The 72,089-nt window shown below is 43.0% G+C and overlaps 2 protein-coding genes across 3 annotated transcripts; one reads left to right on the top strand and one right to left on the bottom strand.

Moving 5' to 3' along the window:
• The first annotated feature begins 16,734 nt into the window (after positions 1-16,734).
• Positions 16,735-18,119, top strand: LOC139043324 (uncharacterized). Of its 2 annotated transcripts, none has more exons than XM_070503552.1 (2): positions 16,735-17,489; positions 17,841-18,119. In XM_070503552.1, the coding sequence occupies exon 1, from the start codon at positions 16,792-16,794 to the stop codon at positions 17,458-17,460; it is 669 nt and encodes a 222-aa protein (XP_070359653.1). In that variant the 5' UTR covers positions 16,735-16,791; the 3' UTR covers positions 17,461-17,489; positions 17,841-18,119. The 2 variants fall into 2 exon arrangements, with proteins under 2 accessions (XP_070359653.1, XP_070359654.1); XM_070503553.1 differs by having other exon boundaries at positions 16,747-17,489; positions 17,953-18,119.
• Positions 17,270-57,286, bottom strand: LOC139043326 (transcriptional regulatory protein AlgP-like). Its single transcript, XM_070503556.1, has 2 exons — positions 56,574-57,286; positions 17,270-17,404 (listed from the first exon to the last, which is right to left on the bottom strand). The coding sequence occupies exon 1, from the start codon at positions 57,071-57,073 to the stop codon at positions 56,579-56,581; it is 495 nt and encodes a 164-aa protein (XP_070359657.1). The 5' UTR covers positions 57,074-57,286; the 3' UTR covers positions 17,270-17,404; positions 56,574-56,578.
• Between the last annotated feature and the right edge of the window lie 14,803 nt (positions 57,287-72,089).

Raw genomic sequence — 72,089 nt, 5'->3', positions numbered from 1 at the left:
TTACCACATTACAATATTCAAAATGTCCATTTTCAACAAAAAGTTACAAGCATACAAAGAAACAAGAAAGTATGGCCCATTCACAGGAAAAGAAATTAACAGAACTGTCCCTAAGGAAGCCCAGACATTGGAATTAGTAGGCAAGGGCTTTAAATCAACTGTCTGAAATACACTCAAAGAGCTAAAGGAAACCATGAACAAAGAACTAAAGGAAACAAGGATATCTTACCAAGGTAAGAAAATCCGGAAAAATAAATTACATAAAGAAACCAAATAAAATTTGAGAGCTGAAAAGTGCAATAACAGAAGTGAAAACTTCATGGGGCTGGCCCAGTGGCAAAGTGGTTAAGTTCTCACACTCCGCTTCAGTAGCCCAAGGTTCACGGGTTCAGATCTCAGGCACAGACCTACACACCACTCATCAAGCCATGCTGTGGCAGCATCCCACATACAAAATAGAGGAAGACTGGCACAGATGTTAGCTCCAATCTTCCTCACCAAAAAAAATTCACCATAGAGGTTCAACAGAAGACTTGAACAAGGAAAAGAAATAATCAGTAAACTTGAAGATAGCCCCATTGAAGTTACCCAGTATGAGGAACAGAAAGAAGAATAAAGAAAAATGAACAGACCATCAGAGACACCATCAAGTATACCAACACATGCATAATAAGAGCCACAGAAAGAATAGAGAAAAAGGAGCACAAAAAATGTTTTAAGAAACAACAGCCAGAAACTCCCTAAATTTCATGAAATACATGCATTTACACATCCAAGAAGCTCAATGAACTCCAAGTAGGATAAACAGAGATCCACACTGAGACAAAATATAAATAAACTGTCAAAAGCCAAAGAAAATTGCAAAATCAACAAGAGAAGTGACAACTACAAGGGATTCTCATTAAGATTAACAGTTGAACACCAAGGAGACTAGAGAACAGTGAAAACAGATAAAGTGCTGGGAAAAAAGTCCTAACAACCAAGAATTCTATATCCAGCAAACGTATCATTGAAAAGTGAAGAAGAAATGTGCCAAAAAACAAAACCTGTGGGAATTTGTTGCTAGTATACATGCCCTACAAGAAATGCTAAAGGCTGTCCATCAGGCTGAAATCAAAGGACACCACAGTGTAACACAGACCTATACTGTAAAATAAAGAACAATGGTAAAACTAACTACATAGGTAAATACCAAAACTAATATATATATATTTTTTTTGGCTTGTAACTATTCAAACTCTTTCCTTGAGTTGCTAATCAAAAACACCCCGAAAAGAGAAAAACCCAGGATCAGATGCCTCACTGGTAAATTCTACCTTACATTTAATGAAGAATTATCACCAATCCCTCTCAAACTCTTCAAAAAACTAGAAGTGGAGGGAATACTTCCTAACTCATTCTCTGAGGCTGGTAGTACCCTGACACCAGTCAGACATAAACAGCACAACAAAATAAAATTACAGACCAATGTTCCTTATGAATACTGATGCAAAAATCCTAACCAAAATACTAGCAAACAGAACTCAATAACACATTAAAAGAATAATACACCATGGCCAAGTGGGATTTATCCAAGGAATACAAAGCGTGACACAAAAATAAATCGATGTAATAGACCACATAAACAAAGGGCAGAAAAATCACATAACCATCTAAATTGAAAGAGGAAAAGCAGTTGACAAAATTCAACACATTTTCACGATAAAAACACTCAAAGAACTAGGAAGACAAAGGAATTTCCTCAACTTGATAAAGAGAATTTTGAAAAACCCAAAGGTAACATCATACTTAATAGTGAAAGACTAAAAGCCTTCCACATAAGATCAGGAACAAGACAAGTATGTATTTTTGCCACTTCTATTCAACAGCAATTGGAAAGGAAAAATAAATAAAAGGTATCCAAATAGGAAAGGAGGAAGTAATTCATAGAGGACATGATCTTATATACAGAAAATCCTAAAGAATCTACAGAAAAGCTACTAGAGCTAATAAATGAATTCAGCAACGTTTCAGGATATAAGATCAACACACAAAAGTCAAAGTTATAGTCCTATACACTAGCAATGAACAATCCAAAAAGGAAACTAAGAAAACACTTCCATTTACAATAACATTAAAAAGAATGAAATATGGGACATCAGCAACATGGCGGTGTGAGCTCACCCAGGACTCTCTCCCCTCCAAAGTACAACCAAAAAGAGCAACTGCTTCCCAACCAAAAAAACAATCCTAATAACAGAAATCATCAGAGACTGACAGCAGCCAAACGATGGAAGGCGGAGAGACTGCAGCCAGCCTCGGAGGAGCTGCAACAAGGTAGGATAGAACATCGCTACCTCCCCTAGAGACTGGGATCACTGCCGCAGGTGAGGGAAGAAGTGGGGGAGGGGCTGCACCTCAGGGGATTGTCCAGGACTCCCACTGCCCATGCAGTGAAACCCTCTAACAGGGGAAAGATTTCGCGTATGAGAGCCCCAGCAAGCCTGGGCCCCGGGAGACCAGAAAGTGAGAGCTGATCCAATCCAGGTCAGCGTAAATGAAAGTGCCCCTCCTCCCCCAACCCACGCTGGGCGCGGCCATCTTGGCTGAAGGCGCAGGGCTCAGAAAAGAAGCCTCTCGACCCCCATCTAGTGGCGACAGGCTGTAACTGCAGCCTAATAATAGCAGTGTGAAAAAACCGCTCCTCTACCATCAAGCAATTTATAAAAGCTCCAGTCCAAAAGGAAAACAATAAAAATACAGAAGTAGGTCCTGAGGGCTTGGAAGTGGGTAAACTAAGTGAAGAGGAGTTCAAAATAGCTATCCTCAAAATATTCAATGAGGTAAAGGGAAATATAGACAGACAAGTCAATGAGTTCTGGAGTTACTTCACAAAACAGATCGAAATTATAAAGAAGAACCAACTAGAAATACTAGAGATGAAAAATACAACAGGTCAGATAAAACAGAATACGGATTCCCTGATGCCCATGTAGACACCACAGAGGAGCATCAAAGAACACAACCGAGAGAGTGAAAAGACAACCCACAGAAAGGGAAAAAATACTCACAAATCATCTATCTAATAACGGATTAATATCCAGAACTTATAAATGACTCCTACAACTAAACAAAAAAAAAACCAAACACCCTAATTTAAAATTGGGCAAAAGACTTCAACAGACATTTCTTTAAAGAAGATACATAAACAGCCAATAAGCACGTGAAAAGATGCTATACATCAGTAATCATTAGTGAAATACAAATCAAAACCACAATGAGATAACACTTTACATCCATTAGGTTGGCTATTATCAGAAAAATAAAATAAAAAGCATTGTTGGCAAGAATGTGAAGAAAGTGGAATGCTTATACATTGCAGGGAATGTAAAATAGTACAGCTGCTGTAAAAAACAGATTTTGGTTCCTCAAGACATTACAGATAGAATTCCACTTCTAGGTGTACACCCAAAAGAAGTGAAAGCAGGGACGCGAACAGACATTTGTACACCACTGTTTACAACAGCACTACACACTATACTCAAAAGATAGAAACGAACCAAATGTCCATCAACAGATGGATGGATAAACATGGTATATACATACAATTAATGGAATATTATTCGGCCTTACAAAGGAATTAAGTTCTGATACAGGCTACAAAATGGATGAACTTTGAGGACATTATGCTAAGTTAAATAAGCCAAACACAAAAGGACAAATATTGCACGATTCCACTTATATAGAGGTATCTAGAAAAGTCAAATTCAGAGACAGAGAATAGAATGGTAGTTACCAGAGGTTTGGGGGGAGAGGGGATTGGGGAGCCATTGTTTAATGGGTACAGTGTTTCAGTTTGGGATAATGAAAAAGTTCTGGAGATGGATGGAGGTGACGGCTGCACACCAATGTGAATTATTTAACGCCACTGAATTGTACATTTAAAAATAGTTAAAATGGTACATTTTATGTTTTGTAAATTTTATTACAATTAAATAAACAAAGCCAAAGCCAAAGCCTTAAGGTTTTCTTGCAGGTCCTACAAGATGGGAGCCCCTGTTTCCTCTATGGCCTTCTCTCCTACTAAGACAGCACCTTATGAAATTGCAACATCCCACCTTACAACATCTACTCTGATCAATAATAATATTGAACTCTTAAAATGTACATGACATTATCTTATTTAATATTCACTTCCAATTACTTCTTTACCTTTTTTTTTTTTTTAAGATTTTATTTTTTCCTTTTTCTCCCCAAAGCCCCCCGGTACATAGTTGTGTATTCTTCGTTGTGGGTTCCTCTAGTTGTGGCATGTGGGACGCTGCCTCAGCGTGGTCTGACGAGCAGTGCCATGTCCGCGCCCAGGATTCGAACCGACGAAACACTGGGCCGCCTGCAGCGGAGCGCGCGAACGTAACCGCTCGGCCACGGGGCCAGCCCCACTTCTTTACTTTTAATACCCATTTTCAGTAGAAGTAATCATCAAGATTCAGAGATTGAATGAGTTTCCAAGGCAAGCATGGAACTGAATTAAGATTTTAACCCATGTCTTTATTACCATTAAGCTATACTTCCCCTTATGCTATGAGAGAAAAGCTGGGTTCCCCATAATACACAGACATTCGCAAATATGTAAAAGAATCTCCAAAACTTTTATTTTAATAAACAGTACATAGTAAATTTTATTCAAAATTAGTACAAATTATTTCTCACTACTCGTCTCCAGTCCCTAATCACATTTTACAGCGTTTATAATCTCATACTAAAAGTATCTTGGTTGAAATTGTTTTTTTATACTGAGTATTGCTTGGTCTTTTTAAACAGGTTCTAAATAAACTTGCTTAAATAAAAAAATAAAATAGACCACAATGAGATATCACTTCACACCCACTAGAATGGCCATATTTTTTTTTATAACACCAGAAAAGCGTTGGCAAGGAGCTGCAGAAACTGAAACTTTCAAGGACAGCTGATGGGAATGTTAAGATGTGCCACTGTAGAAAACAGTTCGGCATTTCCTCAATAAGTTAAACACAGAATTACCATAAATTATGATTACGACTCAGCAATTCCACTCTTGGGTTTATATCCAAGAGATATGAACACATATGTCCAAACAAGAAAATGTACATAAATGTTCATAGTAGCACTATTCACAATAGCCAAAAGGGAGAAACAAACCAAATGCCCATCAACTGGTGAATGGATACACAAATGTAGGATATCCATACAATGGAGTATCAATTAGTCATAAAAACGAATGAAGTACTTGGGGTTGGCCCTGTGGCTGAGTGGTTAAGTTCACACGCTCTGCTGCAGCGGCCCCAGGTTTCGCCGGTTCATAATCCTTGGTGCAGGGACACAGCACCGCTCATCAAACCACGCTGAGGCGATGTCCCACATGCCACAACTGGAAGGACCCACAACTAAAATATACAACTATATACTGGGGGGGATTGGAGGGAAAAAGCAGGGCAAAGAAAGAAGATTGGCAACAGTTGTTAGCTCAGGTGCCAATCTTCAAAAAAATTTTTTTCAATAAAAATTTTTAAAAAAAGGAATGAAGTACTGATACATGCTACAATATGGATAAGTCTTCAAAACAGTATACTAAGTGAAAGAAGCCAGACACAAAAGACCACATATTATATGATTCCATTTATACGAAATTTCCACAACAGGCAAATCCACTGAGTTAGAAAGTACATTAGTGCTTGCAAGGGGATGGGGAAAGGAGCATTAGGAGATACAGGGTTTCTTTTTAGGGTAAAGGGAATGTCCCGAGATTAGTGATGATGGTTGCACAACATTGTGAATATACTTAATGCCAATGAATTGTACACTTTAAAGTGGTTAAAATACTAAAATTTATACCATGTGTATTTTACCATAATTTTAAAAAAACAGAAAAGGAATATACAAATAACAAGGTTAGTAACCCCAATCTTTGTCCATTAATGTTCTCCCTTCCAGCCTAAGAGTCATCTTTAAAATCTGTTATGAAAGTTCACAGGTGTGCATGTATACGCTATCTCCATATTCGTTGCCAGGAAAATATATTTATATCATTTATGAAATATCTTTTCTTATTTATTTTTAATCTAAAAGCACTTAAGGGCAAAACCTAGGGATTCCTGGTTTTATAAGGCTCAGTACTATAGAACCTCCTTGGGCAAACAAACATTATTCAGAATTTGTCTGAAAATGTCAAGCTTTCCAAAACACTTAAGAAACAACAAAGGACTGAACAAATTCTAGTCTATTGTTTTAAATACAAGATACAAATGTTCTGATGGAGGTAAGGAATACCTTCTTTTTTTTTGAGGAAGATTAGCCCTGAGCTAACATCCGCTACGAATCCTCCTCTTTTTGCTGAGGAAGACCGGCCCTGAGCTAACATCCCTGCCCATCTTCCTCTATTTTATACGTCGGACGCCTACCACAGCATGGCTTGCCAAGCGGTGCCATGTCCACACCTGGGATCCGAACCGGCAAACCCTGGGCCGCTGAAGCAGAACGTGCGAACTCAACCACTGCCCCACCGGGCCAGCCCCAGAAATAACATATTTTAGTAACAGAGCGGCAATATTTGAATAAGATCTGCATTTTACCTTATTATGTTTAAATAGTGGTCTCTATATAATACTCAAAACAATAAAACTTACATTGCAATAAAGGTCACATGTTCATGTGGGCCAAATTACTGGGAACTTAAGAAATGTTTCATTTTATTTGGTGCACTGATTTTTGCTTTACTCAATACATTAACTTCATCGATACACCACTCCAAACCCCCACCCAAAGGCAGACTCTTCAAATGGAGACAGGAGGCAAAGAATGTGACAAAAGCAAGAAAGCAAAGCAAAAAGTTTTATTCTTGTTGTGAGGAATTATAAGAAAAGGGTATTTAGGAGAGAACAGGGGTTCTCTTTCTCTGCAGGGAAAAAAACCCCACACAATTTTAATGAGTTTAGACTTTAGAGGCAGAAAACGGCACCTGTTTCCACAATTCATCCATCAAGTAAGACAGGTAACCCTAGCTCCCATCAAAAATAATTGGACAAACATTTAGAATTCAGATGTCAGAGACAAATCACGGAAAACAGTAATAAGCAGTTGGTAGTATGAAGGAATACAAGTTATCTAAATATTTTAATACTACATTTGAAATTGGGAAGGAAGGAGGAAGAAGGTGTACCCAAAAGTCATCTTTACCTGCCTTGAAACTCCATCTTTTACCCAAATTCATTCTACCCCTCATCTGAGTACTAAACTACTCTATCATTATACCACATATTACCTGTAGCACTCAGTTGGTGCTCAGCATATGCTCCTATTTTTTTCTGGGGGGGGATAGGAGTTACAAGTATATGCCTATGTCCTCCTAAAAATACTCCTTGCCTAAAGGACTGTACTATCTTCTCAGTATTTCCAGTAATTGGCATAATCGAGTATAGACTCAAACATCTGTCACCTCCATGCTCAAAATATTCAAAGGCTTCCCATGTCTATAAATAAGGATAAAGTACAAATTCCTAAGCATAGCATTCAAAGCTCTCTGCAAGAAATTCACACGACTTTCCAATCTTATCTTACCACAACTCTTAGCTCAAAGAAGGTTCTCTTTCCCTTCTTCTCCCACTGAATTTTCTTTTACTTCTCTTATAATAAGCAATACATTCTGCTTGTAGTTCCTTGTTTAAAACTCCGAGTACTCTCTACTAGAGTGTAAGCTCCTCAAAGAAGGAAACTGGTCTGGGTTCAGCTCTTTTTCCCCACGTGGGAAATAACCAATTGCCTTGTACAGAGGAATAATAAATGTTTATTAAAATGAAGATAATGCCTGGCGAGGGAGTCCTTAACAGAGTGGTGATTTGTTGAGCTATTTTTTTAAAACCCTGAAGTCTTTCAGTGCCCTCAAATATTTTCCCTTCTGTCTCTAAAGTGAGGTATTCAGTAAGCTGTGTTGGATGCACTATAGTCAGCCTTTGAACGAAATGTATTATTTCACATACTTAATGAGTAACAGGTTCAGTCACTTTAATGTGAGACATTCACTCTTAGTTCTCTATTTTTAGTAGATACTCAGAATACACAACGAGAGTTCATAAACAGGGTGTTTTGGTTTTGAATTTGGGGGGTATCTGAGGAAGGAGGAAAGGGGAATGACAAGAGAAATGAGAGGTGGAGAAATTCTCTCCGACTCTATAGAAATTAACCAAGCCTACCTTCAAATCTCTACATTAATGGCAGAGAATGAGCTGATTAACAATCAGTATTAAAAGCAAAATCACTTTAAAATACAGTAAAAGCAAAGATATCATATGCCTCCTGATAAAATGTGCTGAGAGAAAGACACATCACCTCATAGTATTCCTAGCAAAATACAGAATCACAAAGAAACATCAGACAAACCCCAATTAATGGACCTGTGTTCTTCAAAAGACTGAAGGGAGAAAACAGCAAGGTGAACTGCTCCAGATTAAAGAAGATTAAAGAGACATGACAATGAAATGCAATGCATGTCCCAGAATTGAATCCCGGGCCAGAAAAAAAAGAAATCTTTGTCTCTCAGTATAAAAGACATTATGGAGCAAGTGGTAAAATATGAATAAGGTCTATAGATTAGAAATAGTATCGTTATCAGTGTTCACTTCTAATTTGCTAACTATACTGAGGTTACATAAGAAAATACTTCTATTTGGGGGGAATACATGTCAAAGTATTCAGTGTAAAGAAGGATCATGTCTGAAATTTACTCCCAAATGACTCAGAAAAATAATAATAGGGAATGATAAAGCAAATGTGGTAAAATATTACCATGTGCTAAATCTGGGTGAAGGGCATATGAGAATCTTTGTATTATTTTCTAATTTGTAAAATTTTCTAAGTCTGAAATTATATTGTTTACCTTTTTATTTTGAACTATAGTAAAAAAGGAGATAATTATCTCCTTGAAGGTAGATCAGATTCATTTCCCGGGGTTATAGTTATAAAAAATTCAAAAACTTATTCAATAAAACATTACATAAGGTCAATGAGACAGTGACTAGAAAATTGTTTTAAGCAAACGGATAGATATTAAAAAAATATTATTTATAAAAACAAAATGTCTGGGGCTGGCCCCATGGCCGAGTGGTTAAGTTCACGCACTCCGCTTTGGCGGCCGAGGGTTTCGCTGGTTCAGATCCTGAGTGCCGACATGGCACGGCTCATTAGTCCATGTTGAGGCAGCATCCCACATGCCGCAACTAGAAGGACACACAACTAAAGCATACAACTACGTACTGGGGGGATCTGGGGAGAAAAAGCAGGAAAAAAAACAAACAATGTCTTTTGTGGGGAGGACTGAGTTACTAGCCAAAATGTATATTAATACAGGTTTTTTAAAGCATAATGAAAGCTCCATGGGGGTGGGGTCTTAATTTGTCTTGTTCACCTAAGCAATTCTTAGAACAGTTATTGGCACATGGTAATAGTAATCAGTAATAACTAATATTTGAGTAATTATTATGTCCCAGACACTAATCTAAGTGTTTTGTGTCCACTAATTCATTTAATCCTCACACAGTCCAAGAAATATCTGGTAAATGAATTAGTACTTTCGAAGGATGACAATTACAGTCAGTTCTGCAATCACACAACATGAGTTCCTAAAAATCACCAGGTTATGCAATATTATGCAACGAACACCATAAGACTCACAGGAAAAATGGACTTAGAAGCAGTAAGACTCAAAAAGTTTCATCAGTGACACATTTTTTAAAAAGATAGAAACCTAAAAAACACAGTAGCACAAGTGTACACATGTTAAGTGATTAAGAAATACACAAATACAGTAATATGGCACTTACCTTGAAAAAGACATGACATGTGCCTGTGGAAATGGGCCTCAGAAGGGTTGCAGCTTATGAATTATTATAAAGTGATGGAAGGACGGTTATCTGAAATTGGATGGACAACTGTAACAACAGATGTGATGGATGTGGCTCATAACACAAGGGGTAAACTGAGGGAGCTGATGTATGTTTGAGGTGTGTGCACATATATCCATGTATTTTAATATAGCTCAGTTCAGCTGGATGCAGTTTTCTGCATTCACCTAGGGCAGAATCTTTCTATAAAAGGCCAGATAGTAAACATTTTAGGCTTTGTGGGCCATTAGGTCTCTATTGCAACTATTCAACTTTGAGACTGTGGTACAAAAGTAGCCACAGACAATGTAAACAAATGGTCTTGGGTGTATTCCAATTTCACAAAAATAGGCCACTGGTTAGTGGCCATAGTTTGCTGACCCTTGACCTTGCAGACCAAATCCTGTTTATTTGCAAATGCAAATTTTGTCTTAGGCTCAAATTGTTCCGATAGATTAATTTTGTTCAACCAAATCAACATTTTCAAAACAAGCATTACAGCAGAACTAAGTTTGGAATGCTAGCAAATAAACCAAAAAAAAAAACAATGTAATTCAAAAGGCAAAATAAATCTAGTATTACTGGAAAATAAATTATTTTTGATTTTTCATTTTATAAATCAAATGTCACCCAAAAGTCAACTGACCACATCAAATGACCAAAGCAAAGACAACTAAGGACAGATTTTGAACAATCATAGTCATTCAAAATCTGTGTTAAATTCTACACAATCCTTAAGAAAAGTGAGAAATACTTTTGACAGTTCTTCTGAACTGAAATTATCAGGATCATTCACAAGGGCACGTGGCTTTTACAAGATGAAGCCACAAAAGTTAGCATACCAAAACTGCACTATAAGATGAAAAAGTTCTGAGGATCTAAGGTACAGCGTGGAGACTATAGTTAATGATACTGTATTACGTACTTGAAAGTTGCTAGAGAGTAGATCTTAAATGCTCTCACCACAACAACATAATTAACAAAAACGTTAATTATGTGAGGTGAAGGATGTATCAACTAACATTATTGTGCTAATCATTTCAAAATATATACATCCATCAAATCATCACACTACACACCTTAAACTTACACAATGACATACGTCAATTACATATCAATAGAGCTGGGAAAAACATACTAATTGCACAATCATTATACACTATTCGTCCAGGAGTTGAGCTTTTAAGTTGACCTTCTTCCAAACAGAAAACACTAATTTATACATTCCTTGCTCAAACTGCTATACCTCACATCCGGAATCCTGCCCCAGTCTTCTTTGTCAAAACTGTGCCCCTTCTCCAAGATTCAAATGCTATCTTTCCATAAAGCCTTTCCCGGACCTCATCACAAATCTCTTCCTACTCTGAACTCCCACAGAAACTTAGTTTTGACCTAATGCAGCATTCATCATTTTATATCCTGGTTTAAAACTATTTGTGTACATATCTTATCTGCTCTGCTATGTGGAAAATAAGACTAATCTTTAACCATACTAATCCCTCTGCCTGGACTGCCCTTTTTCACAGCCAATCCTCAACTCATCCTAACTCATCTTCGACACCCAATACAGATACCATCTCCTCTGAAAAACTTTCCTAGACATCCCCCAAATTAGGCTTTCCTTCATTTCTGATGCCTAACACAGCCAATATACCTCCATTTTAGCACTGCTTTGTAACTGCTTATTTACTTACTATCTCCCTAACTAGATTAAGAATGCCTTAAGGGGGGCTGGCCTCATGGCCTAGTGGTGAAGTTCAGCACACTCCGCTTTGGCAGCCCAGGTTCAGTTCCCAGGCACAAACCTACACCACTCATCAGGAGCCATGCTGTGGTGGTGACCCACAGACAAAATAGAGGGAGACTGGCAAGATGGTAGCTCAGGGAGAATCTACCTCCAAAAAAAGAAAAAAGAACGCCTTAAGGAGGCAGGAATTTTATCTTATTACCCTTTGGATACCCTAGCACCGTGCCTGGTCCCTAGCTGATACTCAAGTATTTGATCGACTAATAAAGCATTCCCCCAAAATAAAAAGTATAGGAGATACACACACACACACACACACATACATGAACACCACAGCCATACCAATAATTCTTAAACAAATATTGCATGGAACAGTTAACAAAAAAGCCAGACTACAGATACCAAGAATTGCTACTTCAAACCAAAACTGAGAGTCTCAGAGTCAGGAGGTGAAAATAGTGGCTACAGTAAAAAAGTCGCAGAAACTTTTCCCAGGACAGAAAGTATTAATGGCTAGAATTAATATAGGTCTTTTCAAAAGCATCATCTCCAATCATTAAAGGGCAGAAATATAATACACTGAATATAGTAATCTTTCAAAACAGAAGATATCCTAAGGCACATTAACAAACTTCCCATCAAAAAGTTTTTCCTTTCCAATAAACGTTTGCAAAAGTATGTGTACATGATACTATGACATCATATTAGCAACAAAACACCTGTATCCCAACCAACGTAAGCTTTAAGGCAAAAAAGATATGCATACATTGAATAAAGAAACTTAACCTCATCACCACCCTTCTCTCTACCCCCACAAAAGGCAAGTAAAATCAAAAAAGGATCAACACACATAAGCAGGAGTTTTTAAATAACGATAGAACATCTAGTACAACTTCATTTTGTAAATGACAAAGTAGAGCTCTAGAAAGGATAAATGATTTGTCCAAGGCCACACAATCAGTTAAGCAACAGGGCTATAACCAGAAAACCAGGTTTAGCTCCAAGTTCAGTGTTCATTCCTCTACACCAGCAGTTGTCAAACTTTTAGTCTCGGGATCTCTTTATGCTCTTAAAACACTTAAAAATTAACAAAGACCCCAAAGAGCTTTAGTTTATTGTCTTCTAAGAACTGCTGTTACAACCATGTTACCTCCCCCTGAACAACTTTACACTTTAGCAGTATCTATTAAACTCACTCCCAGTTCACAGATGGAGAAATGGAGGTTAACCATCCTGTATGTCAGCTATCAAGCCAATCATAAGACAAGCATTAAGAAACAGGTACAGGGGCCGGCCCCATGGCCAAGTGGCAAAGTTTGCGTGCTCTGCTTCGGTGGCCCGGGGTCTTACCAGTTCGAATCCTGGGCGCAGACCCAGCACCTCTCATCAGGCCAGGCTGAGGCGGCATCCCATGTACCGCAACAAGAAGGACCCACAACTAAAATATATACCACTATGTACTGGGGGGCTTTGGGGAGAAGGAAGAAAAATAAAATCTCAAAAAAAAAAAAAACCCAGGTACAGAGAGATCCTACTTGGACACTCCTTTTACTGCCCTGCTAGATTCAACATTCCTAAAGAAAGATCCATACACCATTTTCCAGTGACTTAAACCATTTGAACAGCTTCTGCCACGTCCAAGAAAACATTCAAGGTCTAGAGGAAAGGACCTCATGTAAACCCAACAATTGCCTGTATCCTGTCACCCAATCCATAAACTTATTCAGACTCCAAGAGTGAAATAGGCACATAAATTCACACAATTTCTTACAGAAAAAAATTATTTCACACACCTATATCTATACAGAAATTCCTTTAAGTACCACATTTATCTCATCTCTAGAAATACAACATATAACTGAAAACTCATGGCCAACTACACCAGAGGGTGCCAATAATGAGAACTGCCCTGATCAAAATTAAAGCCCCAAGCAATAACATAACCAAACAGCTGGTATTTAAATGCTTTCAAAACCCTTTATAAAATTTGCATCTACTCTCCCACCACAGGCCTGGCTTAATGCTTTCCACATAGTGAGAATGCAAACACTTCACAGGTTACATTTTTCAAAAATTAGGTTAGTATGGGGGCCGGACCCGTGGCCAAGTGGTTAAGTTCGAGCGCTCTGCTTTGGCGGCCCAGGGTTTCCCTGGTTCGGCTCTTGGGCGCGGCCCTAGCACTGCTCATCAGGCCATGCTGAGGCAGTGTCCCACAGAGCAGAGCCAGAAGGACCTACAACTAGAATATAGAACTATGTACTGGGGGGCTTCAGGGAGAAGAAGAAAAAAGAAGAAGATGGGCAACAGACGTTAGCTCAGGTGCCAATCTTCAAAAAAAAAAAAAAAATTAGCGTAGTGTGTAACTGATTGTGAACTACCAGCCTAACAGACACTTCTTAAGACATTCTGCCTTTTTAAATTTAAGACCAATAACTAGTTATACTGCTGTCAGCTTTTCAACTAATCAGCTGCCATAAGGATTAAAATGACAAGTCACATCAAATCTCAAAGAGGTTTACATGAAAATAAATTACAGCTAAGTTTACCTGTCAATCAGAGGCTGGTCTTTCATAATGCCAAACATTTGAAAAAACAAGCCAATCCTATTTAAAATAAAACAAATTTTAAAAACTCTCTAAAAACAATAACAAAACCTTTAAAGGTTTTTTTTTCCCCCACTGATTTTTCAATGTATGATTTAGCCAGGTCATCCGTTTCTTTTCCTGCCTCTTGCCTTTGTGCTATTTTTCCACCACAAAACCCTAGAAAACTTTCTTTGTTTATAAACACAAGTAAAAATTAGAACTAATCTTTGCTCTTAGTGTTCGACAGAAGATCTGATAAAGAAAACACCTGGAACTATTTGTGTAAAATAAAGTTAATGATAATGTATTATATAGTTCGTATTATTTCATATTATAAGAGAATCAAGAGTGATTCAGTATTGTGGGTTCAACTCACTCAAGCATTACTGTTACATTATCCTTTAACTACGATTATGACTTGAGATGAATGACACTTCAGCCTGAGAAAGTTCTTCTCAACACCCACTTTGAGCTCCTTCATAGTAAATAATCAGGAAGGAAAAACTTTTTAAAATTAATTCTCTACATTTATATTTGTGGTTCTTTACAGACGGTTTTTCACATAGCTTAAGACTCTCCTGGAATTAAATGTTTCGGTTATCTCACTATCTCATCTGGACACACAAGTCAAAATATTATAAACAGCTACAAACTCAAAGACCTACACCAAATGACCACAACAGTAGCTACCATGAACTTCTTCCATTATAATACTGGGGCCAAATTAAAATGGTCAGAATCGCGTTACATCTGGCAGCTCAAGGAGGCATTAACGTCTTGTGGTTAAGAACATAAGCTTCAGAGTCAAGAGTGGGTTCAATTCCAGCTCCACCAATTACAAACTACATAACTTTGGTCAAGTTCTTTGATTCTCTGTCTCAGTTTCCTCCTCATCTGTAAAATGAGGAACACCACGTACCTTCTCCATAGGGTTGTTTCGAGAAGTAATCAAGATTATACAGGTAAAGGTTAACAATAAGCACTCGATTTTAGTTATGATTATTACTCTTAGCAACAAGATCTACAGAAATTCAAGACCCATAAGAAAAAGTGACCCTGGCATAACATGAATAATTCTATCCTGAAAGTCTAGACATAAATAATTTGTTCACCCTAAAGAACGAGAGAAAATCCAAGTTCAACCTATGGTCTTAAATGCAGACTTTGTGAGACTTAGTGAAATCTAAAGGTCATATTTAACTGTAAGGTACACCCTTCATGTATATGAACATGAATGCCTGATAATAAACAACCAACAAGTTGTACTGGGTACCTCATGTGCCCAATAACCCGTAAATAAAGGTTTATTGTACTTGGGCCAATTAACACAAGTTCAGAAACCAAAGCGACAATCTTTACACAATTACGGATCCATAATCTAAGAACCAAAGCGTATTTTTTTTTCTTGAGGGGAAAAAAAACATCTATCTACTGCTTGTTAATGCAGAAAAATAGGCATAAGAGGTATCAGAGGCTCATTCCCAAACTCTACACGCTAGCTAAAGTGCTCTAGAAACGTATACCATCCTAACAGTTACTCAAAGGCACCTTTTTGCCAGCTACGAATGGAATTCTGATCCCTGCTCCCTGTAATTTTCTTTACTTTGCCACTAGGCGCCAAGGATACATCTCACAGTAGAAAAATTACTTAATTCACTAGGGATGAAAAGTCAAACGTCAAACTGCCTGAAAAGCAAGCCAGCCAGCTGTGTAAAAGTGGTATACATCTGATATGAACAACCCATATTTTTAGACACTATCAGGACGCAAATCAGAAGCACAAGAGAGGGGCCGGCCCAGGGCCGAGGGGTTAAGTTCCTGCGCTCCGCTTCGGCGGTTCTGGGTTTCGCCGGTTCATAATCCTGGGTGCGGGAACACGGCACCGCTCATCAAGCCACGCTGAGGCGGCGTCCCACACGCCACACCTAGAAGGACCCACAACTGAAAATACACAACTGTGTACTGGGGGGCTTTGGGAGAAAAAGGAAAAATACAATCTTTAAAAGAAAAAAAAAGCACAAGAGAAAAACAGCCTCCAAACGCACTTGATTGCTAAGAGGTGGCCTGCCAGGCACAGCTTCCCTTGCAATAAATCTTACTTCCCATCAACCCACGTTAACCAGCTTCCCATCCCTCGTGGAAGAAATAAATAGGCTCTAATTACTTTTGCTCGAAATTTGCCCAGAAAGTGGAGAAACGTTTGAGGTCTGCCTTCCCACCCACTAAAGCCAGACTTCACAAAAAGCAACGCACACGAGTCCTCCAGGAGGAAAACCCTGCGTTAGTATCCCCCGCCTCGAGGTAGACCCAAGGATATCAGCGCACAGAAAGAACGGAAATGCCAGGCAAGCCCTCCCACTCACCCCCAAAAAACGGACTGACCCCAGGGGCTGCCGAAAAAAACATTCCGCAAGGCCGGGGTACTTCCCGTCTCCAGCAGCCGAAACGCCACTGAGCTGTCCCAGGATCTCGCATCCTCCCGCCTGCTCGCCCGCCCCTCCCCCGCTTCCCACCCCCCACCCCCACCGCTGCCCCACGCAGTTTCCAGGCCCCAAGATTAGGAGGAATGACCGGGATACCAACACCCGCCTCCGGCTTGGGAGTCTCAATCCCACCAGCTCCGGAGAAGCAACAGAGGAGGGCGGCTGAGCCGCGGCGGCCCAGGAGGCTGGAGGGAGCGCCCCCCACGCCACCCCCACCCCGGCCTGAGTCTAGCGCCGAAGCCTTCTCCCCAAAGGGAAAAGGATGCCTCTCGCCGCCAAGCAACGCGCCAGCCTCAGCCCTCACGCCAGCGCTTCCCGACGCAGAGGGCGCGGAGGCCCAGCCGCCAGGACCCGGGAGACGGGCTTGTTTTACCTCAGGGGTTCAGCAGTCACGGTTTCGCTTCAATGCCTACTTGGCTTCAGCGAGCGGAGGGCACCACTCTGCGCTCCCGGCGCCCGGTTACCACAGAAATGCACCGGCCTCGTCGTCGTCGTCACCGCAGCTGCTGCTGGATCCTCCCCACAGCTCGAAGGCCGCTGCCGCCGCCACCGCCGCAGGAGCCGCGGAAACAAAGCGCCGCCGTCGCCGCCGCCGTTCTGTGGGGCCGAGGCTCAGGCAGGAGAGGTGGCGCGGCCTCCCTCTGCCGCGTCCCGTCGTCCACCGGCTCCCTCCGCCGCGGCGCAGGCGCTTATTGGCTGCGAAGACACACCTTCGTTGGGGGCCTGTTGCTAAGGCGGTCTACGTCGTTTGATCCCGTCTACCTTGTCGTGGGGGGTCCAGGTCAGTCCCATTGACCTGAAAGTGCTAGTGTCGTATTTTGACTTTATTCGGAAAGTGCTTTTTGACCCGTCTTCTTTTCTTGCACTTATTGACAAAACAATATTTTACTATAGAATAACACTATATATGAATACTATAATATTAGTATATCACTATACTAAGCCTTTATCTGGGTTATCTCATGTAATCCTTATGCCCTTTGAGGCAGATAAACACTTGTTAGCTACATTTTCCAGATGAGGAAACCAAGACACAAAGTCCCACGGTCATGGAACTGAAATTCAGATCAGACACTGCCCTCTTAATCACTACTCTATATGGCCATATTGTATATTTTTTCTTATATTCCAGGTTATCGAGTTCTTTGCTTTCCTAGATGTTTTATATATAATAGTCAGCATGCCACAATGCTTAAAAACATAAACCCGCGGCCGAGTGGTTAAGTTCCCGCGCTCCACTGCAGGTGGCCCAGTGTTTCGTCGGTTGGAGTCCTGGGCGCGGACATGGCATGCTCATCAAACCACGCTGAGGCGGTGTCCCACATGCCACAACTGGAAGGACCCACAACGAAGAATATAATACAAATATGTACCAGGGTCTTTGGGGAGAAAAAGGAAAAAGAAAATCTTTAAAAAAAAAAAAAAATAAACATAGTCACAGACATACCTCGTGTTATTGCGCTTCATTTTATTGCTCTTCTCACACATTGCACTTTTTACAAATTGAAGGTCTGTGGCCTTGAGCAAGTCTGTTGGTGCCATTTTTCCAAGAGCATTTGCTTACTTCATGTCTGTGCACCACATTTTGGAAATTCTCGCAAAATTTCAAATGTTTTCATTATTACTATATTTGTTATCATGATCTGTGATCAGTGGTCTTTGAGATTACTACTATAATTGTTTTAGGGCACCACAAACCTCACCTACATAAGACAGCAAACTGAATAGATGTGTGTTCGGACAGCAATTTCCCTTCTCTCTCCCACTCCTCTGGCCTCCCTATTCCCTGAGACACAATATTAACATTAGGCCAATTAATAACCCTACAATGGCCTATGGGTGTTCCAAGTGAAAGGAAGAGTCGCATGTCTCTCACTTTAAATCAAAACCTAGAAATGATTAAGCTTAGTGAGGAAGACATATCAAAAGCCAAGACAGGCTGAAAGCTAGGCCTCTTATGCCAAACAATTAGCCAAGCTGTGAATGCAAACGAAAAGTTCTTGAAGGAAATTAAAAGTGCTACTTCAGCGAACACGCAAATAAAAAAGCGAAAGAGCCTTATTGCTGATATGGAGAAAGTTTTAGTAGTCTGGATAGAAGATCAAACCAGCCACAACATCCCCTATACCCAAAGCCTAATGCGGAGCAAGGTCCTAACTCTTCAATCCTCCAAAGGCTGAGAGAAGTGAGCAAGCTGCAGAAGAAAAGTTTGAAGCTAGCAGAGGTTGGTCCATGACTTGCAAGGAAAGAAACCATCTCCATAACAAGAAAGTGCAAGGTGAAGCAGCAAGTGCTGACATAGAAGCTGCAGCAAGTTCTCCAGAAGATCTAACCAGGATAAAGATGACGGTGGCCACACTAAACAACAGATATTCAATGTAGACAAAACAGCCTTATATTAGAAGAAGATGCCATCTAGGACTTTCATAACTGGCGAGGAAAAGTCAATGCCTTGCTTCAAAGCTTCAAAGGACAGGCTGACTCTCTCATTAGGGGCTAATGTACCTGGTAACTTCAAGTTAAAGCCAATGCTCATGTACCATTCTGAAAATCCTAGGACCCTTAAGAATTATGCTAAAGGTACTCTGTCTAAGCTCTATAAATCAAACAACAAAGCCTGGATGACAGCACATCTATTTACAACATGGTTGAGTCAATATTTCAAGCCCACCATTGAGACCTACTTCTCAGAACAAAAGATTCCTTTCAAAATATTACTGCTTATTGACAATGCACCTGGTCACCCAAGAGCTCTGATGGAGACTGCAACGAGATTAATATTGTGTTCGTGCCTCCTCACACAACATCCATTCTGCAGCCCATGGACCAAGGAGTAACTTCAACTTTCAAGTCTTATTATTGAAGAAATACATTTTGTAATGCTATAGCTGCCACAGTTAGTGACTCCACTGATGGACCAGGGCAAAGTAAATTGCAAACCTTCTGGAAAGGATTCACCATTCCAGATGCCACTAAGAATATTTGTGATTCATGGGAACAGGTCAAAATAGCAACATTAACAGGAGTTTAGAAGAAGTTGATTCCAAACCTCATGGGTGACTTTGAGGGGTTCAAGACTTCAGCGGAGGAAGTTAACGGCAGATGTGGTGGAAACAGCAAGAGAACTAGAATTGGAAGTGGAACGTGAGGATGTGACTATATTGCTCCAATCACATGATTAAACTTTCACAGATGAGGAGTTGCTTCTTGTGGATGAGCAAAGAAGGTGGTTTTTTGAGATGGAATCTACTCCTGGAGAAGATGCTGTGAAGATTATTGAAATGACAACAAAGAATTTAGGATATTACATAAACTTAGTCAATAAAGCAGTAGCAGGGTTTGAGAGGATTGATTCCAATTTCGAAAGAAGTTCTGTGGGTAAAATGCTATCAAACAGCATCACATGCTGCAGAGAAATCATTCATGAAAGAAAGAATCAATCAATGTGGCAAACTTCACTGTTGTCTTATTTTAAGAAGTTGCCACAGCCACCCCAACCTTCAGCAATAACCACCCTGATCAGTCAGCAGCCATCAGCATTGAGGCAAGACCCTCCACCAGCAAAAAGATTATGACTTACAGAAGGCTCAGATGATGGTTAGCATTTTTTAGCGATAAAGTATTTTTAATTAAGGCATGTATATATTTTCAGACATAATGCCACTTAATATTAATAGACTTAATAGGCTATAGCATAGTGTCAACATAACTTTTATATGTCCTGGGAAACCAAAAAGTTCCTGTGACTGGCTTTATTGTGCTATTTGCTTTCTTGTGGTGGTCTGGAACCAAACCCACAATATCCCCAATGTATGCCTCTGTGCGTGTGTGTGTGTGTGTGTGTGTAACATAAGACCAACTTGAGATCTGCATACAATTCTTTCAATATTGAATAAATCCAAAACTGCCACTTGGAATACACATACACATCGACCTTTTCCCCAGTCTGATATGATCTTTAGCTCACAGACCAACCAATCTAGGTCTATTTTCTCCTCATTACAGAGGTTTGGCTGGATGAGCTCTAAAAGCCTCTCCAACTTTCATGTTCTATAATTTAACTGTCGATTGGTAATCTCTGCAAATCACAAATCAGTTCTCTAAATCGGATGGCTTCAAATTTTATTTCCAATTTTATTCCGCCATACATGTTTTAGTCCATTCCATTTACTTTTCTTGAAATTTGCAAGACCTCCTGTTGTGTTTAGGTGACAGGGTTGCTGCTTTCTACTGGAATAGCAAGTGATGAGCCTTTCTTGAATGGAACACTTTGATAATCTGATAGACTCAGGCAACTTTTTAACCAAGAGAAGCTTTTACACATTTCAAGTCCTCTGTCAAGTATTCAAGTACCATTGCCAAATATACAAACTAGCCTTCTGTATCTGGTATACTGATTTTATTCTTGTCTTCCATACATTAAATGTCACTTAAACATACAATTTGCAGAAGTTATATTTTCCTCCTTGGGAAATGCAATAAATTTGACAGGAGAGCCACTCCATTACATGACAGCACATGGCTTTTAAACTAGTTCTTGCTGACAAGACTCCTTAACACTAAACAGCATTAAATGACAAATTCCACAAATAGAGAACTATCTTAATAACAAAATGATAATCACAGAATTTTTAAGATTTGTGAATCATAAGAAAGACAAGTCCAATAAAGGATGACTAACAAAGTTTTACTGATAGATTATTGTACATACATCACTTTTAGTAGATGATTCTCAACGAGTTTCCTTCAGCTATATTTTAGAAAAAGTTCACTGGCCCATATCTCTTTCATATTTTTCATCAAATTGCCACAGAAATCAACATAAAACCCTTTCTTGGACTCTCGACCATAAATGTGTAATTTGTGAATCTGCTTTGGAAGAAAGACAAAGTAAATTACCATTAAAAGAGCAAATTGGAGGAGAAAATAGATGCTCTCATAATTTGTAATAAATACCATCACAAATTGTGACTATTTTATGTCAGAATCATAACGCTTTGGCAATATCTATGAAATTTTTAAATGTGTATATCCTTTAATACAGAAATTTAACTTCTAGGAATTTATCCAACAGATATATGTGAAAAATGAGATGTTCACAAGACTATTCACTGCAGCATTGTTTGTAACATCAAAGCTTTGTAAATAACATAGATATTCCTCAATAGGAGACCGGTTAAGCGAATTGTGCTATGCATACAACAGAATACCACATAGCACCTTAATATAAAAATTTTTCAAAAATCATTTGCATTTCCATGCACTAACAATGATCAATCCAAAAAAAATTTTTAAACAAATCTCATTTACTATAGCAACAGCAAGGATAAAATACTAAGGAATAAACTGAACCAAGGAGGCAAAAGATTTGTACACTGAAATCTAGAAACTATTCCTAAAAGAAAATACAAATGAATGGAAAGACGCACCGTGCTCACGGACTGGAAGACTTAGTGTTGTTAAATGGCCACACCAGCCAAAGGAACCTACAAATTCAATGAAATCCCTATCAAAGGCCCAACATCATTATTTGCAGAAATAGAAAAAAAATCCTAAAATTCACATGGAAGCTCAAGGGACCCTGAATAGCCAATACAATCTTACAAAAAAAGAGCAAAGGTGAAGACTACACATTTCTTGGTTTCAAAAAATACTACAAAGCAACAGTAATCAAGATGATGTGGCATTGGCATGAAGACAGATATATAAACCAATGGAACAGAAAAGAAAGCCCAGAAATAAACCTTTGCATATATGGCCAAATAATTTTCAACAAGGATGCCAAGACTACACAATGGGGAAAAGACAGTCTGTTCAACAAATGGTGTGAGGAAAATTGGATATCCACTTGCAAATAGTGAAGTTGGACCCTCAACTTACACCATATACAAATATTACCTCAAAATGGATTAAAGACCTAAACCTATAAAATTCCTAGAAGAAAACATAGGGGGAAAGATTCAGGACATTAGATTTGACAATGGTTTCTTGGATATGACACCAAAAGCACAGGCAACAAAAGCAAAATAGACAAATGAGACTACAGTCGTGTGCCACATAACAACGTTTCAGTTAACAATGGACCACATGTACAACAGTGGTCCCATAAGATTAATACCATACAGCCTAGGTGTGTAGTAGGCTATACCATCTAGGTTTGTGTAAGTACACTCTATGATCTTTGCACAACTCGGAAACCACCACATGATGCAGTTCTCAGATTTCCCCATCTTTAAGCAATGCATGACTGTATATCAAGCTTAAAAACTTCTGCACATCAAAGGAAACTATCAACAGAATGCAAAGACAACCTATTGGGGCCGGCCCCCTGGCTGAGTGGTTAAGTTTGTGGGCTCTACTTCCATAGCCCAGGGTTCCGCCAGTTCGGATCCTGGGCACAGGCATGGCACCACTCATCAGGCCATGCTGAGGTAGCATCCCACACAGCACAACGAGAGGCACTCACAACTAGAATATGCAACTATGTAGTGGGGGTCTTTGGGAAGAAAAAAAAAAGAAGATTGGCAACAGTTGTTAGCTCAGTTGCCAATCTTTAAAAAAAAAAAAGACAACCTACGGAATAGGAGAAAATACTTGCAAATCATATATTGATAAGGGGTTAATATCCAGAATATATAAGGCACTTGTACAATTTAACACCAAAAAACAAATAACTCCATTAAAAACATTGGTTAAGGACTTGAATAGACAATTCCCCAAAGAAGATATACAAATGGCCAACAAACATATGAAAAGATGCTCAGCATCACAAACCATAAGAGAAATTCAAATCAAAACAACAATGAGATATTACCTCATGCCTGTTGGAATGGCTATGATAAAAAGACAGGAATAAATGCTGGTGAGGATGTGGTGAAAGGGAACACTTATGCACTGTTGGTGGGGATGTAAAATGGTGTGGCTGCTGTGGAAAACAGTATGGAGGTTCCTCAAAAAGTTAAAAATAGGATTACCATATGGTCTAACATTTCCACTTCTGGATGCATACCTAAAACAAAAGAAAGCAGGGTCTCAGAGAGATATTTGATACTGATGTTTAATGGTAGCATTATTCACAATAGCCAAAGGGGGAATCAATCCAAATGTCCTTTTACAGATGAGTGAATAAAGAAAATGTGATATACCTCAACAAAATATTGGCAACCCGAATACAGCAATACATCAGAAAGATTATACACCATGATCAAGTGAGATTTACACCAGGGATGCACAGATGGTTCAACATTCACCAATCAATCAATGTGATACACCACATTAAGAAAATGAGGAATAAAAATCATATGATCATCTCAATAGATGCAGAGAAAACATTTGACAAGATCCAACACCCTTTTACAATAAAATGGCTATAGAAGGAAAGTACCTCAACATAATAAAGGCCATATATGACAAACCCACAGCCAACATCATACTCAACAAGGAAAAACTAAGAGCCATCCCTCTGAGAACAGGAACAAGACAAGGGTGCCCACTCTCGCCACTCTTATTCAACATAGTAGTGGAGGTTTCGGCCAGAGCAATTAGGCAAGAAAAAAAAAGTTGTCCAAATTAGAAAGAAAGAAGAGAAACTCTCCCTGTTTGCAGATGACATGATTTTATATGCAGAAAACTCTAAAGAATCCATTGGAAAACTATTAGAACTAATCAAGAACTACAGCAAAGCTGCAGGGTACAAAATCAACTTACAAAAATCAGTTGCATTTCTATACTCTAATAACGAACTAACAGAAAGAGAACTCAAGAATACAATCCCATTTACAATCGCAACAAAAAGAACAAAATATCTAGGAATAAATTTAACCAAGGAGGTAAAAGATCTATACACTGAAAACTACAAGACATCATTGAAAGAAATCGATGATGACATAAAGAAAGGGAAAGATATTCCATGCTCATGGATATGAAGAGTAAACATAGTTAAAATGCCCATAATACCTAAAGCAATCTACACATTCAATGCAATCCCAGTTAGAATCCTAATGACATTCTTCACAGAAATAAAACAAAGCATCCTAAAATTCATATGGGGTAACAAAAGACCCCAAATTGCTAAAGCAATGCTGAGAAAGATGAACGAAGCTGGAGGCATCACAATCCCTGACTTCAAAATATACTACAAAGCTACAGTGATCAAAACAGCATGGTACTAGTACAAAAACAGGCACACAGATCAATGCAATAGAATTGAAAGCCCAGAATGAAAACCACACATCTATGGACAGCTAATCTTTGACAAAGGTGCCAAGAATATACAATGGAGAAAGGAAAGTCTCTTCAATAAATGGTGTTGGGAAAACTGGACAGCCACATGCAAAAGAATGAAAGTAGACCATTATCTTGCATCATACACAAAAATCACCCAAAATGGAGTGAAGTCTTGAATGTAAGATGTGAAACCATAAAACTCCTAGAAGAAAACATAGGTAGTGCACTCTTTGACATCAGTCTTACAAGGACCTTTTCAAATACTATGTCTCTTCAGGCAAGGGAAACAAAAGAAAAAATAAACAAATGGGCCTACATCAGACTAAAAAGCTTCTGCAAGGCAAAGGAAGCCATGAAGTAAATGAAAAGACAAACCACCAACTGGGAGATAATATTTGCAAATCATGTATCTGACAAGAGGTTAATCTCCAAAATATATAAAGAACTCATACAACTCGAACAAAAAAGAAACAACCTGATCAAAAAGTGGGCAGAGGATACGAACAGACATTTTCCCAAAGAAGATATACAATAAGCACATGAAAAGATGTTCAACATAACTAGTTATTAGGGAAATGAAAATCCAAACTACAATGAGATACCACCTTACACCTGTTAGAATGGCTATAATTACCACGACAAAAAACAGTCAATGTTGGAGAGGATGTGGAGACAAGGGAACCCTCCTACACTGCTGGTGGGAATGCAAACTGGTGCAGCTAATATAGAAAGCAGCATGGAGATTTATCAAAAAAGTAAAAAATAGAAATACCATATGGGGGCTGGCCCCATGGCCGACTGGTTGGGTTCACGTGCTCTGCTTCGGTGGCCCAGGGTTTCATAGGTTTGGATCCTGGGTGTGGACATGCCACCGCTCATCAGGCCATGCTGAAACGGCATCCCACATAGCACAACCAGAGGTGATCACAACTAGAATATACTGGGGGGCTTTAGAGAGAAGAAGAAGGAAAAAAAAAAAAGAAGAAGATTGGTTGGGGCCAGTCCGATGGCCGAGTGGTTAAGCTCCTGTGCTCCGCTTCGGTGGCCCGGGGTTTCACCAGTTCAAATCCTGGGTGCAGACATGGCACCACTTGTCAAGCCATGCTGAGGCGGCATCCCACATGTCACAACTAGAAGGACCCACATCCAAAAATACACAACTATGTACGAGGGGAGGGGCTTTGGGAGAAAAAGGAAAAATAAAATCTTTTCTTTAAAAAAAAAGAAGAAGATTGGCAACAGATTTTAGCTCACATGCCAATCTTTAAAAAAAGAAAAAAAGAGGGGGGCCGGCTCCATGGCCAAGTGGTTAAGTTCGCGCGCTCCACTGCGGCGGCCCAGGGTTCAGATCCTGGGCGTGGACATGGCACCGCTCGTCAGGCCACGTTGAGGCGGTGTCCCACATCCCACAAACAGAGGGACCTGCAACTAAGATATACAACTGTGTACAGGGGGGTTTGGGGAGATGAAGCAGAAAAAAAAAAAAAGACTGGCAACAGTTGTTAGCCCAGGTGCCAATCTTAAAAAAAAAGAAAAAAAGAAAAAAAGAAATACCATATGACCTGGCTATCCCACTACTGGGTATTTATCCAAATAATTTGAAATCAACAATTCAAAGAGACTTATGCACTCCTATGTTCATTGCAGCATTATTCACTATAGCCAAGATACAGAAGTCAACCCAAGTGCCCATCGACTGACAAATGGATAAAGAAGATGTGGTATATATATATATATATATATATATATACACACACACACACACACATAATGGAATACTACTCAGCCATAGAAAAAGACAAAACCGTCCCATTTGCAACAACATGGATGGAGTTTGAGACTATTATGTTAAGCTAAAGACCAGGCAGAGAAAGAAAAACACCAAATGATTTCACTCATATGTGGAAGATAAACAAATATATGGACAAAGAGAACAGATTAGTGGTTACCAGAGCAGGAGGGGGTTGGGAAGTGGACAAAAGAAGTAAAGGGCACATATATATATGATAAGTCACACATAATAACGTACAACTGAAATTTCACAATGTTATAAACTATTATGACCTCAATAAAATAAAGAACATATATGTAAGAAAATGTGATATGCATACATACATATATACATACATATACACATACATACATACATAAATACATACACACACAATGGAATATTATGCAGCCTTAAAAAAGAACGCAATCCTTTCCTGTGCTACGACATGAACGAACCTCGAGGATATCATGCTAAGGGAAATAAACCAGTCACAAAAGGACAAATGCTTTATGATTCCATTCCTATGAAATATCTAAAATAGTCAAAATCATAGAAAGAGAAAGTAGAAAAGTGGTTGACAAGGGTTAGGGAGGGGGCATTACTGTTTAATGGGTATAGAGTTTCAGTTTTGCGAGATTATGCAGTTTGAAAGATCTGTTGCACAACAATGTGGAGATACTTAACACTACCGAACTGCACACTGAAAATGGTTAAAGTGGTAAATGGAATGTTTTGCGGGCTTTTGTGCCATGATAAAAACTTTTTTAAAGAAGGCAGGGCTAGATGTACAGATATGTGAGATGTTTTCCTAGTTATACCGTTAAATGAAAAAAAAAGCAAGTCACATAACACTGTGCATAGTATTTTAATATTTGTGTTAGGGGTGAGTGGGGAGAGGAGAGAGAGGATAAGATAAGATAAAAAGTGAAATAACTCGGAAAGAATGAAAATTACACTTGATAATGGTGGCAGCCTTGGGAAAGTAATCTGGTAGCTGGGGGAACAGGGCAGGAGGCGGCTTCACTATACTTCACTATATACTCTTCGTCCCGCTTATATTTTGTACCATCTGAGTGGATTTCCTATTCAAACAATGGATGTAATTTCAATATTAAGGCAGTGTAGTATTAGTGGAAGAATGCACAGATAGATCAGTGGAACAGAATAGAGGGCCCAGAAATAACCCGCACAAACAGAGTCAACTGATCTCTGACAAAGGACCAAAGGCAATTCAATGGGGAGAGGACAGTCTTTTCAACAAATGGTGCTAGAAGAACTGGACATTTACATGCAAAGAAAGCAAAGCTAGACACAGACCTTGCACTTTTCATAAAAATTAACTCAAAATAGATACAGATCTAAATTTAAAATACAAAACTATAAACTCCTATAAGCAAAATGGAGAAAATCTAGGGGATTGTGAGTTTGGCAATGACTTCTCAGATGCAACACAAAAAGCATGATCTATTAAAGAAAAAGTTGATAACTTGGAGTTTATTATTAATTAAAAACTTCTGCTCCGCAAAAGACACTGTTAAGAGAATGAAAAGATAAGCCACAGACTGGGAGAAAATCTTTACAAGATATATCTAATAAAGGACTGGTATCCAAGATATGCAAAGAACTCTTACAACTCAACAATAAGAAAACAAAGACTCAACTTAAAAATGGGCAAAAGAACTGAACAGACACCTCATCAAAGAAGATATACTGATGGCAAATAAAGTTATAAAAAATGCTCATCATCATATGTCATCAGGAAATGGCACATTAAAAGAACAATGAGGGGCTGGTGTGGTGGCATAGTGGTTAAGTTCGCGTACTCTGCTTTGGCAGCCTGGGGTTCATGGTTCAGATTCCAGGCACAGCCTACACATGTCTCATCAAGCTATGCTCTAGTGGCAATCCCACATACAAGACAGAGGAAGATTAGCACGAATTTTAGTTCAGGGACAATCTTCCTCAAGCAAAGAGAGGAAGATTGGCAACAGATGATAGCTCAGGACCAATCTTCCTCACCAATAAATAAATAAATAAATAAACAAACAAACAAACAAACAAACAATGAGATACCACTACACACCTATTAGAACGGCTAAAATCCAAAACACTGACAACACCAAATGCTGATGAGGATGTGGGGCAACAGAAACTCTCATTCATTGCTGGTGGGAATGCAAAATGATACAGCCATTTTGGAAGGTTTCTTACAAAGCTAAACATACCTTTATTATATAATCCTGCAATTGCAAACATGAATGAATGAAAGAATTGAAAACTTACATCTACACAAAAACCTGCACACAAATGTTTATACCAACTTTACTCATAATTGCCAAAACTGGGAGCAACCAAGATGTCCTTCAGTAGGTGAATGGATCAATAAATGGTGGTAGAACCAGACAATGGAATATTGTTCAGCCCTAAAAGAAATTAGGTATCATGTCATGAAAAAACATGGATGAAATTTAAATGCATATTAATAAGTGAAAGAAGCCAATCTGAAAAGCATACATACTATATGATTCCAACTAAATGATATTCTGGAAGAGACTAAACTATAGAGACTGTAAAAGATCAGTGGTTGCCAGAGGTCGAACAGACAAAGCACAGAGGATTTTTAGAGCAGTGAAACTACTCTGTATGATACTATAACGGTGGATACATGTCATTATACATTTGTCCAAACCCACAGAATGTACAACACCAAGAGTGAACTCTAATGTAAACTATGGACTCTGGGTGATAACGACGTGTCAATATGGGTTCATCAATTGCCACAAATATACCACACTAATGCAAGTAATTAATAACAGGGGAAACTGGGGGTTGAGGTAGGTAAGGGGGTGTGTGAAAACACTCTGTACTCTCTACTCAGTTTCTCTGTAAACCTAAAACTGCTCAAGAAAAAGCCCATTAAAAATGAATGTAATTAAAAAGCATAAAGTAACAATTCATTTCTTTTCTCCTAGGTCTGTCTAGTTTTTTTAACATAGAAGAAATTAAAACCACCTCTCCACTCACATTACGAAAATTATGAGGGAGAACAGAACCTTTAAAGGTAAACCAGGTACAAACTTCCAGTTATAAAATAAATAAGTCATGGGGATGTAATGTACAGCATGGCAACTATAGTTAATAATACTGTATTGCACATTTGAAAGTTGCTAAGAGAGTAAATTTTAAAAGTTCCCATCATGAGAAAAAAAATTTGTAACTATGTATGATGATGGATGTTAACTAGACATTGTGGTGATCATTTTGCAAGATATAGAAATATCAAATCATTATGTTGTACTCCTGAAAGTAACAAGGTGTATGTCAATTATACTGCAATAAAAAAATTAAACCAAACAAGCTTAATCTTATAGCTCCAAAGCAAATAATGTATCCTTCTTAGAAACTAGTGGGAGTTCAATAAATTATGCAATACTTTTTAAAGAGTCTAAACTTAAGCAAGTTAATAATTAAGGTTTTTAACATCACTCTCCAAATCTTCTGCTTTTTCAAAAAGAGTTACTAAAAAGTAGAAGAAAAAGAATCAGGTGTATTTGAAAATGAACCAAATAGAAATCTTAATTATAAATAAAGTGAAGTAAGAACCTCAATGAACTTACTGAAAGAAAAAAAAACAGCAAGAGATAGTGAATTTTAAGATAGCTATGCCAAAATAGCCTGAATTGTCTAGTTTGGGGAATATCAAGAAAATTGTATTCTTTAATGGTAAATGTCACTAACACATGCCGTTATTGTAGTAATGCCTTATTTTTCAAATTACCAAAATCAAGGTTGTCATGTGTGATGTTCTGAAGAAGAAAACAAAGTCGGCGATCACTCACAATGTGAATGCTACAAGTCATTAAAGGATTACCCTGAGTTACAGAAATTTAGCCTTTATACTGAGTAACTTTTTAAATTCCATTTTAAAGAAATGCTTTAGAGTAAAAAGGTTTGGATGATACCTCCAAAAATATAGATTAGTTTTCTTCAAGTGATATGTCTGGGTGATTTTTTTTCTGGCTTTCTACTTGTCCATTTTCTCCAAATTTCCTACAATGAGCATATATTATAAAGCTGGTAGGGAAAGTTAAATGATTCTAATTGTGGTAAGCAACAATAGGACCATCCATTTTCTGCTGGCAAGTATGAATCCTAGCATCAATCATGCCAACATAAACCTTAGCTCAATATTATTTTAAAAAGTACTCTACCAAACTTCAAATATGATGATTAAGCTTTCTGAGCTTTCTACCTTAAAGTCTTAGTAGTATCTTCTTCATAAATTCTCTTTACCGATTGAGGAAGTTCCTGTCTATTCCTAGTTTTCTGAGCTGTCATTATCACCAAACAACATTGAATTTTGTCAAATGCTTTTTCTTCGCCAATTGAGACGATCTGTGGTTTTTTTCCCTCATTTTATTAATATGTATTATGTTAATTTATTTTTGTATCACAGGCATTCCTGGGATAAATCCCACTTGGTCATGGTGTATAATCCTTTAGTATGCTGCCGCATTTGCTTTGCTGGTATCTCGTTAAGGATTTTTGCGTCTATGTTTGTAAAGAGTATTGGCCTATAGTTTTGTCTGTGTATGTGATGTCAGGGTAATACTGGCCTCGTGGAATGAGTTAGGAAGTGTTTCCTCCCCTTCTATTTTTTGGAAGCGTTTGAGAGGGATTGGTGATAATTTTTCATTAAATGTTTGGTAGAATTTACCTACTTGGGTTTTTCGTTATTGGAAGGTTTTGATTGACTCAATCTTTTTATTTTTTATAGGTGTGTTCAGATTTTCTATTTCTTTTTGAGGTTGCTATGGTAGGGTGTGTGTCCATTTCATTTAGGTTATCTAATTATTTAGCATACAATTATTCACAGTATACCATTATAAACCTTTTTATTTCTGTGATGTTAGTAATAGCCTCACTTTCATTTCTGATTTTGGCAATTTGAGTCTACTCTTTTTTTTCTAGTGTAACTAAACATTTGTCAGTTTTGTTGATCTTTTCCAAAAACCAATGTTTGGTTTTGTTGATTTTCTCTATTGTTTTACTATTCTTTATTTTGTGTATCTCCATTCTAACCTAATCCTTAGTATTTCCTTCCTTCTGCTAGCTTTGGGTATAATTTCTTCTTCTATATGTCTCCTATAACTAGTTTCTTCTATATCTATAGTTTCTTCTTTTCTAATTACTTAAGTTGTAAAGTTAGGTTATTGATTTAAGATCTTCCTTCTTTTTAATGTAGACATTTACAGGTATAATTTTCCCCCTGGGCAATGCTTTCACTGAATTTGATGCTCTTGTATGTCATGGTTTTTTTTCACTCATCTCTTTTTAGTATTTTCTAATTTCCTTTGTGATGCCTTCTTGAACTCTTTTGTTGTTTCAGAGTATACTGTTTAGGTGGTGACGTCAGCATCATGGCAGAATGAGTCACTCTCTTAGTCTCTCTCCTGTAAGTTACAACTAAATGGACATGGATTAACCAGTAGAGGACTCCCTGCGCAGCACAACAGGACGTCTAAGAGATCTACACAGCTACATATCTGAAGGGGGTGGACTGGAGGACTGGGAGGCAGTGGAACTAGGTGAGCCCAAACCTTTCCCTCCTTGGTGGCAGCAAGCGAGGTCACAGATCCTCACACAGCAGCCAGTGCAACTGTAAGAGGAGGTGGGGACAGCACGGCCTGTGTGAACACTTTCGGAGTTGTAGCCCAGCCGAGGGAGTGCCCACCTGGCCCTGGTGGCCCCACCGATTGGAACACTGTACACAGAGTGGTGATGGCTCAGCCCCCACAAAGGTGCCCGTCAGCTGAGCACAGTGCAGGTGAGAAGGCACCCTGCTGACTCGGAAGGCACCCCTGCCCATGGAGCACAGCAACCACGGGACCCGCCGATGGGCAGCTCAGCCCCTGTGTAGGTGCACCTCCTGCCTAGCGCACAGCTACTCAGCTGGTCCCCTATGGAGAAGAGAAGTGCTGGCTACGGTGTCCAACATGCCCGCACAGCACAGAGGCCCTGCCTACAAGAGCAAAACCTACAGAGCAGCTGGAGCCAGCTGGAGCAAATGCAGAGTAGCCCTAATCATAAAACATCTGGCAGATGGGGCAGGATCAGAAAACACAGCTCCTGCTCCACCTCAGCAGTGGCAGGTGTAATTTCTTCTTCTATATATCTCCTATATCTAGTTTCTTCTAGATCTATAGTTTCTTCTTTTCTAGTTACTTAAGCAGTAAAGTTAGGTTATTGATTTAAGATCTTTCTTCTTTTAATGTAGACATTTACAGATATAATTTTCCCTCTAGGCAATGCATTCCCTGCATTCAATACTACCACAAATGTGCTAGTAAAGGATCAGTTCATCAAACACCATGAATAACTACAGTAACACTTCAGAGCAGAAGGAAAATGACAAGTCTCCAGAAACCAATCCTCGACTCACAGAAACTTACAATTCAAACGACAGACAATTCAAAATAGTTATCATAAAGAAGCTCAATGAGTTACAAGAAAACTCAGAAAGACAGTTAAACGTGCACACGAATAAAATCAGTGAGCAGAACAAGTGCTTCAACAAAGATTGAAACTCTAAAAACAAAACAAACAGAAATTATGGGTATGAAGAACACAATTAACGAGATAAAAAATAATCTGGAAACTATAAAAAATAGAGCTGACATTATAGATTACAGAATTAGTGATTTAGAGACTAGAAATATAGAAATGCTTCAGGTACAGGAGGAGAGAGAACTAAGATCTTTAAAAAATGAAGAAATTCTGTGAGAAATATCTGACAATTAGGAAATGCAACATAAAGATTACAAATACTCTAGATGGAGAAAGGAGCAGAGGGCTTGTTCAAAGAAATAATACCTGAGAACTTCCCAAACCTAGGGAATAAACTGGATTTACAAGTATACAAAACCAATAGATCTCCTAATTAAATCAATGCAAAAAGACCTCCTCCAAGGAATATACTAGTAAAACTGGCAAAAGTCAACAACCAAGAAAAAATATTAAGGGCAGCAAGACAGAAGAAAATAACCTACACGGGAACCCCTATCAGATTTCAGGGGATTTCTCAGCAGAAAACTTACAAGTTAAGAGAAAATGGAATGATAGATTCAAAATACTGAAAGACAAAAACTTTCAGCCAAGAATACTCTATCCAGTGGAATTATCCTTCAGATATAATGAGGAAATAAAAACCTTTCCCAGATACACAAAACCCAAGGGAGCTCAACAAGACCTCTCTGACAAGAAATGATGAAGGGAGCCCTATTTCATGTACCAAAAGGCAAAGGTTTACAAAACCTTGATCAAGGAGGTAAACAGAATCACAAAATTGCAGCTCTATATTACAATAGGTCAGTAAACACTTAATTGTAACATAAAAGACAATGGGAAGGAAAGCATACAAGTAAGTATAAACACTTCAATTTAGTCACAAACTCACAACACAGAAAACAATTTGTGAGAACAATAACTCAGAAGAGGAAAAGGAAAGGGATGGAACCTGCTTAGAATAATGGAGATAAGAGGCTATCAGAAAATGGACTATCTCATCTATGAGATCTTTTATACAAACCTCATGGTAACCACTTAAAAAAAAAGCCAGAGGAGTTGGGCTGGCCCAGTGATGCAGTGGTTAAGTTCACATGTTCTGCTCCATCGGCCCGGGTTTCACCAGTTTGGATCCCAGGTGCAGACCTACTCACTGCTTGTCAAGCCATGCTGTGGCAGGCATCCCACATATAAAACAGAGGAAGATAGGCACGGATGTTAGCTCAGGGCCAGTCTTCCTCAGCAAAAAAAAAAAGAGGAGGCTTGGCAGTAGACGTTAGCTCAGGGCTAATCTTCCTCAAGAAAAAAAAAAAAAAACCAGAGCAGAGCCACAAATCATAAATAAAGAGAAAATTGCCAGGAGCCGTGGCTACATCATTTGATCGGCTGTTTGACAGGGTCCAGCCAATTAACGCTGAGGGGTACAGGGTCGCCCCTTGGTGAAGAATAACCGGCCGGCCCCTCACATAGTTCTGAAACCTGTGCTGCTTCTAATTGCCCTTCATTCCTTTTCCTTTCTTAACCTCCAGTTTTCACTCCTTTGGGTGGCTGCTTGGGAGGCACTACCTCCTGGGAAAATTAGATATAGTAAGAGAATGTGACCACCTGCAGGTAACTTTCAAGATATTTTTCAGTTAATTAATGGAGGAGCACACAGTCCCTTTTGAGACAAGCAGAAAGGAATCCTGCCCAGATAAGATGTCGAGTTAGGTTTATGGCCTCCATCTGGTGAATGTTTCCTTCTCCCTCCAGTTCTTTGTCTAAATATATATATGCATCGTCCTTCTAAGTTTGCTGGTTAATTGGATGATCAAGAAGTATCTATATATTATTCTTGACCTTCTGCTTTCTGTTAAAATGTTATAGAGGTTTTCTCCTAAAAGCACTAAATAATAAATAATTGATGAGTAGAAGGGCCGAGGGGTGCAGGGATGCCCCTCGGTGAAGAATGGCCGGCCGACACCCCTGATATTTTCTGAATTATATGCATGCTTTCTATCAAGGTTATGTCTATACTTGTTTCTGTTTTTCATTCTTGAAGATATATACTTTAGCTTAGCTTTTCAGCCCTTTACTTTACTAACAAAATGATACTTTCTCCAGCAGTGTGCTTAAGGGACTGTGAGCTCTACAATCTAAAAGACAAAGGAATGCTTTCACCCCCTAAAGGGCACGAAAATGTAAAGATGTTTAACTGCCCACTGAGAATGCAATTAGCCCTGGGGATAAGATACCCTGGAGTCACCTTTTGTTCCCATTAACCATCTACACTAATGGCATAAATGATTGAGGGAGGCAGGGATGGCTCCATCAGCATGTAACCAGACGGTCCGGAGGCCTGGACCTTCCCTCTTTGATTTAACCTTACCATGAATTACAACAGAAGTCTAGGTACCTATCTCTTTTAGCTTAGAGACAATAAACACTAGTTAATTGTGGAGAAGACTACCATTAACTTTAGGCTCTATAGAATAGAATGCTAATAAATATTCTTGTGCTCGTTTTTTACTTCCTTATCTCTCCGAGAATATTTGTAGAGCTATTTCTGTACTAATCCTGAAAAATATAAATACGACACTTGTGCACAGTAAAGTTGGACTTGCTAACACCAACCCAAGTCTCACGTCCCCTTTATTTTCCCCTCATTGCGCCGACGCCATCCATCCCTCAGGAACCTGGACTCGGCCGGGGCGGGACTCTGGCAGAAAATTGAGAAAACCGTCACAGAAAACCACCAGTCTGAAATAGCAGTCAGAAATACAAGGGAAAAGAAATGATAGAAATATAGAGCAACCAGAAAACAAGAGACAGAATGGCAATATTAAGCCCTCATATATCAATAATCACTCTAAATGTAAATATATGGAATTCTCCAGTCAAAAGACAGAGAGTAGCTAGACGGATTAAAAAACAAAACCCAACAATATGCTGCCTCCAGGAAACACATCCCAACTGTAAAGACAAATATATGGACAGAGTGAAGGTATGGAAGACGACAGTCCAAGCAAATGGAAAGCAAGAGAAAGAAGGTGTTGCCATACTTGTATCAGACAAAGCAGATTTCAAGATAAAAAAGACAATGAGAGACATGGAGGGGCAGGCAGCATACAATAAAAAATGGACATTCCACCAAGAGGACATAATGCTTATGAATATATACGCACCTAACACAGGAGCACCAAAGTAGAAAAAGCAACTATTAACAGACCTAAAGGGAGAAATCAACAGCAACACAATAATAGTAGTGGACTTCAACACTCCATTTAGATCAACGGATAGATCATCCAGACAGAAAGTCAACAAGGAAACAGTAGCCTTAAATGCAATACTGTTCAAGATAGACTTAACAGAGAACATTCTATGCAAAAAACAGCAGAATACACATTCTTCTCAAGTGCACATGGAACATTCTCAAGGATAGACCATATGTTGGGAAACAAGGCAAGCCTCAAGAAATTGAAGAAGATTGAAATAATATCAAGGATCTTTTCTGACCACAATGCTATGAAACTAGAAATCAGATACAAGAAAAAGGATGGGAAAGTCACAAATATGTTGAGACTAAACAACATGCTACTGAACAACCAGTGGGTCAATGGAGAAATCAAAAAATACCTGGAGACAAATGAAAATGAAAACACAACATACCAACTCTTATGGGATGAAGCAAAAGTGGGGCTAAGAGGGAAATTTACAGCAATAGAGGCCTACCTCAACAAAGACGAAAAATCTCAAATAAGTAATCTTAAACTACACCTAACAGAATTAGAAAAAGAAGAACAAACCAAGCTGAAATAATCACAAGGAGGGAAATAATAAAAATTAGAGCAGAAATAAATAAAATAGAGACTAAAAAAGCAATAGCAAGAATCAATTGAACTAAGAGCTGGCTCTTTGAGAAGATAAACAAAATTGACAAACTCTTAGCCAGACTTACTAAGGAAAAAAGAGAGAAGGCTCAAGTAAATAAAATTAAAAGTGAAAGAGGAGAAATTAAAACAGATACACAGAAATACAAAAGATTATAAGAGAATACTATGAAAAAATATATGACAACAACTTGGACAACCTAGAAGAAATGGATAAGTTCTTAGAACCATACAACCTCCCAAAACTGAATCAAGAAGAAATATAGCATCTGAAAAGACCAAAGTAAAGAGATTGAAACAGTAATCAAAAACCTCCCAAAAAATAAAAGTCCAGGACCAGATGGCTTCTCTGGAGAATTCTACCAAACATTCAAAGAAGATTTAATACCTATCCTTCTCAAACTATCCAAAAAATTGAAGAAGAAAAAATGCTTCAGAACTCATTCTATGAGGCCAAGATCACCCCAATACCAAAACCAGACAAGGACAACACAAACAAAGAAAATTACAGGCCAGTGTTGCAGATGAACATAGACGAAAACATGCTCAACAAAATATTGGCAAACTGAATATAGCAATACATTAAAAGGATCATACACCTCGGTCAAGTGGGATTTATACCAGGGATGCGTGGACTGTACATCTGCAAGTCGATCAATGTGATACACCACATTAACAAAATGAGGAATAAAACCCACATGATCATCTCAATAGATGCAGAGAACGCATTTGACAAGATCCAACATCAATTTATGATAAAAACTCTCAACAAAATGGGTATAGAAGGAAAGTATCTCAAGATAATTAAGGCCATATATGACAAACCCACAGCCAACATCATACTTAATGGTGAAAAACTGAAAGCCATCCCTCTGAGAACAGGCACAAGACAAGGGTGCTCACTCTCACCACTCCTATACTACTGGAGGTTTTGGCCAGTGCAATTAGGCAAGAAAAAGAAAAAAGAGGTCCAAAGTGGAGAAGAAGTAGAACTCTCACTGTTTGCAGATGATGTGATTCTATATATATAAAACTCTAAAGAATCTACCAGAAAACTATTAGAAATAATCAACAACTACAGAAAAGCTGCAGGATGGAATGTCAGCTTAGAAAAATCAGTTGCATTTCTATACTCTAATAACTAACAGAGTGAGGTCAAGAATATGATCCCATTTACAATCACAACAAAAAGAATAAAATATCTAGGAACAAATTTAACCAAGGACGTGAAAGACCTCTACACTTAAAAGTCTAAGACATTATGGAAAGAAGTCAAAGAAGACATAAAGAAAGGGAAAGATATTCCATGCTCATGGATTGGAACAGTAAACATAGTTAAAAGGTCCATATTACCTAAAGCAATCTACAGATTCAATGCAATCCCAATCAGAATCCCAATGACATTCTTCATGGAAATAAAATAAAGAATCCTAAAACTCATATGGAACAACAAAAGACCCCGAATAGCAAAAGGAATCCTGAGAAAAAAGAACGAAGCTGGAGGCATCACAATCCCTGACTTTAAAATATACTACAAAGCTAGAGTAATCAAAAAGCATGGTACTGGAACAAAAACAGACACACGGATCAATGGAACAGAACTGAAAGCACACTCTATGGACAGCTAATCTTTGACAAAGGAGCCAAGCACATACAATAGAGAAAGGAAAGTCTCTTCAATAAATGGTGTTAGGAAAACTAGACAGCCACATGCAAAAGAATGAAAATAGACCATTATCTTACACCATACATAAAAATTAACTCAAAATGGATTAAAGACTTGAATTAAAGACCTGAAACCATAAAACTTATACAAGAAAATATAGGTAGTACACTCTTTGACATCGGTCTTAGCAGCATCTTTTTGAATACCATGTCTCCTCAGGCAAGGGAAACAAAAGAAAAATAAACAAACAGGTCTACATCAGACTAAAAAGCTTCTGCAAGGCAAAGGGAACCATGAACAAAATGAAAAGACAACCCACCAACTGGGAGAAAATATTTACTAGTTTTATATGTGACAAGGGATTAATTTCCAAAATATATAAAGAACTCATACAACTCAACAACAATAAAACAAACAACCTAATCAAAAAGTGGGCAGAAGATGTGAACAGACATTTTTCCAAAGAAGATATACTGATGGCTAACAGGCACATGAAAAGATGTTCAGCATCACTAATTTTTAGGAAAATGCAAATCAAAACTACAAAGATATCACCTCACACCTGTCAGAATGGCTGTAATTACAAAGACAAAAAAAATTAACAAATGTTGGAGAAGATGTGGAGAAAAGGGAACCCTCATACACTGCTGGTGGGAATGCAAAGTCTTGCAGCCACTATGGAAAATAGTAGAGATTTCTAAAAAAATTAATAGAAATATCATAAAATACAGCTATCCTACTACTTGGTCTTTGTCCAAAGAACATGAAATCAACAATTCGAAGAGATTGTGCACCCCTATGTTCATTGCAGCAATATTCACAATAGCCAAGAGGTGGAAGCAACCCAAGTGCCCATCAACTGATGCATGGATAAAGAAGATGCGGTTTATATATACAATGGAATACTCTAAATACAGCTCTAAAGAAAGACAAATCATTCCGTTTGCAACAACATGGATGGACCTTGAGGGTATTATGTTAAGCGAAATAAGCGAGACAGAGAAAGACAAACACTATATTATTTCTCTCATATGTGGAAGATAACACACAGATAAAGAGAACAGATTAGTAGTTACCAGAGTGGAAGGGGTTGGGAGGGTGGTCAAAAGGGGTAAAGGGGCACATATATATGGTGACTGATAAAATTTAGACTCTTGTTGGTGAGCACGATGCAGTCTATCAAAAATCTGATAAATAATAATGTACACCTGAAATTACTCAATGTTATAAACCAATATGACCTCAATAAAATAATTGGAAAAAAAAGAGTGTACTGTTTAATTTATACATATTTATAAGTTTTCCGAATTTCCATCTGTTATTGATTTCTGGTTTTGTTCCATTGTAGTCAGAGAAGATACTTTGTAGATTCCAATCTTTTTAAATTTATTGACTCCTGCCTGTGGCCTTATATATGGTCTAACCTGGCAAATGCTCCATGTGCACAAGACAAAAATGTGAATTTTGCTCTTGTTGCGTGAAGTGTTCTATACAAGCGACTCTAGTTGGTTTATGGTATTGCTCAGGCCCTCTGTTTCCTTGATGATCTTCTTTCTGGCTGTTCTATTCATTATTGAAAGTAGAGTAGTGAATTCTTCAGCTATTATTATAGAACTGTCTATTTCCCCCTTCACCTTCAATTCTATGAATATTTGCTTCATATATGTTGGGGCATCATGGTTAGGTGCACATATGTTTTTAATTATTATATTCTCTTGATGAATTGACCCTTTTATCAATACATAATGTCCTTTTTTGTCTCTTGTAACAATTTTGACCTAAAGTCTATTTCGTCTGATAGTAATACAGTTTCCCTAGCTGTCTTTGGTTGCTACTTGCATGGAATATCTTTTTCTATTCTTTCATTTTTGACCTATTTGCTTCTTCGCACCTAAAGGGAGTCTCTTGTAGACAGCCCTCAGTTGTATTTTAGAGGTTTTTAAATCCATTTTGCCATTCTATGTCTTTTTTTTTCTCTTTAAAGATTTTATTTTTCCTTTTTCTTCCCAAAGCCCCCCGGTACATAGTTGTGTATTTTTAGTTGTGGGTCCTTCTAGTTGTGGCATGTGGGACGCTGTCTCAGCATGGCCTAATGGGCAGTGCCATGTCCGTGCCCAGGATTCGAACCAGTGAAACCCGAGCCTGCGGAAGTGGAGTGCACAAACTTAACCACTTGGCCACGGGGCCAGCCCCCATTCTCTGCCTTCTAATTGGAGAGTTTAACTCATTTACATTTAAGTAATTAGTGATTATGAAGGACTTATTTATTCTATTTTGCTATTTGTTTTCTCTACGTCATATATAATTTGTTCTTCATTTCCTCCATTACTGCTCACTTTTGTGTTTAATTGATTTTTTGGAGTGTATCATTTTGATTCTCTTCTCACTTCCTTTTCTGTGTATTTTTACATTATTTTCATAGTGGGCTTCCTAGAACTACAATAAACATCTTAAACATAACAATCTACTGTGAATTAATGCTAACTTAACTTCAAAAGGATATAAAAACTTTGATCCTATATGACTCCATCCTTTCCCTTTTATCTTATTATCATCAAACTTACATCTTTATACATTGTATGCTCATTAACATAGATTTATAATTATTTCATGCATATCCTTTTAAATCTTATAGGAATATAAAGAGGAGTCGCAAACCGGAAATGCAATAATACTGGCTTTTATATTTACCTATGTGGTTACATTTACTAGTGTTCTTTATTTCTTCTTATGGCTCTGAGATACCACCTAGTATACTTTAATTTCAGCATAAAAGAAGGCCTTGCTTTGGCATTTCTTGTTGGGAAGATCTACTGAAAACAAACTCAGCTTTTGCTTATCTGAGAATGTCTTAACTTTTCCTTCATTTTTGAAGGATTGTTATGCCAGATCTAGAATTCTTGGTTGACATTTTTTTTCTTTCAGCACTTTAAATACATCATCCCACTGCTTTCTGACCTTCTTGGTTTCTAATGAGGAATCGGCTCTTAGTCTTACTAAGGATCTCTGTACATGACAAATCACTTCTCTCTCAGTCCTTTCAAGATTCTCTGTCTGTCTTGGTATGGAGCTCTTTGTGTTTATTTTACTTGGAGTTTGACAAGCTTCTTAGACATTTAGATTGATGTCTTCCACTAAATTTGGGAAGTTTTCGGCCATTCTTTCATGATGTGTTCTTTCTGCCTTTTCGCTCTCTCCTCTCCTGCTGGGATTCTCATTACGTGTGTACTGGTGTGCTTGATGGTGTCCCACAGTTCTCTCAGTTTCTGTTTTCTTCATTGTTTTTTCTTTCAGGTTTTCCAACTGGATAATTGTAATTAACTTATCTTCCTGTTCACTATTTTTCTTCTACTTGCTCGAATATGTTTTGGAAGCCCTTGAGTAATTTTTTTTCCCTTACTGTATCTTTCAGCTCAACAATTTCTATTTAGTTCTTTTTTATGATATCTATCTCTTTGGTTTTTTCCCCAAGAACAATGTTTTATTTCTTCCAGCTTTATTAAGATATAATTGGCATAAAACATTGTGTAAGTTAAAGGTGTACAACATGATGATTTGATATACACATATTGTGAAATGTTACCACAATAAGGTTAGTTAATACATTCTTTACCTCACATAATTATCATTTTGTTGTTGTTATTGTTATGGTATAGCTCTTTATTGATATTCTCTGTTTGGTGAGATTATTCATCTAGTTTCCTTTAGTTCTTTGGCCATTGTTCCCTTTAGCTCTCAGAACATATTTTAAATAGCTGATGTAAAGTCTTTTTCTAGTAAGTCCAATGTCTGGGCTTCCTGAGGTATAGTTTCTCTTTTTCTCCCCCGTGAATGGCCGTATTTTCTTATTTCCTTATGTCCCTCATAATTTTTGTTGAAAACGACATTTTCAACATCAGAATGTGTTAACTCTGAAAATCAAATTCTCCTCCTTTCCCAAGGTTTGTTCTTGCTGCATGTTGTAGGTTGTAGTTTTTGCTTAGTGCATTTTCTAAACTGTCTTTGTAAAGACTGTATTCTTTTTCATGTCTCAACACTGAAGTTTCTGTTTCACTAGCTTAGTGGTCATCTAATGATTTGAGACTGATTTCCTTTAACACCTGGAGGCAAAAAAAGAAAATACTTTCTTGATCTTTGCAGCTTGCTTTGTGTTGGTACACTCCTTCAGCACTTAGCCAGTCTGTATACTACTCTGCCTTAGCCTTCACTTCCTGCTCCTATGAAGCATAATGACAGCCAGAGGTGAAAGCTTAGAGAACTCATATCTTTTCTGAGCATGCATCCTGTTCTGGGTATATCAAGCCTTTGCTTCCCAAAGTAAATCTCTTCTCAGCTCTTCCTCCCAGACTTCTGGCATATCCACTGTTTGCCACAACTGCAATGTTGTGCCCCAAGCAGCAGTAGCTTGTTCGTTTGTCTTTCCTTATTTTTGAGGAACACCCCATGCATAGCTGCTTTTCTACCCTGAGAGATTTCTGAGTTAGGTGAAACTAACACAAGCTCCTTACAGCATTCCTTCATGGAACCTACAGACAGGTCGAAACAAACACAATTTGTTGGGAAGAAGGTCTGCTCTGCTCTCTCTGTGACCAGTTACCCATGCTGGGAATACAGACTGCTGTCTTCAAGACTCTGCCACACCAAAGTCAGGGGATGGGGCAAGGCTGAAACACCACAGAGCTCTCCTACCACGCTGAAGTTGCCTTTTTCTTCATTCAGCATTCACTTAGTTGCTTTAAACCTTTGACTATTTTCCAGAGTTCCAACAAAGTTGATTCTGACAGTTTTTGCTCACTTTTTTCAGTGTTTCTGTGGAGGGATGGGCCCTCTGGGCTGTTTACTCTGCCATTTTTTTGTCTTGGCTATTTTGGGCCCTTCACATTGCCATATAAATTTTAAAATAAGCATTTCAATCTTCAAACACAAAAATCTGCTGGAATTTTTATTGGAATTGATATGAAAATTGAGAGCTTTATAATATTGAATTTTAAAATCTATGAACAGGATACATCCTTTATTTTAGGTGTTCTCTAAGTTTTCTCAACAACGGTCCGTAGTTTTCAGTATATGTCTTGCACATCTTTTATTACATTTATTCATAATACTATCTTAATCTGAATTAACATTTGACAGAACTATCTAGCTAGTCACTATCAGGGAATTTCATCTTCCTTTCTCCTGGTAAGCTTTTGGGACTTGAATTTAATATGTATGATACCATAACAAAATGGCAATACTGGTACTTTAGTATTTATTTTGCATATTAGGAAAACATTGGTATTTTACACGAATGTGAGATAAAATGGTCACAAACATCCACATGCTGTCCTCACATGTTGTTACCAGAAAAAGGGCCAGGAATCAGGATTAGAGAGTATTTGTACTTCTGGCTTGAGCTTTTCCAAATAGAATGATTAGGGAAGAAAATTTTGATAAAAAGAGGTGAGGAGAGGTCAGCTTTGTGAGAATGAATTTGATCTTCACGAAAAAAAGGGAGGAAAAAGGAAGAAACCCAGCAACAAAAGAAGAGAAGTAGTTGGCTTTTCAGGGGTCCTTGAATTGGTCCTGGAAACCTGCCTCTTTTTTTCCCTTTTCTCCTCAAACTTCCTTACTAGTCTCTCTGTTTCCCTAAGGTTTCTCTACCTTAATTCTAAGAAGATTCCATGGGAGACCTTTGGAATTAGATGGAGGCCCAAATTGGTTCTAATGAAATTGCAGATAACTCATAAGAAAACATGTTCAGAGTTACTAAGAACTTGGAAATTGGTAATTAAAACAAGACACCTTGGACGAATTTCAAAACTGGAAGAGGGTAAGAGTGGTAAGAACGTTTTTAAAGTAGTGCGTTCTTGTTCATTTAGAAATTTTCAAGTACCATGCAACTCTTTGGGTGTGACTCAGGAGACAAATGACTGACAAGATTTTCTTAAAGTACTGTAATAATACTATACTGAGAAGAATATTTTGCTGTTTCAGGACTTTAAAAATCTACCTTGTGAACTAATCATCCTTTAAAATTTCAATTCCTGTCACATAAGCCTCTCCCCCCCACCCCAATCCCCCCAAGCGATCACACCCTTCTCTGCACCCACGCTGTAACACATACTTTTCCACTAGCACATAGGATTGCACTTGTTTACATGTTTGTTTCCACCACAAAACAGCACGCTACTCAGGGGTAAACATCTTTTTTCTTTCTTCAATCAGTGAAAATTTATTGGGCATGTACTTACTTACATGTATGCATTTTAGAAAGTGAGCCAAAGACGAGTAAGACAATACCCCTGTTCCAAAGCAGCTTACAGTTTAGGAGAGAAACAGGGCAGTTATACGATAAAATAATACAGATCAGCATGCACCAAAGAAGAGAGGAAGGGTATATAACCTACACTGAGAGGTCAGGAAAGCTTCCCAGAAATTATAATGTTTGAGCTGTATTTGGAGGGGGAGAAAACATTTCGCTTATTTTATATGAAGATCATAAAAAGAACTTCAGACCCAAAGTTGTCTAGCTGCAGCTGGTGGCCACAGAGCCATGGCCAAGCATTATAAACTGGAAGGTTCAGATCAAATGGATTATTTCTGAGTCTGGATATTGGGTAGCTAACACATCTTAAGAGTTTTATTTCCAGCTGGAAGTCATCATTTACAAAGCACTCTCGGGGACCAGCCTGGTGGCATAGTGGTTAAGTTCGCATGCTTTGCTTTGGCAGCCTGGGGTTCGTAGGTTTGGATCCTGGGCGTGGACCTAGCACCGCTCATCAGGCCACGCTATGGCAGCATCCCACATGAAATAGAGGAAGACTGGCACAGATTTTAGCTCAGTGACAATCTTCCTCAAGCAAAAAGAGAAAGATTGGCAACAGATGTTAGCTCAGGGCCAATCTTCCTCAAGCAAACAGAGGAAGATTTGCAACAGACTAGCTCAGGGCCAATCTTTGCTGCCTGCCCCTCCCCCTCCCACACACACAAAAGGATACAAAGCACTCACTGGAATATACTAATCAGGGGCCAGCCCCACGGCTGAGTAGGTTAAAGTTCTGTGTGCTCTGCTTCAGCTGCCTGGGGGGTTCATGGGTTCGGATCCCAGGTGCAGACCTATTCCACTCGTCAGTCATGCTGTGTAGGCATTCCACGTACAAAGTAGGGGAAGATTAGCACAGATACCAGCTCGGGGTTAATCTTCCTCATGCAAAGAAAAAAAAAGGGGGGAATTGGCCAGGGATGTTAGCTCGGGGTGAATCTTCCTCACAAAGAAAAGAAAAAAAATAGAAATATACTAGTCATCACTGATTCTGCAGGCAGGGTTTATTTCAATGCCCCTAAATTGTCACCCACAAGAGCCTGAAGATCATGCTTCAACATTTTCACCACGAGTCCTACTCTATCCAGCTATACTCACATTTTCAGGACAATGACCAAATACAAAGTGGTGTCGGCGAGGATACGTCAACACGGAGTCGGGGCCGAGGCATTAGCATCTGTTTTAATTTTGAACTGTGGTACAATATACAGAAATTGACCATCTTTGCCATTTGTAAATGTACAGTTCAGTAGCGTTAAGTTCATCACACTATTGTGCAACCTCCAGAATTCTTTTCATCTTGCAAAATTGAAACTCTATATCCATTAAAAAATAACTCCCTATTCTCGCTTCTTTCAGCCCCTGGCAACCACCACTGTGTCTGTCTCTATGAATATGACTACCGTAGGCGCCTCCTATAAGTGCAATCATACAGTATTAGTCGTCTTTTGTGACTGGCTTATTTCATTCAGCATAACGTCCTCAAGGTTTATCCATGTGATAGTATGTGTCAGAATTTCCTTCATTCTAAAGCGGAGTAATATTCCCTTACATGTATATACCACGTTTTCTTTGTCCATTCACCTGTCGATGAACACTTGGGTTGCTTTTACTTTTTGCCTATTGTGAATAATGCTGTTATGAACGTAGGTGTACAAATATCTCTTTGAGATTCTGCTTCTAATTCTTTTGGATATGTACCCAGAAGAGGAATTGCTGGATCATATGGTAATTCTACTTTTAATTTTTTGAGGAATTGCCATACTATTTTCCATAGCAGCTGCACCATTTTATATTCCCACTACGCAGCAGTGCACGAGGGTTCCAATTTCTCTCTATCCTTGCCAACATTCAGTTTGTTCTTTTGATTGTAGCCATCCTAATGGGTGTGAGGTGGTATGCCACTGTGATTTTGATTTGTATTTATCTTATGATTGACAGTCATCAGTACTTTTTCCCCTAATTACGCCCAGGGAAAGTTGAGAGTGAAAGGAAGTACAAAGAGTTCTGAAGAGTAATCTCTAGGCTACTGCTGCTGTCTCCCCACCCAAATTCTACTTTCACGTATTAAAAGGAGTCAATCAAAACTCCTCCTTACTGCTAAAACCTGCATCACCCCTCCGGGCAAATGTCTCTAATTAGGATCCTTCTCCCAACAATTCAGATGTCAGGAAGCAACCAAGGCTGATTAACTGCGGTCAAGGTCCATTAACTGCGGGTTTTCGTTTCTCCAGGGAGTAATTTGAATCTCCAAGTGAACCTAATCCATAGGGAATATGCAGCAAAATGGGAAACCTGAAGGCATTTCCGTGGAATAACCTTCAGTAAATTGCTTCATCTCTTTAGGGCCAGTTTTCTTTAGCAGTCAAAATGAAGGGGCTGATTAAATGGCATCGAAGGTCCCTTGGGCTTTGACTTTCTATAATATTAGTATACTGTTACCATTGTTGATCTCATCCTTGTTCATAATTCGGCAGAACCCATTTAAATCAACATCTGATATTAACATATTGGTTCCAAGTGTATCCTTTCTAAAAAATATTTCAATGCATATTATTATACAATTAGCAGCTATAATGGCCCCCATAAGCATTTCACAGCTTCTTCAGAAATCTGACCACAAAACATCCTGCATTTCAGCTGATTTAACACCAAACCTGAATATCACGAATGATCTCTATTCAAAATGTAAATCCATCTTTAATATTTTGCATCATAGAACAGTAGTGCTGGAAGGGACACTGAGGTGATTTAGTACAATGCACTCACATTAGAATAAATAGGTACAGAGGGGTTCAGGCGACTGCCCTATGGTCACAAAGCTAGACAGAAAGAGTAAGGACTAAAATCTGTTTAAAAGCCAGATCTCTTTACATCCTGTCCAAAGTTTCTACTCCATGTTTGAAAATGTACTATTGCCCAGTCTCATAGAACTTATCATGTCTGGGTAACTGTTTCAAATCAACTATTTAGCAGCAAAAAGAAATTACTTACAGTGTTTACTGACTGGGACAGAAGCTAGATAACCATTGAAAACAGCCATTCATCGACTCATCTATCTTGGCTGTTTTGACTAAACTAATGAGTGACAACATTAGCGAAGGATAATCTACGAAAGCATGTATCTCCATCTAGAAATCCTTAAGGAAATTGGTCTATCAAATTCACTGTTGTTAGAGAGAAAGAACAACAACAAACATATGGGGTTTCATCAGACTAAAGAGCTTCTGCATGCAAAGGAAACCAGGAAGAAAACGAAAAGACAACCCACCAACTGGGAGAAAATATTGGCTGACCATATATCCAACAAGTGATTAATCTCCAAAATATATAAAGAACTCACATAATTCAAAAACAAAAAAATAACCTGATAAAAAAAATGGGCAGAGGATATGAACAGACATTTCTCCAAAGCAGATGGCCAACAGGCACACGAAAAGATGTTCAACATCACTAATCATCAGGAGAATGCAAATCAAAACTACACTAAGTATCACCTTACACCTGTCAGAATGGCTATAATCACCAAGACAAAAAAGAACAAATGTTGGAGAGTGTGTGGAGAAAAGGGAACCCTCATACACTGCTGGTGGGAATACAAACTGGTGCAGCAACTATGGAAAAACAGCATGAATATTTTTCAAAACATTAAAAATAGAAATAACACAGTATCCCACTACTGGGTATTTATCCAAAGAACATGAAATCGACAATTCAAAGAAACTTATGCACCCCTATGTTCACTGCAGCATTATTCACAACAGCCAAGATGTGGAAGCAACTCAAGCGCCCATCAACTGATGACTGGATAAAGAAGATGTGTTATATATATACAATGGAGTACTACTCAGCCATAAAAAAAAGACAAAATCATCCCACTTGCAACAACATGGATGGACCTTGAAGGTTTTATGTTAAGTGAAGTAAGCCAGGCAGAGAAAGATAAACACTGTATGATCCCATTCAAATATGGAAGACGAACAAACACATGCACAAAGAGAACTGCTTAGTGGTTACTGGGGGAAGGAGGCTGCGGGGTGGGCACAAAGGGTAAAGGGGTGCATATGTATGGTGACTGACAAAGAATAATGTACAACTGAAATTTCACGGTGTTGCAAACTATCATAACTTCAATAAAAAAAGTCCAATATAAAACAGTGTTGCAATATACTCCCTCTTGTGTATGTCTATATAATAAATATCTCACGTGCTGTACTCATATAAAAAAAAAAATTAAGGGCTGGCCCCATGGACGAGTGGTTGAGTTCCTGCACACCGCTTCACTGGGCCAGGGTTTCACTGGTTCGGATCCTGGGCACAGACATGGCACCGTTCATCAAGCCATGCTGGGGCAGTGTCCCATATAGCACAACCAGAAGGACCTACAACTACAATGTACAACTATGTACTGGGGGGCTTTGGGGAGAAGAAAAAAAAACAGATTGGCAACAGATGTTAGCTCACCTGCCAATCCTAAGAAAAAAAAAATCAGCACATGAAATCAACAACACATAAAAAGAATTATACACCATGACCAGCTAGGATTTATCACAAGTATGCAAGGCTGGTTCAACACTCAAAAGTTAATTAATGTTATCCATCACATCAATAGGCTAAAAAAAACCCCACATGATCATTTCAATAGGTTCAGGAAAAGCATTTGACAAAATCTAAACCTATTCATGATAAAAACTCTCAGTAAACAAGGAGTAGACAGGAACTTGCTCAACTTGATAAAGAATATCTACAAAAATCCTACAGCTAACATCATACTCAATGATGAGAAACTCAAAGCTATCCCACTAAGATGAGGTATGGGGATGTCCCCTCTCATTACTGCTTTTCAACATCGTACTGGAATTTCTAGTTAATGCAATAAGACAAGAAAAGGAAATAAAAAGCATATAGATTGGGAAGGAAGAAATAAAGCTGTTTTTGTTCACAAATAACATGATCACCTATTTAGAAGATCTGAAAAAATAAACTAAGATAACTCCTGAAACTAACAAGGGATTACCGCAAGGTTGCAGGATACAAGGTTAATATACAAAAGTCAACTGCTTTCTTATATACCAGCAATGAACAAGAGAAATTTGAAATTAAAAACACATCATTTACATTACCATCCTCAAAAATGAAATGCTTAGATATAAATTCGGGAAAACATGTACAAGATGTATACGTGGAAAACTACAAAACTGTGATGAAAGAAATCAAAGAACTAAAGAAATGCAGAGACACTCCATGTTCATGGAGAAGACTCAATATTGTCAAGATCCCAGTTCTTCCTAACTTCATCTATAGATTCAGTGCTATCCCAATCAAAATCCGAGCAAGCAATTTTGTGGGTATTGACAAACTGATGCTAAAGTTTATATGAAGAGGCAAACCCAGGACAGCAAAAAGACAACATTGAAGGAGAACAAAGTTGGAGGACTGACACTACCCAACTTCGGGCTACAAGTAATCAAGACAGTGTGGGATTGGCAAAGAAAAGACGAACAGATCAATGGAAAGGAATGGAGAGCCCAGAAATAGACCCACATAAATACAGCCAAGTGATATTTGACAAAAAAGAAAAGGCAGTTAAATGCAAAAAGGATAGTCATCTCAACAAATGGTGTCAAAACAACTGGACATCCATGAGTAAAGAAACAAACAAAAAACACCTAATCTAGACATGGATCTTACACTTTTCTCAAAAATTAACTCAAAATGGATCATAGACCTAAATGAAAAAGGGAAAAATATAAAACTCCTAGAAGATAACATAGGAGAAAACCCAGATGACTTTGGGTACAGTGATGACTTTTTAGATAAAACACCAAAGACACAACCCATGACAGACATAATTGATAAGTTGTACTTAATTACAAATTTCCGCTCTGTGAAAGACAAAGTCAAGAGAGCAAGATGACAAGCCACAGGATGGGAGAAAAAATTTGCAAAAGACATTTCTGATGAATGATTATTATCTAAAATATAAAAAGAACTCTTAAAACTCAACAATAAGAGAACAATCTGATTTAAAAAGCGACCCAACGGGGGCTGGCCCTGTGGCCTAGTGGTTGAGTTCAGTGTGCCTCGCTTCAGCGGCCCGTGTTCCCGGGTACAGACTTACACCACTCGTCAGACATGCTGTGGCGGTAACCCACATATAAAATAGAGGAATATTGGGGCCCAGCTCCGTGGCACAGCGGTTAAGTTCACACATTCTGCATCAGTGGCCCAGGGTTCACTGGTTCAGATCCTGGGTGCGGACCTATGCACTGCTTATCAAGCCACGCTGTGGCAGGCTTCTCACATATACAGAGGAAGATAGGCACGAATGTTAGCTCAGGGCCAATCTTCCCCAGCAAAAGGGGGAGGATTGGTGGCAGATGCTAGCTCAGAGCTAATCTTCCTTAAAAAAACAAAAATTGAGGAAGATTGGCACAGATGTTAGCTCAGGGCTCATCTTCCTCAGCAAAAGACCCCACCCCGCACAAGACCCTAACAGACGTCTCACCAAAGAAGATATACAGATCGCAAATAAGCATTTGAAAAGATGCTCCACATCATAATTCATCAGGGAAATGTAGATCAGAACGAGATACCACTAAACACCTATTAGAATGGCCAAATAGCAGAACACTGACAACAGCCAATGCTGAGGATGTGGAGCAACAGGAACTCTCATTCTTTGCTGCTGGGAGTGCAAAATGATACAGCAACTCTGGAAGATATTTTGGCAGTTTCTTACAAATCTAAACATACGCTTACCATATGATCCAGCAATCGTGCCCCTTGATATTTACTCAAAGGAGATGAAAACTTACATCTGCACAAAAACCTGCACACCGATGTTTACAGCAGCTTTACTCATAATTGCCAAAACTTGGAAGCAACCAAGATGTCCCTCAGTATGTGGATGGATAAAGAAACTCTGGTACATCTAGACAATGGAATATTATTCAGCATTTAAAAGAAATGAGCTATCAAGCCCTGAAAAGACATGGAGGAACTTTAAATGCGTATTACTAAGTGAAATAAGTCAATCTGAAAAGTCTACATACTGTATGATTCCCACTAAATGGCATTCTGGAAAAGGCAAAACTGGAGACAGTAAAAAGATCAGTGATTACCAAAGATTAGAGGGGAGGGATGAATTAGTAGAGTACAGAGGATTTTCACTGCAGTAAAAATACTCTTTGTGATACTGTGTTAACAGATACATGTCATTATACATTTGCCCAAACCAGTAGAATGTATATGACCAAGAGTGAACTGTAATGTAAACTATGTACCTTGGGTGATTATCATGAGTCAATGTAGGTTCATCAACTGTAACAAATGTAGCACCCTGGTTGGGGATGCTGCTAAAACGGGAGGCTCTCCATGTGTAAGGGCAGGGAGTATATGGGAAATCTATCTACCCCTCAATTCTGCTGTGAACCTGTAAAATGCTCTAAAAAAAATAGTCTTAATTAAAAAAAATACAAGTGAGAGAGGTCATGATTGACAGAGAGGGTGGGTACGGGATCCAGGGCACAGAAAAAGGCTTAAGCTTTGGACAAGATCAAGGAGCTTTTCCACTAAGACAAGAAGCAAGGGGGTAAAGACAGGTGCCTAGCTATACTAAGAACTTCAATATTACATAATGGTGGCATAATGGCGGGATTTATGCTGTGATTTACAAAGTTACTTGATAAACTGTACACTTCAAAATGGCTAAATGGGGCCGGCTGCGTGGCCGAGTAGTTAAGATCGCGCGCTCCGCTGCGGTGGCCCAGGGTTCGGATTCTGGGTGTGGACATGGCACCGCTCGTCAGGCCACGTCCCACATCCCACAACTAGAAGGACCTGCAACTAAGATATACAACTATGTACTAGGGTGGGTTTGGGAAATAAGGCAGAAAAGAAAAAGAAAAAAAATTGCCAACAGTTAGCCCAGGTGCCAATCCTTAACAAAAAAAAGAAAGATTGGCAACAGTTGTTAGCCTAGGTGCCAATCTTTAAAAAAAAACACAAATAGCTAAAATGGTAATTTTTATGTCTATTTTACCACAATAAAAAACATATATAAAATTACTTGATTACTACCCAATTTCCATATTCTAAAAGGTTAGCGCTGACCATTACATTTCATGGTTAGCTCAAGTTTAGTTTCTATTTCACTAACTATTCTAGATTTTACATAAAACAAGTCCTATTTAACTTCTTGTGGCCATGGGAAAAGATGTATTCCACTTTATCCAGTTTACCTATTCCTACTTAATAGAATAAACCAAAGATCTTACCATCTGAAATACATCAGAACCTTCATCAAAATCCACCATACCAAAAAATATCCTGTTGGTAAATGCACTGGAGTATCGCCAGGAGTTTGCCAGGATCTGCAATTCTTCATCAGCTTGCCTGGATGCAATATGATTTTTGAAGATAACGTATAAAACATTTTTAAAAGCAATCTAGTTCATCAGCAGGAAAACAGATTCAAAGAAACAAGAGCAGTTTTTACAATGGGGTAAATATTAAAAAAAAAAAAAGACAAGCAAATCAGGCACTACTGAGAGGGTTAGGACAAACCTTGGAAAACACTGCCATTGTTTTGGCACAAAAGAAGCCTAATCCCAACTGTTGGGGATTTCAACAGAAAGTAATTACCTGCCTCCGCTTCATAGTTTGTGCCTGTTTTCTTAAAGCTCTTTCAGTAGTCGCTGGAAAAATCCAGCTAATAGTCTCTACAACAATTTTTTTTTAATTAAGAGTATGATAGCTAACAACCTTGTGAAGTCTACAACAATTTTAATACCCTAAATTACTTCTAGGAGTTCAAAGACAAGAGAAAAGTATTTCTCCAGAGAAAGCAGACGATAATATTAATCCACTAAAAAAATCTAAAGTACAAAATGCTACTTAGTAAATAAAAATACAGCCGGATGAATTACTAGGGTAAAAGATAAGAAGAATCTAGGGAATTGAGATTAATTGAAATCTCAAGTCATGTTTGACTTTTCCTTTATCACCCGCATGCTTTCAGTTTCCAAGATCTGATAATTCTTCATTTGTGATTATTTTTTAACTCCATCCCCTCCCATTTATTTTCATCGCTATCATCTAAAGTCAGATCCTTAATACCTGACATTAGAATATTAAAATACCAGCTCTAGTTTCTCCCCCTCCAATCTTTCTTACACAGTCTTCCTAAATTACCACATTTTGAAACTCTTGAAAGATAGCGCCTTAGAGGGTGGTGGCCTCAATGATCACTGGTCTATCTTCCAGCCTTGACGGTCTAACGAGCTCTGGGCGGGGAGGGGCAGCAGGAACCAGGGGGCAGACTGATGGGAACCGACTGGCTGAGGTTTTCTGATGGAGCCAGGAGGATGAGAGTAAGAGGCTGGGGTAGGGCCGGATGCAGAGAGCAGCAGCTAAGGTTATTGGCAACAGCCCTGGGGTCTCCCTCCTCCTCTTTTCAAGAGCAGTTTCTTCCTGAAAGATCCCAGGAGGTAGAAGGCCGGCCTGATCTCTCCCAGCACAAACAACCCCACTCATTATTTCAGAAATTACCGTTCCAGCTGTGCCCTGCAAGACTCGGGTCTGCGTCAAAATCCACAATTAAACTGCGAATACAACGAAAGGAGTAAAGTACTTCAAATTTCTGACAACCTCTCTTGAATCCAATTAATAATCAACAGACTTTTTTTTAATTTTTAACAGATTCAACTCCAATATGCAGATTTCACTCTAGTTTATCTAAGCTTAAGAATCAGAAAACAGGCCCGATGAGGTGTAAATACCCAATTTACCAATTTTGGCAGTCGCTTGGAGTAACCATGAATCTCTCTCAGAACAGCCCTTGCCAAGCCCAGAAACTTCCTAAACCCAAGTTCCCTATTCGGTAGGCAATTTCTATCTTTTAAGTAGTAAGAGAAAAAAGTTGAATAAGACCATTCCTTGCTTTCCACGACAGCCTGGTGAGGGTGGTAAGCCAGGGATCCCTAGTCCCAATTCATAGAAAAGGAAATGAAACTATACAAAGGGACTTGTTCAAGGTCGTGCAGCTGAAAGTGACAGCAAGATTAGAAGCAAAGTCTCCTGACTCCTGGTCCAGGACCCTCATCAGCACATAAACTGCTTCCCAGAAAAAGGCGTCCAGTCAAGAAGAGAGAACCTCCCTTAAAGCCCATCCCCCACCCCAGAACACTCACCAGGAAACTGAGTTCCACCCTTTCCCAAGCTGACCTGGCCCTTCTGCCCTGACAATCTATGACTTTGCAGCCTTGAGTGTTTGGTTAAGCTTTTGGTTTTAGATAAAAGGGGTCTTTCGCTGGCTGCTGGGAACCTGACCTCAGAGGAAGACACCACATCCCAGGCCACAACCCCTGCCCTGCCACCCGACTCCGCTCTGCCATGTAAACAAGTCAAACCCTGGGAGCGCTTAAGCACCATGAAAAACAGCCAGGCGCGGCACTTCAGAGCAATGTTTTCCATCTCGGGGGTTCTTCTGCAAAGGGACGGCGACACCTGGGTCACACCGGGCTGGAATGCGAAAGGAGCTCCCCTGCTCTCGTTCGGGGAGGGGAGGGAAAGCTCTTAGAGGATGGAGGCTGGGCAGGACGGCGAGGAGGGGCCACAGACGCCTCCTGAAGAGACGGAGACGAGTCTGGGTCAGGGAGGCAAGGACCCCGCACGTCCGAAAGCCCTGCCCGTGCTCCGGAGAACCCTGGGCGCCGGGAGCGCAGGCGACCGCTGAGGGCCCCAAGGGCCACCGGGGACCGCAGCCCAACTTCCCAGGCCGCTGTCACCCACACAAAGCCCTCCTCTCCGAAGCCACTCCAGGGACGGGCCCAGGACTCGGCGTCGTTGGAGGCGGCGGCTCTGACGCCGACCCGGGAGCTCCGGGACGGGACCCAGCCCTCTCCCGACAGCGCGGGCCAGGCAAGGGGCCCGGCCCTCCGACCCCGTGTCCCCACTCCACGCCCGGCGGGGAGGAGCCCCAGCCCCCCGCCGACAGCGGGCCCCCCAGCCGAAGTTCGAAGGCCGGACGCTCGTGCCAGCCTTCGGGACCCTGCCCCGCTCTCCGGCCGCCGACGGCGACCACGACGGGGAAGAGGGCGGCTGCGCCAGACCAGAGGGGCGCCCACGGGCCACCGCACAGTCCTCCGGCCTCAGCCGCCCCGGGCGGACGAGTCCGAGCCCGGCCCCAAGACAGACGCCGGGGTCCTGACAGCGGCGGGCCCCTCCCGAGCCCTGTGTCCCCTCCGCGGAGAAGCAGGCACGTTGGAGTCACGGCACCCCCGGCACGACTCACGCGGCGGCCGGGCCGCGGGGAGCGGGAGGAGGCGCCCCGCGGAAAACGGAGCGCCTCCCTTTGTCCCGCGCCGCCCGCGCGCTCCCCGCCGCGCCGCGCCCCGGACCCCGCACAGCCCCCGCCGGCCGGCGCACCCGCGCCCGCGAGGCCCGCGCGGCCCGCTCACCTGCGTCAGGTCCTTGTCGTTGAGCAGATGGGACTCGCGCGGCTTGAAGCAGTTCTGACACTTGCTCTTGTTGAAGATGTTGGCCTGGAACTTCCTGCACGGGTTCTCCTTGGCCGCCGACATGGTCGCGCGGCGGCGGCGCCGGCCCCGAGACCTCGCCAGGCCGGGCGCGCCGCGCGGCGGACGACGGGCGGCGCGGCGGCAGCATCCACGGCGGCGGGCGGGCCGCTCAGCGCGGGCGCCGCCGCATGCCCCGCGGCCGGCCGCCTCTCACCGTGCCGCGCGGCGGTCGGGCCTCGCGGGCGCCGGAACGCGGGCGCCTCCCCTTGAGTGGCGGCCCCGGGCGTGGGCCTCACAGAGCGCGAGGTCCCCGCCGCCCGCCCGCACGGCCGCCGAGCGCCCGCCGCAGGCCCATGGACGCGGCCCGCCCCCGGCGCCGGGTCGTGCCGCTCCGGGTCGGCGCCGCCGCCGCTGCCCTGGGCGCCGCGCGGCCGCAGCATATGGGAGCGGGACTGCAGGCGCGCTCCTGGAGGCGCCGGGCGGGGCGGGGCGGGGCGGGGCGGGGCGGGGCCGCGGCCGGGCGACCGGCGGCCCTGCCGGCCTATGGCAGCGGCTCGCCCTGCTAACAAAGGGAGGCCTCTGCCAATGGGAGCTGGGGGCGGGACGAAGGGCCCCCGGGCCCAAGGTAACTTGTGCAGGCGCAGGAAGGTGGGGGCGCGGCCATGGGACGTTCAGGTGTGGCGGACTGGCGCCCAGGCCGCCGAGCCCCTGACCGCTGCGGGGTCGGAGCGGAGGCCTGTCGGGGGCTTGCAGGGGGCTGGGGCATGCGGGGGCGGGGCAGACCTCCGGCCGGCTCTCCGCAACCCTGGCTTCCAGCCTGGTCTTCCTGCGCCCATTCTGGACACCCGGGCCCAGCTCCGAGCTCTTGTTTTAACACCTACTATGCACCAGGCTGGGACTGCAAGAGGCAGGCAACACAGGCGGCCAGCTGGACCACTCCCTCCCTGGCCCCCCCATCTGCACCAGGGCCTGGAGGATAGCCAGCTGGCCAGGGCAGGGAAAGGCTGCCGCTCTTCCGGCCTGCAGCCCTGCATGTGGCCAGGCTGGGTTGTGGAGGTTTCTTTGGAGCCCGCATGCCTGAGTTCTGACCCTCTGGTTCACCAGGTCACTGTAGGGGCCGTCTCTCTGCATGCGTGTATGCATTTGTGCATGAAAGTTATAGATATAGCATCTCCTTGGCTGTCAGTGTCCGTGCATGTCCAGGTGGGGTCTGGCTGCCTTTGAGAGTGAATAGAGGCATGGCCACGTTATGCATCTACGTGCATAGTGACCTGTTTATCCATGGGTCCATGACGTGTGAGTGTGCGTGTGGGTTGTACGGAGGCGTACGTCTGTGTGTCTGCTGTGTATGTGTGAGACGGTGCCGCCTGTCTGTGTGTGTCTGTGGGTAGCTGCGCTATCCAGCTGCCCTGATACCTGCATGTCCATGTTTCTGTGGGATTGCATATGTATTTACACTGTGTGTGTGTGTCTGTCTGTCTTCTCTGCCTGATTGAGTTGTGTTTGCTTGCATGTCTGTTGTATGTATGAGCATCTCGGTGCGTCCATGCCTGTGTGTGAGTGTATGTCAGTTTCTGTAGCTGTGTGTTGTGTCTGACTGAGTGTATATATGTGTGCATGCATGTGAGTGTGTGAGTTGGATGCTGGAGGTCAGGGTTCAAATCTCTCACAATCAGCACCAGCTTCTCAGTTCCCTCTGCCCGTCCCCATAAGACGTACATAAGGTCCAAGCAGCCCCTGCCAGCCTGCTCTGGGGTGCGAAGGGCAAGGGCAGGCTGGCTGCAGGGTCCAGGCTTGGAGGGCCCTGGAGTCCACTCTTGGTGCACTCACACATTGCAGCTGCCAGCCTGCCCTGGCCTGGCTCCTAGGGGCCCCTTGCCCTGACCAGCTGGAGAGTCTGTGATCCGGGACACGGCCCCCACAGCCCGCCACCCCTTCGTCATCTGCCACGAGTGCTGCCTGAGGCCATTTGCTCATGGGCCTGATGTGATCACTCCCCACACACAGCCTGTCTGGTCGCCCTTCCTGTGAGGTGGCTGGGGGGCCCAGGGGTGCCATGGGGAGTTGAGGAGATGCGTAAATGAAGGGCATCTTGGGCAGAAGAAAAGGAGCAGGATGCCTCAGAGCCTCAGGACCAGAGGGGCCCTTGGAGACCCTCAGCTCCAGCCCTTTGTTTTATAGATAAAGACACTGGGCCCAGAGAGGGCAAGATCCTGACCTGAGGTCACACTGCAAGTCCCTAGCAGAGCTAGCATTCCGGGGGCCTGCCCCATGGCACGGCGGTTAAGTTCGCACGTTCCGCTCCGGCGGCCCAGGGTTTGCCGGTTTGGATCCTGGCTGCGGACATGACACCGCTTGGCAAGCCATGCTGTGGTAGGCGTCCCACATATGAAGTAGAGGAAGATGGGCACAGATGTGAGCTCAGGGCCAGTCTTCCTCAGCAAAAAGAGGAGGATTGGCAGCAGATATTAGCTCAGGGCAAATCTTCCTCCAAAAAAAAAAAGGAACTAGCATTCCCTTCAGAGAGCTGGGTAGCTCCAGAGTTCATGGCCCGGACCATAGGAGTCCTTCATTCATTCAATAAATGTGTATTGAGCACCTCCTATGGCCAGGCCCAGTCTGAGCCTGGGGACACAGCAGTGGACAAGACAGACACATTCCTGACCCTCATGGAGCGTACACTGTGGTCAGAGAGACAGACAATAGACAAAGAGAGAAGATAAGGTCAAATCGTGCTAAGGGAGAGGAAGGGAAAGTGCACCTCCAGAAGCCTTGGAGTTGCACTGTTCAGTACGGCAGCGACCAGCCACATTTAAGTTTCAATTAAGTAAAATTAAAGATTCCTTGGCCTCAGTGGCCACATTTCAGGTGCTTGTAAGCCACATGGGGTTGGTGGGTACTGTACTAGGCAGCAGAGAGAGGACATTTCTGTCATCGCGAAAAGTCCGACTAGACGGTGCCCATCTGGAGAGTGAAGAGAGGCTGGGGCGTTCCGACGGCTGAGGGCGCTGCCCTCTGAGCTGCCCAGTCCCATTGGGCAGGCCACAGGGCAACGTTCCAGGAGCGAACGGCAGGTGCAGAGTCTGTGAGCTAGGACTGAGCATGGTGTGCTCAAGGGACAGTGAGGGGAGAGGACAAAGAGACGGGACTGGGAGGTCAACAGGGGCCTCTGGGGCCTTGATAAGGAGTTTCTGCTCTATTTCAAGTTTATCAGGAAGCCGTGGGTGGTGATTTAAGCAGAGGAGTGACATGGTTTTTAAAATATGTGGAGAATGGATTCACAGTGGGGCAAGAGTGGAAGGAGGGAGACCTAGTGAGAATGCCATTGTGTCACAGAGAGGAAAGTGACTGTGATTCAGGTGATAAGGGGAGGGGGGAGAGCCAGTTATATTCAGGGTTCCGGGTCAAGCCATACCTGAAGCTAAGATTTGCTTAGCTCCCTCTTTCTCTCCTCTTAGTTCCTGGGCACTGACCTGAACACCCTCATTAGTACCACCTACCTATTTCCCCCTCCCCCACAGGCTGCCTGAAACCCCTCCAGTTCCTGAATGCAGCACTCAGGCTAGTTCCCCAGGCTACACTCAGTGTCCTGGGTCCAGTTTTTTTCCAAGGGCTTTGCCCGTCTTACTGTGTCCCGGGACTGATAAGATAGGCCCATCTTGTTGTCTGGGGTCCGTGGGAAGATGCTTTAGGTCACGTGGTATTTCATTAACGTTCTCCACCATGATGGTTATCTCAGAGCTGGCGAGGAGGAGGCAGGAAGAACCAGCTTGTTCTGGGTCCAGGGCGCCCTGGAAGAGAAGGCTTAGGCTTCAGATGTGACAGGAGGAACTTTGGTTTGGTCTTAGGAAGAACCTGTTCTCTAAGGAAAGCTGATGGCATAGCTGTGTATTACCAGCGTGGGGGACCCTCCAGAACGTCCTAAGAATGGGACAGGTGGCCCGTTCCCCGGAGTGGTGCTGCAGGAGCCTGCTGTCTGTTCCTCACACACTCCAAGCTCTTCCCCTCCCAGCACCTGCCCTTGTCCTCCTCTCTGCCTGGAGCCTCCTTCACCCAGGACCCCTCTCTGGCCCGATCGGCATTCCCACTCTGAAATCTCACTTGTCTCCTGTATTGGAATGTGAGGTCCGTGAGGACAAAGCTGTAGTTTATCTTGTTTCCTTCTGCGACCCCATGTGTGAAACTGTGCCTGGCGAGTGGTAGAGGCTGCCACGAGGTTTCCGGAGTGAGCAGATGCTCAGGTGAGCATCAGCTGGCAGCCGCCATTCACACAGAGCCTGGTGTGCACCGCATGCCTCACTGCACACTCTCACTGCACCCCTCTGTGCCCCCCGCCCAGGAAAGGGTTCGAACTCCTGTTGGCTGGATCCAGGCTGGATCCAGAAACTGAGGCTGGGAGAGGTGAGGTCTTCCGCCCGAGGTTCCACAGGCAGTTTGCAGCAGGCCAGCCTGGAGGGGTCACAGGAGGACAGAGGTCGGGCAAGGCTGAGGGCACACTGCCTTTCCTCATGACAGCTCTCAAGTCATGCTCAGGCCTCTGCTTACTGCCCGTGGTCCTCAGGCACCCCCCCCCCGGCCCACACTGCCTGAGGGCGCCTGCTGGCGTTGCTCAGTGCCCGGCCCTGCCGCTCAGAGCCACACAGCTAAGGGAAGAGGCACGGCTGAAAATCATGCCCACTGCGGCCTCAGCAGGGCCCTGCTGGCGGAGGGAGGCCGGGCACGTGCGTGGCTCCGTGGTCACAGAGCAGGCAGACCTGCCCTCCGGGGGCTCTTGGCCACACCCTGGGCTTACATCAGCTGGGTGCCGCTGCAGCCTCTCCAAAGAATGCAGCTCATTGTTAGCGCTCCGCCAGGATTCCTTCCCCAACAGTCCCACCCGGAGGCGGGACTGTCCGGGCTGAGAGGGTGGCTGGAGGAGGTGTTGGAGGGAAGCTGGCCCCCTCCTCCCCACGACAATGGTCTGGGCGGCTCGCGGAGTAAGGACCAGAGTCCCCATCACTATCTGACCTTTTGACCACACATAAATATGACTTCTATAATGAGAGTGGAAAAGCAATACATGCTATAAAAATGACATCTTTAACATTCGCTCAACCCGGGACTATTCTAGTCACTACCTCATTTAATCCTCACAACAACTCTCTGAGGGGAGAGTGTTGCCAACACCCCCATTTTGCAGATGGGGAAACTGAGGCCCAGGTAACTTGTCAAAGTTCACAGAACTAGTGAGCAAGGGAGCCAGCACTCACAGCCAGCGTGGCCCCAGATCCTCCTTGCTCTTAAGCAGTACTCCAAACAGCTCTCAGAATCACGGTGCACACCAGATCTCGCCCTGAACCACGTGGCACGGCGGAGGGTACAGGGCATTTGAAGGATGAGTTCCAACTCCGTTCCACTCTTGCTTGTGACCTTGGGCAAGTCGCTTACCCTCACTAGGTCTCATTTCCTCCTCTGTAAAGGGAGGGGTCCTGATACCTACAGCCCCAGCACCAGTGGGCCATTCGTTGTGAGAGTGAGATGAAAGCCTGGAGGCAAACTGTCATGTATTCTGTCCCAGTGAGGAGCACCTGTGGCCCCTAGAGCCTGATTTGCAGGGTGATTATTGGTGCGGGATCCTCATCTCTCCTTGACTGTAAGCTCCCTGTATGTAAGAGACCACATCAAAATCACCTAGCCTCCCACAGGGCCTGGCCTGGAGTGACTGCGTGACTCAGCACGCCACGCGGGCTAAAAGCGCCAGCTGTGGCTGGGGCGAGCACTTTGGGAAACAGTTTGGTAGAACCTACTGAAACTAGAGAGACGTGCACCCGGAGACTGAGTCATCCCGCTCCTGGGCATCAGCCCCACAGAAATGGGCATGAATGGCCACCAGGAGAGATGTACACAAATGTTCATAGTGGCTTTATTTGTGACAGCCAAGAACTGGAAACAGGGAAATCAGTATCACACACACGTTCCCACTCAATGTTGGAAAACACACTGCTGATACATGCAACAGCATGGACGAAGCTGGGAGGCGGCGTCGAGTGCAAGAAGCTGGACACAAAAGAGAACGCATAATGTGAATCCATCAGCAAGAATTTCAAGAAGAGACAAATGACTGCATGGTGGTAAAAGTCAGACTAGCGGCTGCCTCTGGCAGAGGACGGCGTCGCCTGGGGACGGGCACAGGACAGTCTGCTGGGCTGCTGGACATGCGCTGTATCTTGATCAGTGTGGTGGTCACATGTGTGTGTGCATGTGTTCATAGCAGTACACTTACAATTTATGCACTTTATGGTCTGGGAGTTATATACAATTTTTTTTTTTTTGAGGAAGATTAGCCCTAAGCTAACATCTGCTGCCAATCCTCCTCTTTTTGCTGAGGAAGACTGGCCCTGAGCTCACATCCGTGCCCATCTTCCTCTACTTTATATGTGGGACGCCTACCACAGCGTGACTTGCTGAGCAGTGCCATGTCCGCAGCCAGGATCCGAACCGGCGAACCTGGGGCCGCCGAAGCAGAATGTGCGAACTTTACCGCTGTGCCACCGGGCTGGCCCCTATACACAATTTTTTAAAAAATTAATAACTCTGAAAAAAGATTACAGGCTCAGGAGCCCGGGGTGAATCTTACTGCTACTTTCAAGCCGGGTGGCCTTGGTGAGGCATCTTCCCTGCCTTGCCGGGCCACAGTCTCTCGGTGTGGCAATGACATCCGCCCTGTAACAGTGGGGTCTCCAAGGGTGGAATGGGGCATAAAGCACTGGCCCAGTGCCAAGCCTAGAGCAAGTGTACAGTGTGGTAGCTGTTATCAATAGTGAAAGATTTACGTCCCGAGCTGTGAGACCTAGATTCCTCAAATATTTGCTAAATGCTCCATGAGCCGGACGCTGGGCTGGGCTGTGCGGGCAGAGCAGACTCAGCACTTCCTTTCATGAGCTGACATTCTGGTTCCTTCACTCAGTCAACACACATACACCGTGACTTGCCCCAAATTGCACAGCTGATAAATGTTTTGGCCAGGACCCAAGGCTGGCTCTTCCGGCTGTTTGAAAGGTGCCTACAGACCTCTGGGCCCCTGCCCAGCCAGTGGCCCTGGGTGCCTGTCGCCACGAGAGGGGCGGATGCAAGTGCTGGGAGTGAGTACCAATGAGAGAGCTGAGTTGGCGAGGGAATCTGTAGCTTCCTTGCCTCGCGGTGGGAAAACCGAGGGGCTTCCCATCGTCTTTTCAGGGTCCCCTGAGGGAGTGAGCCAGTGGCAATCTACTCACTCTTACACATGGTATTGGCCTCCCTTCCTCCTTCCCCCATCTGCTTCCTCACACTCCTATCAGTGCTTCTGGGCGTCATCCCCCCAAAGACGACTCGTCTCCAAATCCTTGTCTCAGAGTCTGCTTTTAGGGAGACCCACCTGAGAAAGCTGGCCATTGACCATCTGATGGGGAACCAGAGGAAGATGGCCTCTGGCTGGGGGTGTGGACCCAGCTGCCCTCCAGGACAGCTAGCCAGGAAGCCTGCTCTCTTTCAGGAAGGTTCTGCAGAGGGCAGAGAGCCTTGCGTGGCCTCGGCCATGACCTGGTTACCCTCCCCAGTCCTGAGTCCATTGGCGGCCACAGTCACCTAGGGAAGGAGGGCTAGCTTCCAGCAGGACAGCATGGTTGGTCCTGGCCCCTGGGAGATGGGACCCACTCACCTGGGGGATGGAGTCAGGTGTGCCCCAGGTGCAGTGCATGTCTAGGGCACCGCTTAGAGAAGAGGATGCCTCAGGCACCCCTGCTGTCCCCGCCTGCTCTGAGCACCCGAAACACCTAGCTCTGGCCCCACGGGGCTCTGCCCCTGCTCCTGCCAGCTACCCAGCCCTGAGGCTGAGTGGCCTTCCATGATGGTCTCTGAGGCTGGGTTTTGATTTCTGCCCCACGCTTCCTGTCTGTACTCTGCTTCTAAGGCCTCTGGGGCTCTCTGACCTTTGCAGGGCCGGGTGTGCTCTACTGGAGTTTGGTACTGGCATCACAGGGTGCGGGGTGGTGTCAGATCAGGCGTCTGGGGTGAGGGTGGCAGAGCCCCTCGGAGGCCCGGGGAGCTGCTGCAGCCTGGATCCAATGGTCAGGGAGGCTTCAAGTCTATCCTCCTTGCCGTGAGCCCTCCCAAACTCTGCATCAGTAACCACAGTAACAGGAACAATAATAACGTCTCCTTATCTGGAGATGGGGTAGCTACAGAGGTGACCAGGTCACAGTGAGGTCATTAGGGTGGGCCTAAGCAACATGACCAGTGTCCTTATAAAAAGGGGAAATCTTGGTACAGAGTCAGAGACGCACAAAGGGAAGACGATGTGAAGAGTCACAGGGAGACGATGGCAGCATGCAAATGACAGAGAGAGGCCTGGAGCAGCTCTTCCCCCACGGCCCCCACCCACACCTTGGTCTTGGACTTCTGGCCCCCAGAGCTGGAGACGGGAAGCTGGTCTTTTCAGCCCCTGTCTGCTGTGCTTTGTTACAGCAGCTCAGCAAGCTCACATGCAACTTTGTTGAGATATAATTCACACATCACAAAATTGCTCATTTAAAGTGTACAATTCAGTGCTTTCGCTTCTGTTCAGAGTTGCGTAACTCTCACCACAATTTAAACTTAGAGCATTTTCTTTGCCCCAAAGGAAAGTCCTGTACCTGTGAAGCAGTCATTCCTCATCTTCTCTGCCCCCAACCCCTGACAACTACTCATCTACTTTCTGTCTCTGCAGATTTGCTTATCATGGACATTTCACACACATGGAATCATACAACATGTGGTCTTTTCTGACTGGCCTCTTTCACTTTGCTGTGTGTTCAGAGTTCACCCATGTGGTCGCGTGTGTCAGTACTTCATTCCTTTCTAAGGCTGCGTAATCTTCCGTTATATGGATAGACCACACTTTGTTTTTTCATTCATACGTTGATGTGTAATCTAATTTTGTTTTAGAAAGACGATCTGAAATATGGCAAAATGTTCACATTTGTTAAATCTGGGTGGTGAGAACATGGAATAGTTATGTTCCTTTATCTTTTTCTGGATGTTTGAAAGACTTCATCATTTTTAAATACTAATCAACAGATTTTAAAAATCTATATTGGAAGAGACAGAGAATGAGCCTCCAGCCATTGAAGGAAAATAATAGTTGCCAACATACCAAAGGAAAAGATGGGCACCACTAAGAAAAAAGAGAGGGGCCAGCCCTGTGGCTGAGTGGTTAAGTTTGTGTGCTCCGCTGCAGGCGGCCCAGGGTTTCACTGGTCCCAATCCTGGGGGCGGACATGGTACCACTCATCAAGCCACGCTGAGGCAGCGTCCCACATGCCACAACTAGAAGCACCCGCAACTAAGAATACACAACTATGTACCGGGGCCTTTGGGGAGAAAAAGGAAAAAGGTAAAATCTTTAAAAAAAAAAAGAAAAAGAAAAAAGAGAAAGGGCTCTTGAAGCTTCTTTCCCAACTTCCTGCTCCCCTGCCGACCCTGATGCCAGGGGGACCAGGAGGCTACTTACCAGCCTTGGATGTGAGCCCGACAGGGATGAGGACCACGTCTGCCCTGTCCTCAGCTGCCTTCCCAGCAGGGCCTAGCCCAGGGTCAGCACTCAGAGAAAGTTTGGACTATTTCCTGAGAATGGTGGGCCTGGCCACTGTGGGAAGGGGCCAGTCAGGCTCCCTCGGCCCTGCCCGGGTCCCTAGCCACTGCAGCCTTCCCCTGTCCCCACCTGAGGGCTCATTCCAGCCAGACTTTGATAACCTGCCTTGTGCATCGACAGGGAGCTCACTCCCTTATGAGGTGGTCATCCAACGGGCAACCACCAGGGATGGACGCTCCAGGATCTCCTCCTGCTGGAGAGATAGTCTGGCGGCAAACCCCAAAAGAGCTCAGAGGCCAAATATGTTTGGGGACCATATGTGATCTAACGCATCAGCACCATGTACTGAGCCCCAGGTGTGTGGCAGGCATGGCCCTGGGCTTTATGCTGCATGCCATCCTCCCACAGCTCCAAGTGGAGGACTCTGATTACTCCTGTTTGAAAGATGGTGCTCAGAGGGGCAAAGTCCTGACCAAGGTCCCATGGCTGGTGAGAGGCACTCTCAGGGCTCAGGTTTATTCTGCACCCACGCTCTCCCGTTAACTCACAGCACCAGCAGCAGACAACGGCCCTGGGACTCCCTGGCTCAGCTGATAATGGGATCCCGGCCCCCCTAATCCATGGGAGCAGCCTGCGGGGCCCATCCTGGGCAGTGCAGCTCTGGGCCTCCCACACCAGCTCCATCTGTCAGCCCTGCTCGCTTGTGGAAGCTTTTGCTGGGCGTCTGTGGCCAGGCGCTGAAACAAAGCTTCTCTTCTACGTTTCCTTGAGCCCATTTGGAGTTCATCCCGCTTGCGTCCCACAGCAGGAACGTCTACATTTTCACCCACGGGGATGCCTTGCCTAGCACGAAGGCTGTGACGGCGGAAGTTGCGCAGTGGATGAAACGCAGCCTCAGGCCTGGAGGAGAAGCCAGTTCAGGTCTCCTGTGGGCTGGAGGTGGTGGGGAGGGCAGTGGTCTTGCTCATCTCAGTCTAAGGCAAGGGCTGTGCCTGTCCCACCCCCACGGTGACTGAGCCCAGAAACATCTCAGCGGGTCCCATCCTTCAGGGAGAAGGAACAATTGTGTTTCTTAAGAGTGAGTTTCAGAGAGAGCCAAGATGGGGGTGGGAGGGAGGCCAGACCCATGCTTCCCTCCCACGAGACTGGCATTCTTTCCTCAAAACGTTGCAAACTAAGACCGTGTGGCCTCCCTGCTGTGGCCTCGTGCTCCACGGCATCGCCAAACTGCTGGAAGGGCAGGCGCCCTGGCCGCCCGTGGACTGAACAGTCGCCGGCCAAACCGCCCTGAGTGCATGCAGCTGAGCGGGTGGGCCCTCCCACTGCATCTGAGTCCCAAGAATGTTGTCATCTGGCCACCCACAGCCTTATCAGCTTGGCCTTTCTCAGGATTGCTGGGACAAAGGGCATGGGTGTTTTCAGGACTCTAGGGGATTCTGGGAATGCATCTTTACCTCCCCAAAATGCCCCCACTCAGGGCTGGGCAGGACCCTCATCCACCTCCTCAGTGAAGGGGAAACTGAGGCCCAGAGGGGACCGGGACTTGCCTGAGATCGTGACACTTCGTTATGTTACCCCGTTCTTTTTTTTTTTTTTCTGCTTTTTTTGAGGAAGATTAGCCCTGAGCTAACATCTGCTGCCAATCCTCCTCCTTTTGCTGAGGAAGACTGGCCCTGAGCTCACATCCATGACCATCTTCCTCTACTTTATATGTGGGACACAGCATGGCTTGACAACCAGTGCCATGTCCACACCTGGGATCCGAACTGGTGAACCCCGGGCCACCGAAGCAGAACGTGTGCACTTTAACCACTGCACCACCGGGCCGGCCCCGTTACCCTGTTCTTGACCTTCTCCCTGGGAGAGAGTGTGCCCCAGACCACTGGGGGCCACGTCAGGGGTCACGGCCCCTCGGAAGCCCAGTCACTGCAGCAGAGGCAAGTGGCAATGGGGCTTCAGCGGGAGGCCCCAGGTGAAGTTGACAGGGCGCTGGGCGAGGAGCTGGCCGGCTTCAGCCCCTGCTCGCCCAGACTTGCCAGAAGGATCTCTAAGGATCATCTCATTCCAGTTTAGGTGCCTGGAGGCCAGAGGGATCAAACAGGCAGTCAAGGCCGCCAGAATGAGACAGGAAGCAGGAGGAGGTGAGGTCAGCTGCGGGGTTCAGGTCCGAGGTCATCCTGTGGGCCCTGTGGGTGGATTCAGGGCCCTGAGGAGCCCCTGAGCAGAGGAGGGCCCCATCCGACTTCGTTCCTTCCTCTGCCCTCCAGTTCGCTGACTGCCCAGTTGCTGGCTCGCTGTCCTCCAGCGTTCTTGCTTCCTGGCCAGGGACACGAGCGCGTTCAACAAACAAGACCTGTGAGGGCACAGGGTGGCTGTGAGACAGGGCCCCCGTGTTTCTTGCCCCAGAAACACGACCACCGGGCAGGCGTGGTCAATCCCCTTCCTTCTGTTTTCCTCTCTCTTCTTGCCCAGCATTTCTTCCCAACAGACCCAAAGGCTCTCACTGAAATGATAGGTGCCCCGGCAGCCACCCAAGGCCTGTGAGGTGGTGGGAAGACGACAGCCGTGCATCAGCTGTACCCGTCCAGGTACCATTTGAGGGAAGAAGTCCCTTCCCCTCTCTGAGCCTGTTTCCTCACACGTAAAGAGGGCAGAGGGCAATGGTGGGTGGTGAAAAGGTCACGGCAGAAAGCTGTGTGAGGCTCCATTCATGTCCACGCCCTCCCCAGGGCCCATGTCGAAGAACAAAGCCCAGCAACTGCCTATCTCCCTTCAGTTGGGCTCCCAAGTCCTGACTGCACAGGAGTCTATTGAGAACACAAATTCAGTTCTGGTCACCTTCCTGCTCAACGCGCTGCCAATGGCTTCTCAGCCCACCCAGAACTACATTTGGTTGGCCCCCATGGCTTCCTGGCCCCAAAGCTCACACCTGCTTCCCTCTGTGGCTTGATCTCTCTCCTCTACCAGTCTCCTTTTTGGGGTCTCAAAATGCCTGCTCTTTCCTGCCTCAGGGCCTTTGCACTTGCTGTCCTCCTACCCAAACCAGTCTTCGCAGGCTGCCCTCTCTGAGCCATCTGCCACACCCACCCCCCAAACTTGCCCATCTGTGCTTGGCCCTCAGAGCTTCCTGCTCATTCCCTGCCCAGCACTCAAGGCTTTGAGGACTGGCACATGGGCTCCATGCCTGGCCCCCTACTAGCCTTGGCACCCTGTCAGACCAGGCAGCAGATCTCCACTGCCCATCACTGAGTCCTCAGCCCAGCCCTGGTGTTTGGCATGTGGGAGGTGTTCAGTGGTGACAGAAATTCTGGAGTTCATTCTGGACTTTTAGAGGAGCTGAGCACTATCCCAAGGTGTGGCACCAGGGCAGATCTGGGGTCAGCCTTGTCCAGGCAGGGGCCTGGGACTGGAATGCCTCTGCGGCCCTCTTCTGGTCTATGTGCCCCTGAGTGAGTGGGCAGGGTCCCGGGGGTCTCGCACCCAGCCAGACAGGCTCCCCAGCCAGTTGGGCAGGATTGCCATGGGAAGCACTCAGCCCGCAGAATGGCCCATCCTGACACTCGTGGGCCGGGTCCCTGGTAAAAGGCTTTTGAGCTCTGGGCCCAGGCCTGGCTGAGCCTCTCCCTGGCCTCACTCCCTCAGGCTCCCTGGCCTTCTCTGCAGGAACCACACCCCTGTAACATCCACCAGAGGCCTCCCACTGGCAGGCCCTCTGCCCGGGCTAGGGGGCAAGCAGTGAGCTGAGTGGGAAGGTTGGGATTCCTGGAATTTACAGGTCAGGCGCATCAAACTACATTGACTGGCTGGAGTGTGGGAGCAGGGGAGCATTAGTACTCTTGCAAGGGCTCCACTTTAGTTAGGGTGCCCCCAGCCCAAAACGAGACTCAGCACAGGTGGCTTCCATGGAGGTAAGCAGAAAACCTCCAGAGGTGACTGGGGAGGTGAGACGGGGAAGCGGAGGGACCCAGATGGGCTGCATTGGTGGGCAGGCCTCCATGGTGGGCACCTGAGGCCCCCTCCCCTGAAGAACTCACCCTACAGCCATCCCAGGCCCACCGCCAGCCAGCCAGGGCATGGAGCCGCCAGCTCCCACCAGGCGTGGGCCTTGGGCTGCTCTGAGATTGGGGTGACAAGGTTAATTCTGCAGTCCCCCCCTGGGGTGCCATGTATCACAGAGAAACACCTTCCCGGGTGAGGCCTGGGGTGGGCTCTGTGACAGCTTCTGCTACAATCTTTAAGGCCCTTTCCAAGGCCATCTGAGGAGTGGCGGTTTCTACGATAAGGCACACCTCTCCCCCCACTACAACATGCACACGTAAGACTTCCGAGGGACATGCAATTATCCCCAAGAATTCTCAGAATAAAAGCAGCCTCTCTGGCCGGGGCAGCCAGCAACAGCGGCACCCTCACTTGGCCTCTTCCCGCCTGACTTTGCAGCTTCTGGGCCTTCACACGCCATTCCCTCTGCCTAGAGTGCACTTCGACCTGTTGTTTCCGCTCTTGCCTGGTCTTGGTCAGGGCATGGTCCCCCCAGCCCTCCCCACTGGGCAGTCTCCTGCCAGCACCTTGCTCTCCGCTCGGCAGTTATCAGGGCTGTGCTTCAGATGGGGTTGGGTTCTTGCTTGTTGAGTGGCCCTGTCTGCACACTGTAGTGCCCAGCTGCTCAGGAATGCTTGCTGCAAGAGTGAATGAATGCTCAGCAGAGATCCAGAACTGGAGTCCAGGCCTGCAGCATCTCTAACTCAGTGTGTAACCTGGATGAGCATTTCCTCTGCACAGTGTCTGCTGTCCATGGAGGTGTCGGTCCCCAGGCTCCCTGAGGGCCCTGTGGGCTCAGATCTTTGGGGTTCTGGGACAGAATTATCAAGGGAGAATTGCTGTCCACAATCCCAGAACTGGAAGCACCAGCAAAGCCTTAGACCAATGACTGCCATTGCCCTCCCAACGAAGAGAGAGGGACCCCTGGCCTGGATCTAAGACGGCGCAGAGGAGGCTGCACGTGCTGGGAAGGCTTACTAGTCGCCTTGGCCTGAAAGTGGGAGAGCTGCAGAGAAAGCAGGGAGTCCAGGCTGGAGGAAGGAGAACACCCCACTCAGACCCTCCCCCTGGAACCTCGACCTGGTGGGGGAGGGCATATCCATCAAGATTCCTTAAATGACTGAAATCCATGCTGCTAAGTTAAGCCAAAACAAAACATGCAAAGAATGCACTGAGAGTACATAGGCTAGCTCACAGGAGCCAAAGAATAAGTGAAGAGTCAGACACTGGAAAAGACTGGTCTGGCCATGAGCTTTAGGTAACAGAACTCATGGGCAGCCTTTGGGATGAACATACTTTCTCTGCTTCCATCTTTGCGTCATTCCGCTCCAGACTCAAATTTCTTTAATATGTAAAGAGTTCCTACAAGTCACTAAGACAAATCAAATTGCAATAAAAAATGAGCAAGAATACAAACGAATAGTCCACAGAACAGGAAATACAGACGACTCTTAAACTTATGAAAAGATGTTTAGTCTTATTCACAACAGAAGTGCAAAAGGAAACTACAGTCCAATACCATTTTTTACCTATCAGATTGCCAATGATTCAAAACTTCGATAATACTGTGCTGGAGTGGGTATGGGAGATGAGTCCTCTCAACGTTACCAGTGGAAGTGTAAACTGGTAAAGTTGATATAAGAATTTTTTAAATATGCACATGCCTTGACCTAAAAACTCACTCCTAGGAATTCATACTTCCCGAGATATTTGCATGTGTACAAACGACACTAACACAAGGATATTTATTACAATTTTTTTTTGCAATAGCAGAAGATTGAACACAACTTAAATACTCATCAATAGAGGACAATAAACTCCATAATAACATA

The sequence above is a fragment of the Equus asinus genome, unplaced genomic scaffold (assembly GCF_041296235.1).
Source record: "Equus asinus isolate D_3611 breed Donkey unplaced genomic scaffold, EquAss-T2T_v2 contig_2, whole genome shotgun sequence".
Classification (NCBI taxonomy): domain Eukaryota; kingdom Metazoa; phylum Chordata; class Mammalia; order Perissodactyla; family Equidae; genus Equus; species Equus asinus.
This window is presented reverse-complemented; position numbering and strand designations above follow the sequence as displayed.

Coding starts and splice junctions, on each gene's coding strand:
- LOC139043324 (XM_070503552.1), top strand. CDS start 16,792: ATGACCGGGATACCAACACCCGCCTCCGGCTTGGGAGTCTCAATCCCA.
- LOC139043326 (XM_070503556.1), bottom strand. CDS start 57,073: ATGCTGCGGCCGCGCGGCGCCCAGGGCAGCGGCGGCGGCGCCGACCCG.